We start from the raw sequence: 72089 nt of genomic DNA, 5'->3' as shown, positions 1-72089 counted from the left end.
GCGGGACCAAGGAGGCTCCCGTGGACTCGTAGTCTGAAATGGACTTTGATTTGGACAAACCCTGGAGCCTCAGGTGCCGCGGGGTCAGAAGGCGGCTTTTACTTCTTTGTGTTTTCTTTTTTAAAGTGAAACTCTGGCGTAAAATCCTCCCAGGGTCCTTTTCTGCAAATACACTCATCAAATAATCCACAGAGACAGTTTCTTTAATGTTAACGGAGAAATCCAGGAGAGATGCTAACAGCCGGGCGTGGCTAACAGTGATTAGCTCGGGGCAGCACGGTGAAGGCATTCAAAGGTCTTTTTTAACCACTAATACTGCTGAAAATAACAGCAAACCTCTGCAGCAGCATGAAAAGAGTCCCTACACACACAACAAAGCATCATCAGCGTAGTTAGTGAAGCCAGAGTTTATTAAAGAGGGTTTTTAAAGACTTACCTACTGGCCCCTGTACCAGCTCCTCTCATAGTAAAGTCCATTACAGTGGAAGGAGCCCATTGGTGCTTTGTTGTGTGTGTAGGGACTCTTCTCATGCTGCTGCAGAGGTTTGCTGTTATTTTCAGCAGCATTAAAGTTAAATATTGCGTCGATGAATAAATACAACTGTGACTTTTGTTTCTGCAGCTTCAACTAAACTCACATTCAAGCACTTTTCCGTCACTCCTTTAATTAACTCCACAAAAAGATACAAAACCACCACAAAAAGATACAAAACCACCACAAAAAGATACAAAACCACCACAAAAAGATGCAACACCACCACAAAAAGATGCAACACCACCACAAAAAGATGCAACACCACCACAAAAAGATACAAAACCACCACAAAAAGATACAAAACCACCACAAAAAGATGCAAAACCACCACAAAAAGATGCAAAACCACCACAAAAAGATACAAAACCACCACAAAAAGACGCAAAACCACCACAAAAAGACGCAAAACCACCACAAAAAGACTCAAAACCACCACAAAAAGACTCAAAACCACCACAAAAAGACTCAAAACCACCACAAAAAGACTCAAAACCACCACAAAAAGACACAAAACCACCACAAAAAGACTCAAACCACCACAAAAAGATACAAAACCACCACAAAAAGACTCAAACCACCACCAAAAGACTCAAAACCACCACCAAAAGACTCAAAACCACCACCAAAAGACTCAAAACCACCACAAAAAGACTCAAAACCACCACAAAAAGACTCAAAACCACCACAAAAAGACTCAAAACCACCACAAAAAGACTCAAAACCACCACAAAAAGACTCTTAACCACCACAAAAAGACTCAAAACCACCACAAAAAGACTCAAACCCACCATAAAAAGACTCAAAACCACCACAAAAAGATACAAAACCACCACAAAAAGACTCAAAACCACCACAAAAAGACTCAAACCCACCATAAAAAGACTCAAAACCACCACAAAAAGACTCAAAACCACCACAAAAAGACTCAAACCCACCATAAAAAGACTCAAAACCACCACAAAAAGACACTAAACCACCACAAAACGACTCAAAACCACCACAAAAAGACTCAAAACCACCACAAAAAGACTCAAAACCACCACAAAAAGACTCAAACCCACCACAAAAAGACTCAAAACCACCACAAAAAGATACAAAACCACCACAAAAAGACTCAAAACCACCACAGAAAGACTCAAAACCACCACAAAAAGACTCAAAACCACCACAAAAAGATGCAAAACCACCACAAAAAGACTCAAAACCACCACAAAAAGACTCAAAACCACCAGCAGGTTCACTCTCTACGCCGATGATGCCGTGTCTTCCGTGTAGGGACTCTTCTCATGCTGCTGCAGAGGTTTGCTGTTATTTTCAGCAGCATTAGTGGTTAAAAAAGACCTTTGAATGCCTTCACCGTGCTGCCCCGAGCTAACCACTGTTAGCCACGTTTGCCTGTTAGCGCCTGTACCGTATTTCTCCGTTAACCGTCGTTACGGGGACAAAACAAAATGTCTTGACGAGTGAATTTGCGGAAAAAGACCCTGGGATGATTTTTACGACCTTTAAGTTGTTTTTAAAGTAACGACAGCTGTAATTTGTAAATTCTTATTTTCTATATTCAGTGTATCGCACCCATCGTGTCACGTTTTTACGGAGAGAGGAGAGGGATCGTACGGTTTTACTGTGAACGCGCTCGTACCAAAGGAGTCGGGCTCCGGTGACGCTGCGCCGCGCCGCCGCCTCGGAGCCGTAGAACAACGAACCTGGCACACGTTTTATACCCGTCTCACTTTCCTTTAGTTGCTTTTTATACACCGTCTGTTCGACCTTTATTCTGCACCGCACTTACCTGGGGGTGAACGGCTCGCCTGCATGCGTCGTGGTGAGTTCAGGGGCAGTGGGTCGTTGTGGTTTTAACGCGTTTCTTCAGACGTCGCCTGCGGATCGTTCCTGTACAGTTCACTTTTTCATCTCAGTTTGTTTTCTAAAAACATTTCTCCCGTGATTTTTAACATGTACAGACTGAAGTTACGTGCTTTTGACAAGTAAAGATACAAGTTTGTAGTATTTTGTCTCTTTATTTTGAACAGCTGCAGGTTTTTCTGGTACGTTCACATTCTCATTTTTACGTTACTGTATTTGTTTGTGCCATAAAAAGCAGGAAGTGACCCGAACAGCTGATCTGCAGAGGGATACGGTGTACACACACACACACACACACACACACACACACACACACACACACACACACACACACACACACACACACACACACACACACACACACACACACACACACACCTAAAAATACAAATATCCATTAAAGTCCATTGGTGAGTCGGCTAGGAACCGGAGGGTTGCCGGTTGGAGTCCCTGTGTGGAGCGTGGACTGGCGGCTGAAACCAGTCTGAAACATTGAGGACTCCTCGTGAACACACTCACCAGTGCCAGTTCATCTCCTGGGCACTGCCGAGGTGCTGTTGAGCAAGGCACCGAACCCCCAACACACACACACACACTTAATGGAGAGGTGTCAGAGCGAGGGGGGCTGCCAGTGGATCAGCGCCCCGAGCAGTTGGGAGGGCACTTTAACACACGTTTATGCTCCTAGAGGACACTTTAGCACACGTTTATGCTCCTAGAGGACACTTTAACACACGTTTTGGCTCCTAGAGGACACTTTAACACACGTTTATGCTCCTAGAGGACACTTTAGCACACGTTTATGCTCCTAGAGGACACTTTAACACACGTTTTGGCTCCTAGAGGACACTTTAACACACGTTTATGCTCCTAGAGGACACTTTAACACACATTTATGCTCCTAGAGGACACTTTAGCACACGTTTATGCTCCTAGAGGACACTTTAGCACACGTTTATGCTCCTAGAGGACACTTTAACACACGTTTATGCTCCTAGAGGACACTTTAGCACACGTTTATGCTCCTAGAGGACACTTTAACACAAGTTTATGCTCCTAGAGGACACTTTAACACACATTTATGCTCCTAGAGGACACTTTAGCACACGTTTATGCTCCTAGAGGACACTTTAACACACGTTTATGCTCCTAGAGGACACTTTAGCACACGTTTATGCTCCTAGAGGACACTTTAACACACGTTTATGCTCCTAGAGGACACTTTAGCACACGTTTAGGCTCCTAGAGGACACTTTAACACACGTTTATGCTCCTAGAGGACACTTTAGCCCACGTTTATGCTCCTAGAGGACACTTTAGCACACGTTTATGCTCCTAGAGGACACTTTAACACACGTTTATGCTCCTAGAGGACACTTTAGCACTTTTTTCCAAAGCACTGATTCAGGGACATTTCTGTAAACGTCTGTGTGGTGAGCGGAGTGAGCACAACAGTGTGACGGGGCAGAGCTCAGAGAAGAGCCTGCAGGACGACGGCTGAACCTCCCACTGCAGCCGCTCCAGATGCTGAGCTCACTGTCATTCCTCACATTCCTGCAGCCTCGGAGCAACACACAGTCAAAGGGCCTGTGTGTCTAAAGGCGCACTCCCACTGTTCCTCCGTACCGTGCCCAAACACGTTCCACGGCTAAAGTCTGGTTCCTTTGACCAGTGTGAGTGCAACCGTACCGCGTCTAGGAGCGGCACGCTTGCCGTCCACGGCCCGTTTGGGAGAGGTGGGCTTTTGTAAAGCACGTTTGCACGTGTACGAGCACGAGCGTGCGCACGTGTACGAGCACGAGTCCTACGGCGGTTCTGAGGTCATTTCCTGTGCGCCTGTTGGGACGTAGAAAAAAGAAGGAGGGACCATGCGCGGACATTTCAAACAATGGCGGTGAAAGGTTCACGTTGGTGTGATGCGGAGGTGGAGTGTTTACTGCAGATTTGGTCGATGAAAAGATTCAAAAACAGTCGACAAGACGCACAAAAACTCAGAGGTCTACGGAAAGATCTGGAAACAAAGCCACGCATCGCCATGACGTCATCAATGCGTGTGACGTGTTACGGCGTGATGACGTATAGGCAGCAAGAAGCATTCTCCGAGGCCCAGGTAGTGTGAGTACAAACGGGCCTGGAGGGGGGGACAAGGACCCTAAAGCACGGGGCACGGGACGGAGGCACAGTGGGAGGGCGCCCTTAATTCCACAGTTATAGGTTGAAACTGGAGAATGAGCAGAACGGCTCCATCTAGTGTCTCAAGATCGTAGTCGCAACAACAAAAAATAAGTCCAGCAGTCGGGTTGCTGAGTGTGTCGAGCGAGGAGACGGGAGCTGATATTTAGACCAACACAGTGATGCATCACACTTTTGTTTCTGATGCGTTATGGGCGAGAAAAATACATTTTTATTGATAAATTATATCCCGCAATGCATCATGGGAGTTTCCGGTTCAGCCTCTTCGGCCGTATCTCGGTGACAGAAGGTCGTAGAGAGATGGGAGTTGGTTTCTTGAACGTGTTTTCATGTTGATAGATGGCGTGCACTCACATGAGATGTGCCCTGATGTTGAGAGTGGCGTGGGAGATCTGTTCCTGAGGGTGGGGTTAGATGTCAAATTTCGGGACACATCCCCAGCAGTGTTCCTTTGAGTCGACAGGTGTTTCGGCCTTTAAACAGCCTCATCCCAGGTGGCCAGCGACAGGGGGATCCAGCCTTAGCTCGTGTCCCACGCCCCATCATTAGCGTAGCCTAGCTGTAAAATGGCTAACATCCAGGGGCGTCCTCTTCCCTGAGCCAAGCCTACAGCTGACCGCATACCTCATGGGCCCTCCTCAGGTTGGAGGGTTGGGATTCGGGCTCTCGGGTCAGGAGGGGGGGGGGTCACGTTCTTAGGGCCCAGCAAGGGTCCTTCGGTTTAATCCATAGCCATAGATCTGATGGTCTGCCGCAGAGCCCGTCCCTGGATTCCAGGTTCCCTCAGCAGCCTGACGGTGGAAGAGGCCGCGAATACTCCGCATCCGACTTCAACCTGGACACACTTTTGCATTCCAGCCGTGTTGAATTTGCGAAATGTCTATTTTTACCAAATTTCAGACGTGTAAATATTTAAAGAAGTTCGTGTCGGGAACTTGAATTCCTCTAGTTTTTGCTGAAATGCAGGAAAAACGTTACAGTCGGTGCAATTTCAGTTGTTCAAGTGGAAGAAACGCACGATCTGCGGCGCCAATCACTGGAAACCGCAGCGATCAGACGACGACGGACGGCTTCAAAGTAACAAAACACATCATGATCGTTTCTAATTTCACGCTCAGTTAAATTTAACGTCTTCAAACCGAACATTTAAGAAGATTCGGTGGTGGAGGAGTTTTGTTGCTGTGATTTGAGGTGAAACATTTGTTCCTCGTCATCATCGTCAGGTTACCGACGGCAACAGCCGCTTCCTCTGGAGCCGTGGGTCCAATTTAAGTGACGGACTGCATTCTTTCCAACGCCGCGCTGCAGTTTCCATAGCGATGCTGAGGTTTTTATAGATCCGAGCGCTGCTTTCAACAACAGTTTGACAGTGTGCTGCAATGTGGACACACACACACACACACACACACACACACACACACACACACAGGTTGGGCTGACTCTGAACCCACTGCGCTCTGTGATGATGTCAGACTTCATCTGAAAACGGCAGAGAAATCACCGACCCGACGCCTCCAGATGGTTGATTCTCCAGGTTCTCGTGGTCTCAGCAGATCCACGTGAACTCTTGTTTGGAGATCTTTGGGGTAGGGGTGAAAATCCTGGTTTCTCATTGGATAGAACGTGTGCTAAAGTGTCCTCTAGGAGCCAAATGTGTGCTAAAGTAGGAGCCTAAACGCGCTCTAAAGTGCCCTCTAGGAGCCTAAACGCGCTCTAAAGTGCCCTCTAGGAGCCTAAACGTGTGCCAAAGTGCCCTCTAGGAGCCTAAACGTGTGCCAAAGTGCCCTCTAGGAGCCTAAACGTGTGCCAAAGTGCCCTCTAGGAGCCAAAACGTGTGCTAAAGTGCTCTCTAGGAGCCTAAACGTGTGCTAAAGTGTCCTGTAGGAGCATAAACGTGTGTTAAAGTGTCCTGTAGGAGCATAAACGTGTGCTAAAGTGCCCTCTAGGAGCATAAACGTGTGCTAAAGTGTCCTCTAGGAGCCAAAGGTGTGTTAAAGTGTCCTCTAGGAGCCAAAGGTGTGTTAAAGTGTCCTCTAGGAGCCTTAACGTGTGCTAAAGTGCCCTCTAGGAGCCTAAACGTGTGTTAAAGTGCCCTCTAGGAGCCTAATCGTGTGCTTAAGTGTCCTCTAGGAGCATAAACGTGTGTTAAAGTGTCCTCTAGGAGCATAAACGTGTGTTAAAGTGTCCTCTAGGAGCATAAACGTGCTAAAGTGCCCTCTGGGAGCATAAACGTGTGCTAAAGTGTCCTCTAGGAGCATAAACGTGTGTTAAAGTGTCCTCTAGGAGCATAAACGTGCTAAAGTGCCCTCTGGGAGCATAATCGTGTGCAAAAGTGTCCTCTAGGAGCCCTTTGTGCTGCTTGACAACACCCCGGGGGTGTCCTGTCGTAACGTCACACTGATCCGTAACAGAACTGTCAGGTGATGAATCTGATCTGAATGCAGAGACAGACCCCGTCTCTTTACACACAGAGAGCGTTAATCTGGTGACGTGCACGTGTGTCTTCAGCTCGTGCTTTCCTTTGTCGCTCCAAACCTGTCGGGATGCTCTCGGCTCCGTCCCTGAGAACACCACGTCCCCCCGCTGAGCTGATCCCAGCTGCCAGAGGAGCCGCACAAATCAGTCCTGGCTATTTATAACATCTTGACATTGAGAATGTGGGCTGATCTGGATCCAGCCGCTCAGAACGAGGCCCGAGAGGTGCCCGTCTGCGGCACACTGATAAAACGCAGCGCTCCGCCAGCTCCCACCGGATTACACCGGGTATTAGAAACCGTATCACACCCACTGTCCTGCTCACATCAGCCTGGCTCACTGCAGATACACGGGTTTGATTCCCTTTAATCAGGAATTACTCTTCACTGGATCCCATTTATGTTTCTGTGTTACAACATGATTTCAATCAAGTGTCAGGACAAAGCTCAGAAACAGGAAACAGGAAACAACATGTGGGTAAAGGAGATTTTCCCTTTGTGTTTAACGTGAATTTACGGATCAAAGGCCCAATTTCAGGAGCCCGGTCCATATTCAACAGAAGGATCCAGAGAACAAAGAGTTAGTGAGCGGCTCGCTCCATAGCTGCTCATCTCATCCGTGGAAGCCTCCATGTTGTTCACACTCAACAGTCTCTTCTGTTTCACTTCAATCTACCACGAAAACAGGAGAATAAACGTGTGTTTAAGTGTCCTCTAGGAGGCTAAACGTGCGCTTAAGTGTCCTCTAGGAGCATAAACGTGTGCTAAAGTGTCCTCTAGGAGCCAAAACGTGTGCTGAAGTGTCCTCTAGGAGCCAAAATGTGTGCTAAAGTGTCCTCTAGGAGCCAAAACATGTGCTAAAGTGTCCTCTAGGAGCCACAACGTGTGCTAAAGTGTCCTCTAGGAGCCAAAATGTGTGCTAAAGTGTCCTCTAGGAGCCAAAACGTGTGCTAAAGTGTCCTCTAGGAGCATAAACATGTGCTGAAGTGTCCTCTAGGAGCCAAAACGTGTGCTAAAGTGTCCTCTAGGAGCCAAAACGTGTGCTAAAGTGTCCTCTAGGAGCCAAAATGTGTGCTAAAGTGTCCTCTAGGAGCCAAAACGTGTGCTAAAGTGTCCTCTAGGAGCATAAACGTGTGCTTAAGTGTCCTCTAGGAGCCAAAACATGTGCTAAAGTGTCCTCTAGGAGCCAAAACGTGCGCTTAAGTGCCCTCTAGGAGCCTAAACGTGCGCTTAAGTGCCCTCTAGGAGCCTAAACGTGTGTTAAAGTGCCCTCTAGGAGCTAAAATGTGTTAAAGTGTCCTCTAGCAGCCAAAACGTGTGCTAAAGTGTCCTCTAGGAGCCAAAATGTGTGTTAAAGTGCCCTCTAGGAGCATAAACATGTGCTAAAGTGTCCTCTAGGAGCCAAAACGTGTGCTAAAGTGTCCTCTAGGAGACAAAACGTGTGCTTAAGTGCCCTCTAGGAGCCAACACGTGTGTTAAAGGGTCCTCTAGGAGCCAAAACATGTGCTAAAGTGTCCTCTAGGAGCCAAAACGTGTGTTAAAGTGTCCTCTAGGAGCATAAACATGTGCTAAAGTGTCCTCTAGGAGCCAAAATGCGTGCTAAAGCGTCCTCTAGGAGCATAAACGTGTGTTAAAGTGTCCTCTAGGAGCATAAACGTGTGTTAAAGTGTCCTCTAGGAGCATAAACGCGTGCTGAAGTGTCCTCTAGGAGCATAAACGTGTGTTAAAGTGTCCTCTAGGAGCCAAAACGCGTGCTAAAGTGTCCTCTAGGAGCATAAGCGTGTGTTAAAGTGTCCTCTAGGAGCATAAACGTGTGCTAAAGTGTCCTCTAGGAGCCTAAACGTGTGCTAAAGTGTCCTCTAGGAGCATAAATGTGTGCTAAAGTGTCCTCTAGGAGCATAAACGTGTGCTAAAGTGTCCTCTAGGAGCATAAACGTGTGTTAAAGTGTCCTCTAGGAGCATAAACGTGTGCTAAAGTGTCCTCTAGGAGCATAAACGTGTGCTAAAGTGTCCTCTAGGAGCCACAAAGTGTGCTAGAGTGTCCTCTAGGAGCATAATCGTGTGCTAAAGTGTCCTCTAGGAGCATAATCGTGTGCTAAAGTGTCCTCTAGGAGCATAAACGTGTGCTAAAGTGTCCTCTAGGAGCATAATCGTGTGTTAAAGTGTCCTCTAGGAGCCAAAACATGTGCTAAAGTGTCCTCTAGGACCATAAACGTGTGCTAAAGTGTCCTCTAGGAGCCTAACCGTGTGCTAAAGTGCCCTCTAGGAGCATAAACGTGTGTTAAAGTGTCCTCTAGGAGCCTAACCGTGTGCTAAAGTGCCCTCTTCAGTGGTGAGGATGCACTACACTTCATGTGCCCCTTTTTCCCCTTTTCGCCCCTGCCCTTCAAAAAGTCTATGCACGCCTCTGGCTCCTAATATTTCTCCCGTGCACCGTCAGGGTGTGCAGGGGGGGGCGGGGGGGCTCCGTCACCGGCACCGTCACCGTCGGAGCAGTGGGGGCTCGGCCGTTGTTGTGAATGAGGGGCAGCATGACGTCAGGAAGCCAATGTCAACAATGCAGCTCCTAGAGGAGAAAAGGCGTTTCATCCTCACACACACACACACACGCACACACGGGCCACACACACACACACACACGGATCTACCGGAGCCCACGGTGCAGGGGGAGCAGCTGCGGAGGAAACTAAACCCAAACACAATGTGGACTCTTTATTTCTGAGGGTTTGGACGCAAGACGAGCAGGACAAAGGCGGGTAAGTCGGGATAACGAGGGGCTTTACTACGGGAGCCTGTCAGCCCGGGACACACGGACGTGCCTGTGTGTGCCTGTGTGTGTGTGTGTGTGTGTGTGTGTGTGTTGTTGTTTGTGTTCACCGGGGCTGCCTTTAACCCCAGGTTGGTTTCATCCACCCGGCGGTGCGTTCCGACACCGGGGTGCCTCGGAAAGGTTAGCCGGGATGCAGCTGCGGTCGGCGGCGTGTGTAAGCTAGGTGTTGCGGGTGAATGTGCGCCCCTGGAAAAACGTGTTCCTCGCGTTTTTTCCTGTTGTTTTGTTGCGTTTCGCTTTGTTGCAGACGAGTTTACACCAAACACCGCGGATGCACATTTATAATACCCATATATATGTGTGTGTATGTGTGTGTGCGCGTGCATGTGTGTGTGTGTGTGTGTGATTATGACGCGCCTGTTCATTACAAAAGCAAGTTCTTTATGATTTTATGCAGCTAATCTCGTCCCACTTGTGCAATAATGATGATAAAAATCCCATAATGCATATTAATGTGTGCACCGGGGGCCGGGGCCGGGGCCGGGGCTCGCTCCCCTGTCATGCTGGGGGAGGAAGGGTCTGCAGAGGGACAAAGGACCCAGCCTCCCACCCCCTTATTCCCGCCCTCAGCAGCTGAACAGTCGCTCCAGTAAACACCCATTGGAATAAAGCAGGAGCTGCTGCTGTGTTAAAGGCTCAATGTGCAGAATCTTTATGAAAATACAGATATTTTATAATAAAAACACGCTCCAGGGGCGTTTTGAGGGGTGCATAATGAGATTAATATGCTTTACAGAGCCCATGTGCAGAGATTTAAAGCTAAAAATGTCTTTAAAGTTTGTTTATTGTCCCTGAAATATAAATATTTGACACATTAATGATGAATTATTGTTTATTAGTGTGATATTTTATAATTATCACCCAATTAAACCCAAACATCCACACTTTCAGAGCCAGGATTGTGCAGAAATCACGTGTTTAGTGGTGTTGTAGTCGCTGCACCGAGGCTTTGCAGGGCAGTTTTGTTTTTCTGTAAAAAAATAAATTAAGTTAAATTAATATTTAAAGAGATTTGACAGGTTTGACACCACAGCGACTTCCTGGTTGATCCAACACGAACGCCAGGCTCCGTCCAGGTGCTGGAAACACATGAAAATGAGTTTAAATGTTGTATTTTAAAGGCTTTAATTCTGGATAACGTGATTTAAAATGCTTTAAACTGTATCTTTATTTCTTTCACAACAACATAAAGAATATAATGTAATTAAATTTCTTATTTTTCTGGTGAAATGAAGCGATTTTAGTGGTTTATAACATGATTCCATCTCTTTGTTTGTGATTTTCTTTAATGAAAGAAACTGAAATTATCATTTTTAATGTATTTGTAGAAATATGAACAGAAACTCACACTTTAACACACGTTTATGCTCCTAGAGGACACTTTAGCACACGTTTATGCTCCTAGAGGACACTTTAGCACACGTTTATGCTCCTAGAGGACACTTTAGCACACGTTTATGCTCCTAGAGGACACTTTAGCACACGTTTATGCTCCTAGAGGACACTAACACATGTTTATGCTCCTAGAGGACACTTTAGCACACGTTTATGCTCCTAGAGGACACTTTAACACACGTTTATGCTCCTAGAGGACACTTTAGCACACGTTTATGCTCCTAGAGGACACTAACACATGTTTATGCTCCTAGAGGACACTTTAACACACGTTTATGCTCCTAGAGGACACTAACACACATTTATGCTCCTAGAGGACACTTTAACACACATTTATGCTCCTAGAGGACACTTTAGCACACGTTTATGCTCCTAGAGGACACTTTAGCACACGTTTATGCTCCTAGAGGACACTTTAACACACGTTTATGCTTCTAGAGGACACTTTAGCACACGTTTATGCTCCTAGAGGACACTTTAGCACACGTTTATGCTTCTAGAGGACACTTTAGCACACGTTTATGCTCCTAGAGGACACTTTAGCACACGTTTATGCTTCTAGAGGACACTTTAGCACACGTTTATGCTCCTAGAGGACACTTTAACACACGTTTATGCTCCTAGAGGACACTTTAACACACGTTTAGGCTCCTAGAGGACACTTTAACACACGTTTATGCTCCTAGAGGACACTTTAACACACGTTTATGCTCCTAGAGGGCACTTTAACACACGTTTATGCTCCTAGAGGACACTTTAGCACACGTTTATGCTTCTAGAGGACACTTTAGCACACGTTTATGCTCCTAGAGGACACTTTAACACACGTTTATGCTCCTAGAGGACACTTTAGCACACGTTTATGCTTCTAGAGGACACTTTAGCACACGTTTATGCTCCTAGAGGACACTTTAACACACGTTTATGCTCCTAGAGCACACTTTAACACACGTTTAGGCTCCTAGAGGACACTTTAGCACACGTTTATGCTCCTAGAGGACACTTTAGCACACGTTTATGCTTCTAGAGGACACTTTAGCACACGTTTATGCTCCTAGAGGACACTTTAACACACGTTTATGCTCCTAGAGCACACTTTAACACACGTTTAGGCTCCTAGAGGACACTTTAACACACGTTTATGCTCCTTGACACTACAGCGACTTCCTGGTTGATCCAATACGGACGTCAGTCTCCGTACAGGTGCTGGAAATGCTTGAAAATGAGTCTTAATGTTGTATTTTTAAGGCTTTAATTCTGGATAACGTGCTTTAAAATGCTTTAAATCGTATCCTTAATTCTTTCATAACAACATATAGAACAGAAATATAATTTAATTTCTTATCCTTCTGTTGTGATGAAGCGATTTCAGTGGTTTATAACATAATTCCTTCTCTTTGTTTGTGATTTTCTTTAATGAAAGAAGCTGAAATCATCATTTTTAATGTACGCCCCTCCCCCCAACGTCACATACATGCCCTTTTTTGGTCAGAGGAAATGAGGCGCAGTCAAAGTCTGACAAGATGGAGACTCCTGTAGGGGAGGACGACTGGATCGAGTTGAGAGAACGGAGCTGACGGAGACGCTATGTCTGCTTTTTATACAGTCCATCGTTTGACAGTGACTTTCTGTCCCGTTGTGTTTCCATGGTAGCAGCCAATAGCGTTGCTGGTTGCCAGGGTTTTCTGTTGTTGGGTGCAGCTACTGTAGGCTGGCACAGGGTGAAATGGAGTTAGCCAATCGTGCAGCTGCTTCTTTGTCCCAGCAGCTGAGTGAGCAGACACGGGCAACAACCAGAGTCACTATAGGCCGAGCATTCACTCCATGGACTGAGAGAAAGGAGAGGAACGCCATTCAAACGCACGCCCACATGGCTACGCTGCGCCTGGATGCTAACATCACTTTCATCTGCACTTAGCTGGAACGGCTAACGCTAACGCTAACGCTAACTGTCAGTCAAACTCCTCTAATCCTTGTTTTGATGCTGTGATTTTCTGGAGGGGACGGGTTCAAACAGACTCAAACAGACTCCGGTCTCCTGGAGCTACTGGGCCGGGTCTGACCAACCTGGCAACCCCACTGCTGGACTTCTTTTTTGTTGTTGGGACGACGATCTCGGGACACTAGATGGAACCGTTTGTTTTTGTTTCACCACTTCCCCAAAACCCCCAGCATCGACGTGAGTGTGAGCTGCTGTTGTAAACAACAGATTAGCTCTTTGTGATCCTCACGTCGCTCCTCCCTCCTGCAGCTCGGGGCTCGTGGGCGGACAGACAGAAGCAGCCGAGTGCAGATCTGTGCAGCGCTGGGTTGTGTTCGGGGAGGAGGGGTTACACACAGTTCAGCCGGAGGAGGCGACTGAGGCCAATGAAATATTTACCAGCACCACTTCCAAACACTTCTCCTGAGTACACACTGACGTCTCTCTGCTGCGCTGCTGTAAATATTCACTTCTTACTCTTCATGAAAATACATTTTATGTGTGTAGCGCTTTGCAAAGCATTTAAGTAAGTTAATAAAGCGGGCACCAGTGGCGTGCATCCTTACCACTGAAGAGGGCACTTTAACACACCTTTTGGCTCCTAGAGGACACTTTAGCGCACATTTAGGCTCCTAGAGGACACTTTAGCACACGTTTTGGCTCCTAGAGGACACTTTAACACACGTTTATGCTCCTAGAGGACACTTTAGCACACGTTTAGGCTCCTAGAGGACACTTTAGCACACGTTTTGGCTCCTAGAGGACACTTTAACACACGTTTATGCTCCTAGAGGACACTTTAGTACATGTTTAGGCTCCTAGAGGGCACTTTAGCGCACGTTTTGGCTTCTAGAGGACACTTTAGCACGCGTTTATGCTCCTAGAGGACACTTTAGCACACGTTTATGCTCCTAGAGGACACTTAAGCACATGATTTGGCTCCTAGAGGGTACTTTAGCACATGTTTTGGCTCCTAGAGGGCACTTTAGCACATGTGTTGGCTCCTAGAGGACACTTTAGCACACGTTTTGGCTTCTAGAGGGCACTTTAGCACATGTTTTGGCTCCTAGAGGACACTTTAGCACACGTTTATGCTCCTAGAGGACACTTTAACACACGTTTATGCTCCTAGAGGACACTTTAGCACACGTTTATGCTCCTAGAGGACACTTTAGCACACGTTTATGCTCCTAGAGGACACTTTAGCAAACGTTTTGGCTCCTAGAGGACACTTTAACACACGTTTATGCTCCTAGAGGACACTTTAACACACGTTTATGCTCCTAGAGGGCACTTTAGCACACGTTTTGGCTCCTAGAGGACACTTTAACACACGTTTATGCTCCTAGAGGACACTTTAGCACACGTTTATGCTCCTAGAGGACACTTTAGCACATGTTTTGGCTCCTAGAGGACACTTTAGCACATGTTTTGGCTCCTAGAGGACACTTTAGCACACGTTTCGGCTCCTAGAGGACACTTTAGCACACGTTTTGGCTCCTAGAGGGCTCTTTAGCACACGTTTATGCTCCTAGAGGACACTTTAGCACACGTTTTGGCTTCTAGAGGACACTTTAGTACACGTTTTGGCTCCTAGAGGGCACTTTAGCACACGTTTTGGCTCCTAGAGGGCACTTTAGCACACATTTTGGCTCCTAGAGGAATCCAGAGGTCTGTTGATGATCTTGGCAGATGACCCGTAGAGGATGCTGTTGCAGAAGTTTATTCTTGCTGTGTGAGTCCCTGTGACATAAAGAGATCATTCACTGTAAATACAGAATTATTAAAGAGACACAAAAAATATATAAGAAACATGAAAGCACCAAGAAAAGACCAGAAACTGCAGCGGATAGGGATCATACCAGCGACCGGCGCCCAGCGGGTGATACAGGGACGTTATGTGACAAGTTGCTGTGTGTATGTGTGTGTGTGTGTGTGTGTGTGTGTGTGTGTGTGTGTGTGTGTGTGTGTGTGTGTGTGTGTGTGTGTGTGTGTGTGTGTGTGTGTGTGTGTGTGTGTGTGTGTGTGTGTGTGTGTGTGTGTGTGCGTGTGTGTGTGCATGTGTGTGTGTATGTGTGTGTGTGTGTGTGTGTGTGTGTGTGTGTGTGTGTGTACTTCAGCTTTGGTGAATGGAAGGCCGGTCGGCGTTGTGCTTCCTGTGCGGAGTGTGAAATGTGTTTCCAGTGGTGTGTGCGGAGGCGTTCACTCCTAAAAATAACTGCTTTCAACCTGTTGTGTCACAGCAGCTCTCACTCATCGGGGGGGGGGGGGGGGGGGGCAGATCACCAAAGTCCTTTACACTTCAGCACACGTTTGGGCTCCTAGAGGACACTTTAGCACAGGTTTTGGCTCCTAGAGGACACATTAGCACAGGTTTTGGCTCCTAGAGGACACATTAGCACACGTTTATGCTCCTAGAGGGCACTTTAGCACATGTTTATGCTCCTAGAGGACACTTTAACACACGTTTGGGCTCCTAGAGGGCACTTTAGCACACGTTTATGCTCCTAGAGGACACTTTAGCACACGTTTGGGCTCCTAGAGGACACTTTAACACATGTTTATGCTCCTAGAGGACACTTTAGCACAAGTTTATGCTCCTAGAGGACACTTTAACACACGTTTTGGCTCCTAGAGGTCACTTTAACACACGTTTTGGTTCCTAGAGGGCACTTTAGCACACGTTTTGGCTCCTAGAGGACACTTTAGCACATGTTTTGGCTCCTAGAGGACACTTTAGCACACGTTTTGGCTCCTAGATTAGATGCCTTCAGGGCCCGCTCGGAAACTGTAGCGCTTGCTGTGTTAAAGCAGCACATTGCCTTCGACCAAATGCTCTTTTTTTCTTTACGCCTGAAGAAATCTGACGTTTTTCAGCCTCTACGGTTGTTTTTTTGTGAGATGAGGATGGAAAAGACTATTTTAATATGTTCTATTATTCTAAATTATACTTTATAATCATTATAAAGTAAAATATTCAGATTATATTTAATAATAATTAGATTAGACGTTTGTTTTCCTTATCTTCCCTCCAGTTTTCTGAGGCTGCGCCTACTTTGAAAACCACTAATTGATTAATTGTCTCAGTGTAAGACGCAGCAGCAGGGGGTCCGTCCTCCGTCCTGGAGACCCCCGTCACAGGTGCAAAGACGTCTCCGCGGTCAAACGGCGTCGCACCGAGGCGCTGACCCTGGTTCAGTGTGTGGAGGCTGTCGTGCCTCACAACGACCACAAGGGAGCAGATGGACTGACCTCCACTCACATCACATCAGACAAGAGTGTGTATATGAGTGTGTGTGTGTGGACGCAGACTGAGGAGTGAAGCTTATAAAAGTATGAAAAAGAGATAAAAGAGATAACGTTTCCATGGCAACGCGGCGTGTTTGGGTCAGTGCGGTGAAGACGAAGCCTGTTCTTCTTCTGTGTCTGTGCAGAACATGTTCATGTGCAGGTGAGAGGAAGTGATCAAGGGCAGCGTGACCGCGTGTGTGCGTGTGTGTGTGTGTGTGTGCGTGTGCGTGTGTGTGTGTGTGTGCATGTGTGTGTGTGTGTGTGGAGGTACAGACTGTCCCAGGAGGCGAAGCCCAGCTCGAGGGCAGACAGAGGAAACTAGAGTCCCAGTGTCTGATGGATCTCTGCCTCTCCTCTCTCCTCCTCCCTCTCTTATTGTCCGTACCTCCCTCGCTCTCTCTCTCTCTCAACACGTCTATTTTTATCAGCTGTGCTTCAGCGCTCCGTCTCGCTGGAGGACGGGGGAGCACTTCCTATGAAACACACATTTCTCACTCGTCTTCAGTATCGCCGGTGTCTGTGATCGCTCTGATTCATCCATGAGGTGTGAATCAATACTTTATTCTTTGTTATTTATGAGTAAATGTGCATCAATCACAAGGTAGCAGAATCAAAAGCACCGTGCAGAAGATACTGATGTCGACTCAGGGCGCCCTCCCACTGTGCCTCCGTCCCGTGCCCCGTGCTTTAGGGTCCTTGTCCCCCCCTCCAGGCCCGTTTGTACTCACACTACCTGGACCTCGGAGAATGCTTCTTGGTGCCTATACGTCATCACGCTGTGACACGTCACACGCATTGATGACGTCATGGCGATTCGTGGCTTTGTTTCCAGATCTTTCCGTAGACCTCTGAGTTTTTGTGCGTCTTGTCGACTGTTTTTGAATCTTTTCATCGACCAAATCTGCAGTAAACACTCCACCTCCGCATCACACCAACGTGAACCTTTCACCGCCATTGTTTGAAATGTCCGCGCATGGTCCCTCCTTCTTTTTTCTACGTCCCAACAGGCGCACAGGAAATGACCTCAGAACCGCCGTAGGCCTCGTGCTCGTACACGTGCGCACGCTCGTGCTCGTACACGTGCAAACGTGCTTTACTAAAGCCCACCTCTCCCAAACGGGCCGTGGACGGCAAGCGTGCCGCTCCTAGACGCGGTACGATTGCACTCACACTGGTCAAAGGAACCAGACTTTAGCCGTGACACGTGCTGGGGCACGGTACGGAGGCTCAGTGGGAGTGCACCCTTAAGTCTCCATCAGTGTCAGAATCCATGGACACTGGATTTTGACACAAACACGCTACGTTCTGTCTTTTCACTGGACTCAAATATTAAAACGTCAGCGTTTGGAGCTGAGCACAAAGACATTCTGCTGCTTCTACACAAATATTTGGCGCGTTCGGCCTGACTCATTGTCGGCGCCGTACACAGGAACATTACTTCTGCTCTGAGAGCGACTCGGCCCGCACGATGAAAAGAACACACAGCTGCCTCCTGTGTACCGTAGCACGTTCAATATTTCATGGCTCCATCTGTTCACACCTTGAAACAATGAAGAGTGTCACCAGCAGCAGATCCGTCATGGCAGAGGAGTCTTTTCTAATCCCGGTGCGAGGGACGGCGTTCCTGACATTAAAGCGCTTCGCCGAGCGCCAAGCTGCTGCTGCCGTGTGTTCGCGTCTTGGAACAGATTTGAGCAGCTATTGTTTGGACTTCTGAACGACACGCGGAGAATTCCTAATGAGGAGACAATCTGTCCGCAAGAACCGCGTGGGTGTCCTCACAGAGCGGGCGAGGTTCCTGTCTAATCTCATCTCATCTTCAGCCTCTTATCCGGGGTCGGGTCTCGGGGGCAGCAGCTCCAGCAGGGGACCCCAAACTTCCCTTTCCCGGGCCACATTAACCAGCTCTAACTGGGGGATCCTGAGGCGTTCCCAGGCCAGTGTGGAGATCTAACCTCTCCACCTGGTCCTGGGTCTTCCCCGAGGCCTCCTCCCAGCTGGACGTGCGTGGAACACCTTCCCTAGGGAGGCGCCCAGGGTTCATCCTTACCAGATGATCCTGAACCACCTCAACTGGCTCCTTTCAACGCAAAGGAGCAGCGGCTCTACTCCGAGTTCCTCACGGATGCTGAACTTCTCCCCCTCTCTCTAAGGGAGACTCCAGACCCCCTCCTGAGGAAACACATTTCAGACGCTTGGACCAGGACCTGGTTCTTTGGGTCCTGACCTGGACCTGGTTCTTTGGGTCCTGACCTGGACCTGGTTCTTTGGGTCCTGACCCAGCTTTCAGGACCACAGGTGAGGGTAGGAACCAGGACTGAGGGTAGATCCAGAGCTTTGTCTTCCTCAGCTCTCTGTTCGTCACAACGGTGCGGTAGAGCGACTGCAGCTCCGCCCCCGCTGCTCCATCGTCCCCTCACTCAGTATTTAACTTAGTGCAGTTTCACAAATCCAAACCTAATTATCAACAACAAACCCAGACAGGCCTCTGGAGTCCGTACCGCTCTGTGTCCTCACTGCCCTGGGCTTTGTTGGCATTCCTGGTTTATCCGGTTCATAACCTTGCCACAGATCTGGCAACCCATCTGGCATGGCTGGCGGGGATTGGTGCAGACGGGGAGGGGGCAGATGGTGGGTGAGAGGATGGTCAGCTGTGTCAGGCCCTGTCTAAATCCCACGTAGAGGCGGCTAAGCTAAAGCTAAATCTCTTGTTTAGCTCACAGCGTCTGATGAAGAATGACAACAAAAGAACCAGAGTCTAATTCACACACGCGCTGTAATCCGCGCCGTCTGAGGACCTGGTTTTACAGACGGGCTGGAGCTAACGGAGCACAGCGTCCGCTCTCCACCAAGCTGGGATGTTTATCACATTATGCAACAATAAAAACAATATTATGCTGCACATAAAGGGTCAGTGACATGGCAGGCATGTGTCCAGCAACTTTACTTAAGAATCATTTGAATTAAGTCTTTATTATTTAAAACCTGTGAAGTTTGACGTTTGCATCAGAAAATTATAATGATATATTTATATATTTTATGTTTTATTATCTCAAACCCCCAAAATGTGAAATGGCGCAACCGTCCAAGCAAATGTACAGACCAAGAAAAGTGTTAAATATGTTGCTTAAATACTAAAATACTGTGGCGTGACTTAGGGCGCACTCACACTGTGCCTCCGCACCGCGCCAAAACAGGTTCCACGGCTAAAGTCTGGTTCCTTTGACCAGTGTGAGTGCAACCGTACCGCGTCTAGGAGCGGCACGCTTGCCGTCCACGGCCCGTTTGGGAGAGGTGGGCTTTAGTAAAGCACGTTTGCACGTGAACGAGCACGAGCGTGCGCACGTGTACGAGCACGAGGCCTACGGCGGTTCTGAGGTCATTTCCTGTGCGCCTGTTGGGACGTAGAAAAAAGAAGGAGGGACCATGCGCGGACATTTCAAACAATGGCGGTGAAAGGTTCACGTTGGTGTGATGCGGAGGTGGAGTGTTTACTGCAGATTTGGTCGATGAAAAGATTCAAAAACAGTCGACAAGACGCACAAAAACTCCAAGGTCTACGGAAAGATCTGGAAACAAAGCCACGCATCGCCATGACGTCATCAATGCGTGTGACGTGTTACGGCGTGATGACTAGTGCAGTTTCCCTCTTGTGCACTCAAACGCTCCGATGGGACACAGTGCCCCCATTGGTCAGCCTCTCGAGTGCATCCTGGCTGTTGGAGCGGTCTGTGGGCTGATGCAACAGCGCCAACGAAGCTGCAAAGGCTGCCTGATGCTGTGGAGGTTCCACCTGTCGAGACAGATTAACACGCCGTCACATTCATCTCCGCGTCTGCCGCTGAGGGACGACGTGGCTCTGTCTTTGATGTGATGCAATTAGGGGTTTGTGTGCTACCAAGGATTACAGCAGTGGAGGTGATAAACAACCACGCTGTCATGCTTTGCGACCGCGAGGGCAGCGTGCACGCGGCCAACACGGAGCTGCAGCGAAACAATGCAAGGGGCTTTTGTGGGTGTGGGGGTGTTGATACAGGGCGGGAGTGAGGGGAGGAAATATGCCATGGCTCCACTTTGATGGATTTCTACACAACAAGGCATCAAATGGTTGTTTGTATTCCTTTGTGGCAGCATTGCACCCGTCTGTTGGGTAGATTAGTTCGTAACGTAGACTTAATTTAATCAGCTAATCCCACGGACATCAGTATCTCTGCAGCAGACATAACCAAAGCTAACGCATACGGGTGCAACGAGACTCTCAGCTCACGCGACGAGGCGAGATGTCTTTGCGTAGAGCTCGTGTTAGCTGCGGTGTAGCCTGCGGTACTTACGCTGGGGAAGTTTACCCCCCCCTGCAGACCTAAAGGGCTCTCCAGTTACACAGACATGGGGACGTATCGTAGAGGAAATTTCCTGCAATGTATCGGTTATCGCAGAGTATCGTGATATCGTTATCGAGGGCCAAATGTCGTGAGTTAATCTTATCGCCCGGCCGCCAGTTACCAGGATGTAACAGTTCTATGAGGATGTGCTGAACCCCGGGGGGAGAGGGAGCAGGGGACGAGTACCCTAAATCACGGGGCACGGGACGGAGGCACAGTGGGAGGGCGCCCTTAGCAATGTGACAGAAAAAGGGAACTCCGCTCTTTGGTGTTTTCAGACTCAGTCAGTCTAAAGACACAAACAGGCATCCATCATCCATCAGCGTGTTTATCTAAACAAGCATCCCCATGCTTCACGCAGCACTGTAAACGTACAATATCATTAATGTGTGTGTGACAGACATGACAAAAGCTAACGCACACGGGTGCGACAAGACCCTCAGCTCACGAGACGAGGCGAGATTTCAGTATTGTCTTGATTTTCATTTCCGCAGAGAGCTGCGGTGGTGCACAGGTTTCTTTGGGTAGAGCTTGTGTAAGCCGCGGTGTAGCCTACGGTACTTACGCTGGTAAAGTTACACAGACATGGTGACGTATCGTAGATGAAATATCCTGCAATACGTCGGTCATCGTGGAGTGTCCTGATATCGTAATCGAGGGCTAAATGTCGTGACAGAATCGTATCGTGAGTTACTCGTATCGTCCTGCCGCTAGTTACCAGGATGTAACCCCAGCTCTATGAGGATGTGCTGAACCCCGGGGGGAGATGGGGGGGGGGACGAGTACCCTAAATCACGGGGCACGGGACGGAGGCACAGTGGGAGGGCGCCCTTAGCAATGTGACAGAAAAGGGAACTCCGCTTTAGACACGAACAGGCATCCATCATCCATCAGCCTGTTAATCTAAACGAGCATCCCCACGCTTCACGCAGCACTGTAAACGTACAATATCATTAATGTGTTTGGATCTGGTGCGGGGCCATGTGTCACATCAGAACCGTGCAGTGAATGAATGTTGAGCGGGTGCACGAGCTCTGCTGCCAGATGACTCATAAACGCAGAGGATTATTTCATCTCCCTCACAAGGAAACGCAGCGTAGGCGTGAAAAGCAGAGTACACATGTGCGCCGCCAGACGCCCACAAAGTTTCCACAGAGAGAAAAAACATCGTCTTTATGGAAGACAGTGGTTTCTTTAGGTTCTTTCAGATGTTTTGCATTGCAGGGAAACAAACAGCAGCATTGTGATAATGGGGATGTGTCACACAACGGCCAAACAAGCTGCAGTGACTCAGACGCTGATCTCATCCATAGGCTCAGGGCTCGGTGCTGTGTTGGCATCAATCACTCTCCGCGTTTCTCCTCCTGTTCACACACAGAACATTAAGGGGTGACGCCACTGCTCTTATTAACCCAAACAACACAGGAGGAGTCAGTCCGGCTCACATAGATTTGGTTTCACCTGTGTGACGGATGCGGATGTGGCAGAGGAAGACTCTCCGTCCCCGGGGAGCGCCTCAGCGGCCGCCTGTGTTCACTTACACGTCCGCTCCCCTCCTTTCAGCTGGGAGGCCGGGCTGACATCACTTTGCTCCGGGCTGCTGGTGAAGCGTAAATTAGATCAGGCTTGTCGGGTTTCAGGGAAAGTGAAGCTGGTTTGACTGTGTGAGTCATGCTCCAGATGGGAATGCTGCAGAAATTCAAGCTCAGCAAACGGGGAAGGAGCAGGATCGAACCCCAACGAGCGAGAGGCTTCGGCTCCCGTGCACACTGAAGGAGGAGCGCGGCACATGAACCGGACGGGCAGAAGGTTTTACAGCCTAAAAAAGAAGAAATCTGTGAGGAGTAAATGATGCAACGCTGTGTCTGGCCTCTCTCCATGAAGATCAAATGACACAAAGCTTTCAGAAGTTCACTGCTAATTGTTGCCACATCCAGCCGTCTGTGTGACGACGCATCCAGAGAAACAGACGCCAGTCGCTGCCGTTTGGTGAGCGCTAATTGGACACGATGAAGCTAATTAGCAGAAGCCCCAAAGACCCTCGACAGCAAGTGTCAAACAGGACTGACTCCATAACACGGTGCTTAGTGCGATTAACACTTCTTCTTCTTCTGCTGCTGGTGATTAACGACAAACACAGCAGGGCTGAAGTGTGACAGCACGACATGAAAGCCCCGACTGCATCAAGAGAACGCTTTAATCAGTCAAACCAACGACAATAACTCAGAATTTACAGTAATTAGTTGATTTAGGGCGCCCTCCCACTGTGCCTCCGTCCCGTGCCCCGTGCTTTAGGGTCCTTGTCCCCCCCTCTAGGCCCGTTTGTACTCACACTACCTGGGCCTCGGAGAATGCTTCTTGCTGCCTATACGTCATCACGCCGTAACACGTCACACGCATTGATGACGTCATGGCGATGCGTGGCTTTGTTTCCAGATCTTTCCGTAGACCTCTGAGTTTTTGTGCGTCTTGTCGACTGTTTTTGAATCTTTTCATCGACCAAATCTGCAGTAAACACTCTACCTCCGCATCACACCAACGTGAACCTCGTACACGTGCAAACGTGCTTTACTAAAGCCCACCTCTCCCAAACGGGCCGTGGACGGCAAGCGTGCCGCTCCTAGACGTGGTACGGTTGCACTCACACTGGTCAAAGGAACCAGACTTTAGCCGTGAAACGTGCTCGGACACGGTACGGATGGACCCTAAGTCTCATTCAAACTCGGTGCCGACCAATTTGGAACAATGTCCGAGGGCCGCTTGGGCGAAGAGGGACGAAATTTGTTGTTTAGATGACCAAAAGAGGAGCATAAGTTACCGACGGACAAAGACAAAAGCCAGATGTTAATGTGCGTTAGTGTGTTTTTTGTACAGTGGGAAAGGGGCTTTGCAACAGTCCACTCATTGTTTCATACATACATGTAGAACTACAATGATTATTTTCTTTACTGGTTAAAGTTTTTATATATTGATAGAAGTAATGATAGGATAAGAAGGAGTAAACAACAGCTCCTAGGCGTGGTACGGTTGCACTCACACTGGTCAAAGGAACCAGACTTTAGCTGTGAAACCTGTTTGGGCACGGGACGGAGGCACAGTGGGAGTGCGCCCTTAGACCTGTTCCTCTCCATAATACCATAATTCATCATGACGTCCACAACAATAATATTCGTTCTTCCGAGCGACAAAAGCCGAAGCGTTCTCCGACGACACCACGAGTAAACAAACCCTCCGTGTCGTTCGACCACGGAGGAAACAGAGGAAACGTCTCGGATCACTGATCTGCACCGAAGTGGAAGTAGAAGTAATTTACACACTTCTACGAATCTCTGAGGTGAATTTCCACAGAAGTAAAAAAGTCTTGTGTCTGAAACCAGAGATGGAAAGAATGCAGGTGTGAGGCACTTCTCAGATCCAGAAGCTGCATCCATTAGTTTCCTTTTCACAGTCGATGGAGTCGAGTAGCAGATGTTAGAGATGGAAACAACGGCAGTGAACCAGAGAGAAGAGGGGGAAATGGACAGGATCACAGATGATTGAGGCCTTTTTGGAGCAAGTTCAGCCTGGAACCGTTTCAGCAGGTTATTACCAAGCCCCGCCCACAGAGAGAGAGAGAGACTTCCTGTTTGATCCAATCAGGAAGCTCCGTCAGCGTCAGTTCTCTGAGTGTCCACTAGGGGCAGGTTTCATAACAGAGCAGTTTCTCATTGAGCCCCATGTTAAACAGGCCGTTTACACAGCATCATTAAACCTGTTTAAGGACAAAAGAACATTCTAGTCTGTGTGTTTGGATCAGATCTCCATGGCAACACTGAGGGGGAGGGGCTAATTTTTATTTTATTGGAGGTTAAAGTTTATGAATAATTAGGGGCGTGGCCTCTTGAGTGACAGCTAGCCTCTGGCCCTCACTTCTCCTCGGAGGTAAATGTCAGCCAGATGGACGTACGCCCCTCCCCCCAACGTCACATACATGCCCTTTTTTGGTCAGAGGAAATGAGGCATAATCAAAGTCTGATAAGATGGAGACTCCCGTAGGCGAGGACGATTGGATCAAGGTGAGAGAACGGACCTGACGGAGACCCTACGTCTGTTTTTGGTTAGCACATAAGGGCGCACTCACACGTGGCCCACATGATCCGTGCTTTTGGCGTTATTGGCCCCTCCCTCTTCCCCCCGTTGTACTCACATTACATAAAAAGATTTGGACCTCGGCTCAAATGCTTCTTGCGTACGTCACCTCATAGTTTTGGGGCGAGAGCGGGGACACGGTGGTGCGGTTGTTAGCAAGAGAAGTTAGCAAGTCTGCGATAGACTGGCGTCCGGTGCAGGGTGGACCCCGCCTCACGCCCGATGTCAGCTGGGGTTGTCTCCAGCCCGCCGCGACCCCTTCAGGGACAAGAGGTTGCAGATGATGATGATGCATGATAAAGTAATGTGTGTCGTGTGTAAACGGTTTCCCTGAACCTTGATTCACTACTTAACTAAATGTAGCCACAGTCTTCTCTAGCCTGAACCGTAGACCGCCTTAAAACCGCGTCATTGAATGCAATCCTGAGTCTTCCAGACACACACACACACACTCACACACACTCTGTGTTCTTGTCCGGCGTCAGACTTGAAAGCGGTAAAAACGTCTTCGGACGCTTTTTCCTCATCATCAGAGGAGTGAGAGCGTCGTCTCAGGGTTACAAATGGGCTCCTGATGGAAGCAGAGCAGAGCGCTGAGTGCTCCGCATTAGTGCTGCTTGACCCATGTGCAACACCCGTGTGTGTGTGTGTGTGTGTGTTTGTGCGTGTGCGTACGTGTGTGTGTTTGTGCGTGTGCGTGTGCGTACGTGTGTGTGTGTGTGTGCGCACTTGTAGGACAAAAGGTGAAGGTATTGATGTGGAGTGAGAAGGCATGAGAGCCAAAGTACCTAGGTCAGCTATTCAGCATCTATAGATTGTAACTTAATCCCTGCAACACACACACACACACACACACACACACACACACACACACACACACACACACACACACACACACACACACACACACACACACACACACACACACACGTACGTTGCCCTCACCCTTTCCTGCTCATATCAACACGTACGTCTTCCCCTCATAAATGTTCCATGTGCCATTTTGCGAGCCCTATAGTCCATTTATTACCCATAATCCCTCAGTGCTACATCAGGCCACTTGCCCTTCACACACATCTACAGCGGTCCTCTGACACACGAGTGCTCTGTCAGGAGAGCTGGCTACACGCCGGGGGGATGGAGGAGTTACATCTGCACCAAATCCCGTTCAGCGCGGCGACGGCCACATGAGTGATTCAGGGCTGCAGGAGGCTGCGTGTGTGTGTGTGTGTGCGAGTATGTGTGTGTGTGTGTGTGTGTGTGTGTGAGCAAACACTGTTGGCAATGACCTCAGAGGTCGTTCATCAGGATCTCAGTGACCGCGGTGCGAGTGAGAGCTTCCCCAGAGCTGCTGGCTCAACAAAGGCCCATTGTTGCGCGGGGGACGCTGATGTCATGGCCGTATATTTCCGGAGCGCAGGAACTCCCAGGAGACGGGCCGAGGCGGTGCAGCGAGGAGCGAGCGCTATCTTTAGCTGTGTGTTGTTTTGAGGAAATGAGATGAAGTTTCATCTTCGTTCTGTGCAGGAAAATAATCAGGAGCTTTGGATCCAGCATCATCAGCACCTGACGTTAGGAACAGACTCGTTGCCGTGACAACTTTGACCAGAAACGATTGCGAGAAGCAATAATTTTGCTGTTTTTAGACCATTTTCAGCTGATTTACTGATATTAGCACAATAATCCACCCTCTTAAAGGTCAATAAATGTTTGTTTTTAAAGAATATTTAACATTAGAACTGGAAAACATTTAAAAATATGCAAAATAAATCAACTAAACGACCAAAAACAATAAATAAAGTGGACTCTTAGACTCTCATTTGAACACATTGGCGTGTTTAAGAATTACGAAGAATAGAAGAATTACTTTTTATTTATCCTGCATTATACAGGTCTCACACACACACACACACACACACACACACACACACACACACACACACACACACACACACACACACACACACACACACACACATGCACAAACAGGACCTATATCCACGCATTAATGGAGAGATGTTAGAGCGAGGGGGCTGCCAATGGATCGGCGTCCCGAGCAGTTGGGGGTTCAGTGCCTTGCTCAACAGGAGATGAACTGGCACCTCTCCAGCCACCAGTCCACGCTCCGTTCATGGTCCACACAGAGTTACAACAAAACTCTGAGGGGCGACGACGTCAAGACGCAAGAAACAACGGAGCCGAGGCTCGGATCATTTCATGGAACGCGAGTACAGACTGGGCCTGGGCCGCCGGGGGACGAGGGGGGGCAATCACGCCAAAGCACAGGTCATCTGGGCCTGGGCCGCGGGTGACGAGGGGGGGAGGGGACAATCACGCCAAAGCACGGCTCATCTGGGCCTGGGCCGCGGGGGACGAGGGGGGAGGGGACAATCACGCCAAAGCACGGGTCATCTGGGCCGCGGGGGGCGAGGGGGGAGGGGACAATCACGCCAAATCACGGGTCACCTGGGCCTGGGCCACCGGGGGACGAGGGAGAAGGGGACGCCATAGCACGGGTCATGTGGTCGACGTGTGTGTGTGCCCGAACCTTTTCCCGAATAATTTATTTTTTTCAGAAAATTCTGTTTTTCGTGAATGATTCAAGCTGGGCAAATACATGTCATCAGTTGTTTTGACACACACACACACACACTCACACACACACACACACACACACACACACACACACACACATATACTGTAAACACTCCACTCAGTAAACCCCCCACACACACACACACACACACACACACTCACACACACACACACACACACATATACTGTAAACACTCCACTCAGTAAACCCCACACACACACACACACACACACACACACACACACACACACCCTCAGATGGAAATAAGACATAATCAGGGCAGGAGAGAGAGGAGGAAAGTAGGGCATAGCAGTACGTTGGACTGTACCTACACACACACACACACACACACACACACACACACACACACACACACACACACACACACACACACACACAGACACACACACACACACACACAGTGTAATTGGTGAATTATTAGTGTTAGTTAATTAATATTTGTGTGTAGCAGCAGCTCTGGGGGGAGGTCCGCGCCTGGTCCTGGGCTCTTCTTCTGCTCCTGTGATGAATAATTCACTCCTGGATGTTTCTGTGTGTGTGTGTGTGTGTGTGTGTGTGTGTCTCAGTGTGTGTGTGTGTGTGCCCGTGGCTACCTCTGCTTGCCTCAGATGTGTGTGTGTGATTGATGCTTTTGCAGGGTTGGATGTAGGCTAACGGAGCGCCTGGCTGATGAGGGGAAACGCCGTCCTGGGGTTTTGCGTGTTGGTTGTGATGTTGAGAGCTGATCTGAGGAGTCCGCTCTGTGTTGTGACGTGTGTGTGAACGGGTTTTGAACCATGAACCCAGCTTCTCTGACCCCGGGGCTGCAGCAGGATCAGAAGCTCTTTATCGTCTTTGAACATCGTGCAGCGTAATTCAAGAGTCATCCAGAAAAATGCAAAATAAAGCAACAAACAGGAACCTTTGTGTTTCACTCAGAGCCACTTTGACCCCGTTTTAACGTTTAACGCTCTAAATACAGGTGTGACATCGTGTCTTTTCCTTATTTTATGTATTTATAACTTGGAAAACCTGATTATATTTTCTCATTGTCCTGTAAACGTACTTGTCTGTGTCCCCTTTTGTCAATTTGATCATTTTTATTATTATCTATCAATTCAAATATTCAGAAGGCAAAGGGGTTCGAGGGGAAAATGACTTCAGGAGCGCCGGGCGATTTTGTGTGTGTGTGTCAGGTATTTATAACTAGAAGTGAATGCACTGCAATGTGTGTTCCACCATTAAAATGAGGCGCTGTAGTGTCAGGGCGCACTTCCACTGTGCCTCCGTACCGTGCCCCAGCACGTTTCACGGCTAAAGTCTGGTTCCTTTGACCAGTGTGAGTGCATGTTGTGTTGTTGTTTTTACTAATTAACGTAAACGGTCAGAGGTTAAAACACTTTCTCCTGCTTTCCTCTTGAAGTTAGTGATATTATTTAACATTATATAAAAGCTTTTAAATCCAGTTGGGACAAGGTTTGTTGATAGCTTGGTTTTCCTTTTGACAGTAGATGTGACGTAGCTGAGAAGCGACTGTTGTGATTCAGACAACAGTGGCGTCTCTCACGCAGGAAGCAGGCGCCAACATGGACGCTGCTATTTCATCGTGTTTCCGATCCAGAGAATCTTTTTTTTAAAAGAACCAGAGAACGGCTCTGAAGGCGTTTGGTGCTGGAAACCATGTTTTTTCTCCCGTCTCATCAGAGTCACGGGTCGGTTTCCATGTGAGCGGTTGAAGTAGCACGTCAATAAAGATGACGGACAGGTGGTTTATCCAATCATATGGTTTCTGATAAGGCCCCGCCTCCTGAAAGCACTTTGCTGTGGAGCGATCCCACATGGAGGAACCAAACTCATCTGTGGAGGGTCCTGTTGCCAAAACCAGCCCCTAAAAGTGAATAAGGGGTTACAAACAACGTGTGCTAAAGTGTCCTCTAGGAGCATAAATGTGTGTTAAAGTGTCCTCTAGGAGCATAAACGTGTGCTAAAGTGTCCTCTAGGAGCATAAACGTGTGCTAAAGTGTCCTCTAGGAGCATAAACGTGTGCTAAAGTGTCCTCTAGGAGCATAAACGTGTGTTAAAGTGTCCTCTAGGAGCTTAAACGTGTGTTAAAGTGTCCTCTAGGAGCATAAACGTGTGCTAAAGTGTCCTCTAGGAGCATAAACGTGTGTTAAAGTGTCCTCTAAACTCTGGCTTCACTCTCTACGCTGATGATGCTTTGTTGTGTGTGTAGGGACTCTTCTTATGCTGCTGCAGAGGTTTGCTGTTATTTTCAGCAGCATTAGTGGTTTAAAAAGACCTTTGAATGCCTTCACCGTGCTAACCACTGTTAGCCACGTCCCTCTGTTAGCATTCCTCTGGGATTTCTACGTTTAAATCGTACACAAACAAACTCTCCTGATGGCTTATTTGATGATATTTGTCTGTTGTGCTGCTGTTTCCTCTCTCTCACACAGAACTGGCTCAACACACAGGGAGTCATGTGACTTATATGAGTTCGCTCTGCTTCTCTCTTCACTTGTAGTTGAGCAGTTTGCGGGTTATGGATCCGTTAGCTGCCTGTCAGCCCAGCGTGCTGTGAGACAGCCCGACCTCACAGACGGTACACTGAAGCACAGGCGAGATGATGAAACCACCGGCAATGACTTGTTTACCAAAGCCCCTCAACCGTCCCTGAACAGTTTACGCAGCACCGCTGAACGTCAAAGAGCGGCTGATTCAGACGGAGGCGTGGGGAAATGTGTGTGTGTGCAGTTTATCTGAATGTTGTCTGTGTTTTGTTCTGGTGCAGTCACGTCTGAGGAAACGCCGCTCACAGAGGGTTCAGATGTAAACACTACAAACTTTAAAAATGTTAATATACAAATTAAAACAGAAGCAAACAAAGTAACCTACGTCACAACTACAGCCGCAGAAACAGCTGCTTCATGGAGAAAAGGAGGAAAATTCATAATTAAAACAATAAAAAATAAAGAAAAACTAGCAATAAATGTGCAAAACAACCAGAGTGACAAAAACCAAACAACAATCTCCATTAAAAACAAACAAAGACTCAGACAGAACCAAGGGCGCATTCCCACTGTGCCTCCGTCCCGTGCCCCAGCACGTGTCACGGCTAAAGTCTGGTTCCTTTGACCAGTGTGAGTGCAACCGTACCACGTCTAGGAGCGGCACGCTTGCCGTCCACGGCCCGTTTGGGAGAGGTGGGCTTTAGTAAAGCACGTTTGCACGTGTACGAGCACGAGCGTGCGCACGTGTACGAGCACGAGGCCTACGGCGGCTCTGAGGTCATTTCCTGTGCGCCTGTTGGGACGTAGAAAAAAGAAGGAGGGACCATGCGCGGACATTTCAAACAATGGCGGTGAAAGGTTCACGTTGGTGTGATGCGGAGGTGGAGTGTTTACTGCAGATTTGGTCGATGAAAAGATTCAAAAACAGTCGACAAGACGCACAAAAACTCCGAGGTCTACGGAAAGATCTGGAAACAAAGCCACGCATCGCCATGACGTCATCAATGCGTGTGACGTGTTACGGCGTGATGACGTATAGGCAGCAAGAAGCATTCTCCGAGGCCCAGGTAGTGTGAGTACAAACGGGCCTGGAGGGGGGGGCAAGGACCCTAAAGCCCTGGTTGCGGTGCGGAATGACAATGTGAGTGCGCCCAAAGACTCAGTCAGAACTGAGGGCGCACTCCCACTGTTCCTCCGTACCGTGCCCCAGCACGTTTCACGGCTAAAGTCTGGTTCCTTTGACCAGTGTGAGTGCAACCGTACCGCGTCTAGGAGCGGCACGCTTGCTGTCCACGGCCCGTTTGGGAGAGGTGGGCTTTAGTAAAGCACGTTTGCACGTGTACGAGCACGAGCGTGCGCACGTGTACGAGCACGAGGCCTACGGCAAAGCAATCGATGTTCAGGTGTTGTGGATGTGCTGATTGGCTTTCACCCAAACGCCTTTAGAGAAGCCTAAAGGAGAAAGATTCTATAGATCGGAAACATGATGAAACAGCAGCGTCCATGTTGGCGCCTGCTTCCTCCATTGTTGTCTGAATCACAACAGTCGCTTCTCAGCTACGTCACATCTATGAAAGCTCCTGATTGGCTCGACCTCCTGAAATCAAATTCCTCTGGAGCGATCCCAGATGGTGGAGTGGAGCAGAGTCAAGGAGGAATGAAAGTCATCTGGGATCTCTCCGAAGGAAAGGGATTTCAGGAGGTTTTACAGATGTGACGTAGCTGAGAAGCGACTGTTGTGATTCAGACAACAATGGCGTCTCTCATGGAGGAAGCAGGCGCTAACATGGACGCTGCTGTTTCATCGTGTTTCTGATCCAGAGAATCTTTCTCCTTTAAAGAACCAGAGAACGGCTCTGAAGGCGTTTGGTGCTGGAAACCATGTTTTTTCTCCCGTCTCTTCAGCGTCACGGGTCGGTTTCCATGGGAGCGGTTGAAGTAGCACGTCAGAGAAGCTCTTTACGAACCGTAGAGTACGATACCGTTGTTAAAGCCTTCGCTAACAGAGGAATACAGTCGAACAGCGCGAGCGAACGCCTCCCCCCTTCCTTTGTTTCTCCTTCAGCAGCAGATGAATGGACAGTAGTGAGTGCGGGGGGGGTAAACAGGGGTAGAGAACAATGTGCAGGCGTCATGAAAAGATGCTCTGAGCCCGAAGTTATCCTGGGGGGGGGGGGGGCGGGGGGACGGGGGGGGGGGGGGGGGGTAGCAGATGATCTGCAGTGTGGAGATGATCGGCCCCTGGGCCAGAACACTGCTGCAGACGGCCCCCAGTGCTGCGCTCTGCCTGCTCAAAAGCAATGAGTCAGCAGAAATCAGCCCTGCTATGCCTGCTGACACACACACACACACACACACACACACACACACACACACACACACACACACACACACACACACACAGAGCCCAGGGCTGATGAGACAGACAGACTGCACGCTCAGCTGTCTGTGTTGGGGCTTTATGTACATGTGACAGCAGCCTCCATCAGTATGGAAGGATTCTTTATATTTATATTTAACTCTTTAATACGACGGTTCAACGTGACGTCACAGCAATAATGTACGCTCCAGAGCGAAGCGTTCACCGACGGCACCACGAGTACACAAACCCGTGCTCAGAGGAAACAGAGGAAATGTCTTAGATCACTGTTTGATCTGCACCGAAGTGCACGTAGAATTTAATTACACGCGTCTAAGAATCTCAAAAGGTGAATTTCATACTTGTGCATGAACGTTTCCGTCAGATCAGTGAAATAAAGTGGCGTTGACGAGAGAAAGCAGTCAGAACGTTTGTGCGACGCTCAGCCTGAGCGGCTCAGGTGCTCGTTTACATTCAAAATGACTTTACGCTTTATTTTGGAGCTGTTGAAGCATGGGCTTTTATTGTGAAGGGCTGAAGTTTGGTCCTGGATGTTTGGACAACATTGTTGTGCTTTTATTTTGAAGGACTGAAGTTTGGTCCTGGATGTTTGGACAACATTGATGGGCTTTTATTGTGAAGGACTGAAGTTTGGTCCTGGATGTTTGGACAACATTGATGTGCTTTTATTGTGAAGGACTGAAGTTTGGGCCTAGATGTGTGGACAACATTGGTGGACTTTTATTGTGAAGGACTGAAGTTTGGTCCTGGATGTTTGGACAACATTGATGTGCTTTTATTGTGAAGGACTGAAGTTTGGTCCTGGATGTTTGGACAACATTGATGGGCTTTTATTGTGAAGGACTGAACTTTGGTCCTGGATGTTTGGACAACATTGATGGACTTTTATTGTGAAGGACTGAAGTTTGGTCCTAGATGTTTGGACAACATTGATGGGCTTTTATTGTGAAGGGCTTTACCTGTGAAACCTGTTTTGGCGCGGTGCGGAGGGACAGTGGGAGTGCGCCCTAAATCCGTCACAACACTTGATAATTAATTTCCTGTTCCGATGTCTTAGCCTCTTTCTTTCTTCTGTGCAGGGCGCCAGAGGGAGTGATGTCGGCAGGCGAGGAGCGGGATGGCGAGGCGGCAGCGCCCGTGTACGTGTATGAATCCAAGGTCCATTGTGCCAACGTGCTGTTGAGCCTGGAGGAGCAGCGGCGGCAGGGCATCCTGTGTGACGTGACTGTGCTGGTGGAGGGGAGGGAGGTGCGAGCGCACAGGGCCGTCCTCGCCGCCAGCAGTCGCTACTTCCTGCAGGCCCTTCTGGGTCCCAACGGGTCGCCGGGCGAAGTGGAGACCATCATTAACCTGCCAGACAAGGTAAAGGGGCGCAGTGAGCACACACACAACACTCAGGGAGGCACACAGGGAGCGGTCTGAGGACTTTTGAAAGGCGCTGCAGGGTTTCGCACCACCAACGACACCCTTTAGGGCGCACTCCCACTGTGCCTCCGCACCGGGCAGAAACCGTTTTTTCAGCTAAAGCCTCGTGCGTTTGACCAGTGTGATGGCAACCGCTCCGTGCATAACTGCGGACAGGGGGCCGTCCCCGGCCCGTTTGGGAGAGGTGGGCTTTAGTAAAGCACGTTTGCACGTGTACGTGCACGAGCGTGCGCACGTGTAGGAGCACGAGGCCTACGGCGGTTCTGAGGTCATTTCCTGTGCGCCTGTTGGGACGTAGAAAAAAGAAGGAGGGACCATGCGCGGACATTTCAAACAATGGCGGTGAAAGGTTCACGTTGGTGTGATGCGGAGGTGGAGTGTTTACTGCAGATTTGGTCGATGAAAAGATTCAAAAACAGTCGACAAGACGCACAAGAACTCCGAGGTCTACGGAAAGATCTGGAAACAAAGCCACGCATCGCCATGACGTCATCAATGCGTGTGACGTGTTACGGCGTGATGACGTATAGGCAGCAAGAAGCATTCTCCGAGGCCCAGGTAGTGTGAGTACAAACGGGCCTGGAGGGGGGGACAAGGACCCTAAAGCACGGGGCACGGGACGCACGCACAGTGGGAGGGCGCCCTGACAGGTGGAAACAATCAAGGATCAGGGGAGGACGACACAAGAGGAAGGGCACGTGACCTGGAACGAGAGGAGAGTTACCTTTCAAAATAAAACAGGAAATTCACAAGACAGGACAGACCTCACCGCTGTGTGACAGTATGGGCCCTTTCTTTCCCTTTTCCCGCCCCTGACCTTCAAAAGTCTGTGCACGCCGCTGGTTTTTAGTGGTTTTTGGAGCTCGTCCTGTTCTCGCCGGACTTCAGAGGGTCCCAGAGAGACAACAGAGACACTGTGACGTCTCCAGAACAGAGGACAACAGCAGCAGCCTCTTCTAAAAACATACATGTTCAGCACGTACGCGTGAAGAAAGCGTGCTGGACACGACTGTAAGCGTGGTTGTTAGCTGATGCCGTCTCTCTTCACCACCAGAGCTGATCAGGGAGCAGTTCGAGTCCCAGTGGCTCACATTACCATCTAATGCCCCAGATCTGTCAGAGTGATTAATACGTCTGTACGCACGGCGTTACTCTCCACGTCCTCGCTGCCGTCCGCTCGCTCCTCTCCTTAATTACTGGGGCTCCGGGAAAAACACGTTCAGCTTTGGAAACGAGTGTTTTCAAGAGTACAGACGCGGCCGTGTGACGGATCTGCTGTGGCGTTAGAGGAAACACCGGCGTTCCCTCATACGTGGCGAAGAAGAATACTGAACTACACGCTGTGTTCACCTGACACGTGTTCAGGCGTCCGTCTCGTGTGCACCTGATAAAACTGAGGCAACGCCGATCATCAAATATAAAGATTTTCTCCCTGTGATGAATATTTTTCTCCCATAAAGAGTTTTCAGAAACACATTTTAGTGTAAAAGCTGTGAAATGAGGACGTTTACGGAAGAAATGTGCAACACAGTCACAGGATATCGACTCATATATTGCGGGCATTGTACGGACGCACAGTGGGATTGGCCCTTACAGACTACTCACAGGGCTAACTGGCGAGCTAACCGCTAACATACTAGAGTTAAAGCAGGCTCTCTCGCTGGTTAGATGTTTAAATAGAAGACGTTACAATAGTTATATTATTATGTTTTTGACAGCACAATGAGGCGGATGACCTGTTCCTCCGCCTCCCCTCGTGCTCCTAATGGCATCTGCAAGACTCCACCACCACCAGTGGGAGTGCGCCCTTACCGACTACTCACAGGGCTAACTGGCGAGCTAACCCCTGTTGCGGTTCACCCTCTGATAGAAGACGTCACATAATAGTTATATTATTATGTTTTTGACAATGAGGCGGATGACCTGTTCCTCGTGCTCCTGATGGCGTCTGCAAGACTCCACCACTACCAGTGGGAGGGCGCCCTTACAGACTACTCACAGGGCTAACTGGCGAGCTAACCGCTAACATGCTAGAGTTAAAACAGGTTCTCTTGCTGGTTAGATGTTTAAATAGACTAATTCCCCTTCAGTGGAGCGGTTCACCCTCTGATAGAAGACGTCACATAATAGTTATATAATTATGTTTTTGACAATGACGCGGATGACCTGTTCCTCGTGCTCCTAATGGCATCTGCAAGACTCCACCACCACCAAAGGAAAACAACCAATCAGAGCTGAGGAGTCGCTGACGCAGAACGGTCAAACATGAGTCGATATCCTGTGACTGTGTTGCATATTTCTTCTGTAAAGCTCGGTGGTTTTGGCTCTTTGTGGTCGCAACGTCCTCATTTTACAGCTTTTACACTAAAATGTGTTTCGGAAATCTCTTTGGGGGGGGGGGGTGTGCATCACAGGGAGATAATCTTCACAGTGTGATCAGCGTTCAGAGGCTCCTCCTCCTCCGCTCTGATTGGTTACGGTCGGGTAAATGTGTTTTATTAAAGTTACCTACTCGAGCTTTAACTGATTTGCTTCACTCCTGTGATTGAAAGAAATCGATCTCGCCCCAAAATGTCCGTGTCTTAGTTTCATTCACACATCTCTGAAATGGATCCGTTTCCAGTGGCGTCGTGGTCGCGCGTCATGTGCTGGAGGTAAACCCACGCTCACCGTAGTGAACAGTGACTGATCTCTTCCTTTTGTTGTGATTGTGATCACTCTCAGGGTGACGCGGTGCACATGCGGCTCCGCTCTGGGGTCTTTATCAGTCTGAACATGCGTCCTCACTAATCCCCTTCTGTCGATACTTCGGTGTTTGAACATTAAAGTCAGGGCACAGAGATAACGTCTACATCCATGCAGCTCAGCATTAATGTAACGTGTGATCATCGGTTATTGATCGTTTTAGTTACGGGCCGACTGAAAGATCCCAAATGTGTTAAAGGCCTCGTGTGTGAAGCTGCTGCTGCTGCACAGAAACATCACGTAGACGCAGAACTGTGCGGTGAAACGTTGGTGTTCATAGAAACATGATACCTGTGGATGCCTACTCCAGGTAGGGAATGAGTCCTGACCCCAAGTGGAGGAGTTCAAGTACCTCGGGGTTCACGAGTGAGGGGACGATGGAGCAGCGGGGGCGGAGCTGCAGTCGCTCTACCGCACCGTTGTGACCAAAAGAGAGCTGAGGAAGGCAAAGCTCTGGATCTACCCTCAGTCCTGGTTCCTACCATCACCTGTGGTCATGAAAGCTGGGTCAGGACCCAAAGAACCAGGTCCAGGTCAGGACCCAAAGAACCAGGTCCAGGTCAGGACCCAAAGAACCAGGTCCAGGTCAGGACCCAAAGAACCAGGTCCAGGTCAGGACCCAAAGAACCAGGTCCAGGTCCAAGCGTGTGAACTGTGTTTCCTCAGGAGGGGGGCTGGAGTCTCCCTTAGAGAGAGGGGGAGAAGTTCAGCATCCGTGAGGAACTCGGAGTAGAGCCGCTGCTCCTTTGCGTTGAAAGGAGCCAGTTGAGGTGGTTCAGGATCATCTGGTAAGGATGAACCCTGGGCGCCTCCCTAGGGAGGTGTTCCAGGCACGTCCAGCTGGGAGGAGGCCTCGGGGAAGACCCAGGACCAGGTGGAGAGATTAGATCTCCACACTGGCCTGGGAACGCCTCAGGATCCCCCAGTTAGAGCTGGTTAATGTGGCCCGGGAAAGGGAAGTTTGGGGTCCCCTGCTGGAGCTGCTGCCCCCGAGACCTGATCCAGGATCAGAGGCTGAAGATGAGATGAGATGAGACTTTCTTCTGGGTCGTTTTCCTCACGTCCTCATTAACAGCGTGCATATTCATGAGCTGTTTAGCATATTCCATTTATGGAAGATAGTGGGAGGGAAAGTGGGACGACGCTCAACTCAGATGGGAATTTATCGCTATTTATAAAAGAAAGATTGAGAGTTTTCTCTAATCTCGATATTTTTGTGTGCAGCACATTCATGGTTTTGTGCGAACGCGGCGTTTTAGGAAGAATTCTACGCACAGTTTTATAAACGAGGTACCGGACGTGTCGGACTGGGTTTGAGGAACATGTTTGAAACATATGGAAAAGAATAAAGTTGAGTGTTTCAGTGTAAACGTCATCAGCAGCTTCAGGACGACACAGGATTGAGCTGTGAAATCACACCCGTTAAAGCTGCGTGAGGAGAAATAAAGGATGGAAACGACGATGGTCAGAGGCACGAGGTCGGTACCAGTGAGCAGCGGCGTCTCCTCTCTGTGCAGATACAGCTGCGTTACAGAGCTGCTGATGCTGCTGATGCTAGCTGAAAATAGGCTTACGCACACACCGATACACACACACACACACACACACACACACACACACACACACACATACACACACACACACACACACACCGTAGAAGTCAGGTCGACTGTGGTGGAGCAGGGTGAGAGGGTGGAAGAGAAGGGTGAGTAAAAGGACACACACACACACACACACACACACACACACACACACACACACACACACACACACACACACACACACACACACACACACACACACACAAACACACACACACACATATATGTTCATGTGCACATGAGCAACACACACACACACACACACACAGACACACACACACACACCATAGAAGTCAGGTCGACTGTGGTGAAGCAGGGTGAGAGGGTGGAAGAGAAGGGTGAGTAAAAGGACACACACACACACACACATGTATATGTTCATGTACACATGAGCAACACACACACACACACACACACACACACACACACACACACACACACGTATATGTTCATGTGCACATGAGCAACACACACACACACACACCGTAGAAGTCAGGCCGACTGTGGTGAAGCAGTGTGAGAGGGTGGTAGAGAAGGGTGAGTAATAGGACACACACACACACACACACACACACACACACACCGTAGAAGACTGGTGGAGCAGGGTGAGGGGGGAGAGGAGGGTGAGTAAAAGGATCCAGGCAGGAACACACACATGTCAGATTCATACTCTGGTGAAAAGGAACTGTGGGAGAAAGTGTTTCGGTCGCTCGTGGGGTAAAATTCTGTTTCATCCGTTTCCAGCTCAACACCTCTTTGTTAGAGACACACTCTGTTCTGTTCTCTGTGTTTCTGTGAATCATGTCACAGTGTTCTTCTTCTTCTACCGTAGAAACAGCGTGATTCTCAGATTTTACCCACCCTTAGTTACATCACTAGAAAAATCCACCCCTGAAAACCTAAGACCCAGCTAACACAGAGTCTGTCTCAAAGGTGGCAGCAGCTCCAGATCTGGGTTAATGAAGACCGCTTCATACCAGATTAAAAAAACTCCTGGTGGTTGTGTTCAACAGCAGCCCAGAGGAGGTGTTTGGCCAGAGGTAGCGTCATTAGTGTGAGTTAGTATAGCAAACCTCTACAGTTTGAGTTGCAGAGTGGTGCTAATTTTCCTGCAGGACATCTACTCGTTGACTCCAGGGAAGTGAAAAAGAGTTCGAACAAAGACAAAAGCAGCGCTCCAGTTTTAGTCGTGGGATTAAATTGTTCTCAATAATTTGCAAATACACCGTTGTGATGAAAAGAGAGCTGAGGAAGGCAAAGCTCTGGATCTACCACTCAGTCCTGGTTCCTACCCTCACCTGTGGTCATGAAAGCTGGGTCAGGACCCAGAGAACCAGGTCCAGGTCAGGACCCAAAGAACCAGGTCCAGGTCCAAGCGTGTGAAATGTGTTTCCTCAGGAGGGGGTCTGGAGTCTCCCTTAGAGAGAGGGGGAGAAGTTCAGCATCCGTGAGGAACTCGGAGTAGAGCCGCTGCTCCTTTGCGTTGAAAGGAGCCAGTTGAGGTGGTTCAGGATCATCTGGTAAGGATGAACCCTGGGCGCCTCCCTAGGGAGGTGTTCCAGGCACGTCCAGCTGGGAGGAGGCCTCGGGGAAGACCCAGGACCAGGTGGAGAGATTAGATCTCCACACTGGCCTGGGAACGCCTCAGGATCCCCCAGGTAGAGCTGGTTAATGTGGCCCGGGAAAGGGTCCCCCTCCACAGTCAGCCTGCTTCACTGCTGTCCTCCATGTTTGTTCTGATTCTGTTCCTGTGTCACACTTTTTCTTTTTCATTTCCAAAACAGTGCAGCACGACTCACAATGACGTCAGAGTCTCTTTAAACGAGACCTGGATGTTCAGATTGTTCGTATCCGAGTCAGTAGCTCATTAAAAGTGAACAAGTCCTGATGGAAAATGTCAGATTCAATGGGACTTGTTCTGTTCACACTGTCAAAAGAATCAGATCTGGGTCACACATCAGGTCTGAGGCAACATCAGGTCCCTTGTGACTACAGTGTGAACGGAGCCTTAGATTTAGACGTTAACCTTCTTCTGAGTGAATGCTTAAAGCCCTGACAGCTAAACTCTTCTTTCCTCTCACCCTTCTCTGCAGGTGACAGCCAAGGGTTTCGCTCCGCTGCTCCAGTTTGCCTACACAGCCAAGCTGGTGCTGAGTCAGGAAAACATCCACGAGGTCATCCTGTGCGCGGACTTCCTGGGCGTTCACAATTTGGAGGACTCTTGCTTCCGGTTCCTTCAGGCCCAGCTGCAGAACGACAGCCAGCAGGCCAGTAACGGCAAGGTGGAATACGACGACGACGAGGAGGACGCAGCGTTTTCCGAGGAGGATTCTGCGGATGTGAGGCAGCAGACGGGTCACGGAGCGAGCACCGCGTCACTCCCCGCTGACCTTTCTCAGTGTCCTAAATACAGGAAGTACCAGTACCAGATCTGCGATAACAAGCACAACGGAGAAGACCATCACGGCGGCGATGATGTCGTTTTGGCCAACCATACCTCAGTCAGCCCTGTGAGCTCTCAGCTCAGAGACCGCGGCGCCGCTCCGCAGACTCTCCTCACGCCCTCCAGGATCAAAGAGGAACCGTTCGTGTTCGAGGAAGAGGGAGATGAGAGGAGCGGTTTCAACGCGGAGTCGTGCACCGAGGAGGTCCTGGAGATGGAGCTGGAGGTGGAAGGGGTTCCGGTAGCAGCCGAGCACTCGCCGAGCCGAGGTTCACCCTCTTCCTGCCTCCGCTCCTACCTCCAGAGAGGCGGCCTCGATCTGAGCGGCATGCCCAGCACCACCATCCAGCAGCTCCTCACCAACAGACTGTCCCTCAACCACTACAGAGAACTGGTCAAAGACAGGCAGAGGGATAAGAGGGACTCTCTGGATCTAGTGGACCTCAAGACCAGCAAGAGCACGGAGAGGCCGGTGTCCAGAGCCTCTTCCTCTAAACACGAGGGGGAGCTGGACCGAGCCAGTGTCATTTTCTCCTCAGCAGCTGGAGAGCAACAGATGTTGGCCCATCCTTACGCGGACGACACGTTCAGAGAAAAGGTCTCAACCCTGATGCAGGTGGAAAGTCCTTCCTCTGGTCGGTCGTGCCTCACCACCAGCTGCCCTGTTCCCATCAAGACATCAGCCCACTCCCCTCCCCCCTCCGAGCCCCGGACCCAGACTTCCAGCTCCCGGTCCTCCTTCTCTTACCCAGAGGACGCGGGCAGTGGCAGCTCCCCGTTCAACCTCCCCCACTTCGACCTCTCCTCGTCCCCACACTCAGGCTCCACCTCTGGACTTTCTCACTGCCTGGCCGGGGTGGTGGAGCAGAGGAACCCCCACGGCGGAGAGGTGGTCTTCTCTCAGGGTTGCGCCAATATCAAAAACGAGCAGGGATTCGGCGCCAGCGGTTGCAACTCCAGCGACGAATCGGGCTCTTTCTCAGAAGGAGACAGCGAGAGCGGCGTCTCCAGAGTCTCCGGCCCTGAGGTTGGTACCGTCCTTTATTTGACTTTCTCGCCTCGATGCTCTTTTGTGTTAGCACCAAGGTGTACGGGGCGACTCTGACACTGCTCTCAGAACTGTGGTAAAGCAGGAGGGTGTAGCTTTAGTTGCTTAAAGGGACATTTCAGGTACTTTGAGGTGTGGTTGTCAGTGTGTTCCCTTCAGTAAATGACAGCCAGGAGCACTGACACAGCAATTTACTGCACTGGACATGAGAAAACATGCATCAGTGTAAGTGAACAATATATTTAGAATATTTTTATAGCTTTATCTTGCTGTCAGACAGTCCTTTCCTCTGGGAATTCATTTTCTTAACCATAGACTTTACGTATTCCCACGCACAAGTGCAACGGTGCTGCACCCTGATGCTGTACCCAGGTGCTGCACCCCGATGCTGCGCCCCGATGCTGCACCCCGATGCTGCACCCCGGTGCTGCACCCTGATGCTGCACGCTGCTGCTGCACCCTGATGCTGCACCCCGCTGCTGCACCCTGATGCTGCACCCTGATGCTGCACGCTGCTGCTGCACCCCGGTGCTGCGCCCCGATGCTGCACCCCGATGCTGCGCCCCGATGCTGCACCCAGGTGCTGCACGCTGCCACAGGCCAAGTGTTGTGCTCATGCAGAGAAGCACAGACGCTCTGAGACACGATCATTAGAGACCTGACTGGGATCCAGAGCAGAAAACAACAATCATGACTCTGCTGTTTTTAACTTGGTGATAAACCCACTGACATGTTGATCTGTGACCTGCTCAGATGTTGTGAACAAAGGAGTCACAAGTTCTGACTCACTCATCAGCAGTTATCTGAAGTGAGCTAATGTTTGTTGAGTGGTCAGTTTGAGGCAGATCTGCGACGCTGCTTAGACAATGCAAGCTTTGAAATGGACCAGTTTGTTACAGTATGTTACTAAAGTATCGACCGTTTGATCAATACCAATAACTGAAACTGTACACCAGGGGTACTGAACCTTTTTTAGCCTCCTGAAAGTGAAATTACGGCATAAACAGTGATGAGCTCGGGGCAGCACGGTGAAGGCATTCAAAGGTCTTTTTTAACCACTAATGCTGCTGAAAATAACAGCAAACCTCTGCAGCAGCATGAGAAGAGTCCCTACACACAACAAAGCATCATCGGCTAATCACAAAGAGATGCAAAATGATTAAAAATAAATGCAAAACCAGCACAAAAAGATGCAAAAAGACTAAAAATAGATGCAAAACCACCACAAACGATGCAAAATGACTAGAAATAGATGCAAAAGCACCACAAAAAGATGCGAAATGACTAAAAACAGATGCAAAAGCACCACAAAAAGATGCAAAATTACTAAAAATAGGTGCAAAACCAGCACAAAAAGATGCAAAATGACTAAAAATAGATGCAAAAGCACCACAAAAGATGCAAAATGACTAAAAATAGAAGCAAAACCAGCACAAAAAGATGCAAAATGACTCAAAATAGATGCAAAACCACCTCAAAAAGATGCAAAATGACTAAAAATAGATGCAAAACCACCTCAAAAAGATGCAAAATGACTAAAAATAGATGCAAAACCACCACAAACAGATGCAAAATGACTAAAAATAGATGCAAAACCAGCACAAAAAGATGCAAAATGACTAAAAACAGATGCAAAACCAACTCAAAAAGATGCAAAATGACTAAAAACAGATGCAAAACCATCACAAAAAGATGCAAAAGGACTAAAAATAGATGCAAAACCACCACAAAAAGATGCAAAATAACTAAAAATAGATGCAAAACCAGCACAAAAAGATGCAAAATGACTAAAAATAGATGCAAAACCAGCACAAAAAGATGCAAAATGACTAAAAACAGATGCAAAACCACCACAAAAAGATGCAAAATGACTAAAAAAAGATGCAAAACCAGCACAAAAAGATGCAAAATGACTAAAAAAAGATGCAAAACCAGCACAAAAAGATGCAAAATGACTAAAAAAAGATGCAAAACCAGCACAAAAAGATGCAAAATGAACACAAAAAGACTCAAACCCACCAGCAGCTTCACTAACTACGCTGCTGCTGCTTTGTTGTGTGTGTAGGGACTCTTCACATGCTGCTGCAGAGGTTTGCTGTTATTTTCAGCAGCATTAGTGGTTAAAAAAGACCTTTGAATGCCTTCACCGTGCTGCATCGCTCCATACATGTTCATATATTGTGTTTTAATGTTAAACACACACGTGGAGGGCTAACGTCACCTTTACACCAGTACGACCATCATCAATGTCTTCCACAATGAGTCCCATTTACATTTGCTCATAACACGTCAGATTCATATCAGTGTGTATGTTCAGAGCTATTTTAATATTTGAAACAATGTTTAAAGGAATGATCAAAGCCTCGTTAGTCGGCGCCCTCACAGCGACTGTGCGGCGCTCCGCTGTGAGGGAACGTGTTCCTGTGCAGCGGTGATTGTTCCGTGTGTCGTTTACAGCGGGGGACTATTCTTAGACGGTTTCTCTCTCAGGAGAAATTACGCACTTCCAACACATACTCTTTGCAGTGAACGGGGCTGTATGGTTGCCATGGTGATGCCTAAGCACATACACCATCATATGAGATGTGAGATGTGAGGGGAGGACGTACTGCAGCTCTCTCTCTCTCATGGTTCAGTTATTTTAAAGCCAAAGTCGGGGTCAAACGAACAAATCGCATTTTTTATCCTTAATACGTAAAACTACCGTATTTTCCGCACCTTAAGGTCACCACATTATAAGGAGCATAGAACAGACGCTACAGTGGAGGCTGGGGTTACGTTCTGCATCCATTAGATGGAGCTGCGCTAAAGAGAACGTCAACACAACAGTCAGGGGAGGTCGTCTTGTTGCTTCCTCCACTTCGGCACCATTGATTGGTTCATGTTAAACTCTCTAGCTGCTGCTCTGTTCCCGTGTTCTACTGCGTGACTAATGGCCTTGAGTGTAAACTCTGCGTCGTAAGCGTGTCTCTTAACAGGAGCCATTTTGGGCTCTTTACACAAACACACACATGGAAATGAAACGGCACGCTTCACGCAGTCGTATATCTCAACATGCACCGCGCGTTACTTCTTCTACGGGGGAAAATAGAGTCGGCGGCTGCTCACCGTAGTTGGAGACCTGTTGTGGCTCAATATTGGTCCATATATAAGGAGCACCGGGTTATAAGGAGCACTGTCGGCTTTAAAGGTTTTTAGGTGCAACTTATAGTGCGGAGAATACGGTAAATATATATATATATATGGTGCATGCCGTTTCATTTCCATGTGTGTGTTTGTGTGAAGAGCCCAAAATGGCTCCTGTTAAGAGACACGCTTACGACGCAGAGTTTACACTCAAGGCCATTAGTCACGCAGTAGAACACGGGAATAGAGCAGCAGCCAGAGAGTTGAACATGAACCAATCAATGGTGCCGAAGTGGAGGAAGCAACAAGACGACCTGCGCCAAGTAAAGAAGACTAAACAGAGTTTAGAGGGAACAGAGCGAGACGGCTGCAGCTGGAGGACAAACTCCAACAGTGGGTTGTTGAACAGAGAGCAGCGAGTAGAAGAGTCCGTACGATCACTGTTCCACTGAAGGCAACAGCGCTAGCACGCTAACTTAGCATCAATGAGTTTAGAGGCGGTCCTTAACGTGACCCCAGCCTCCACTGTAGCGTCTACTCTATGCGCCTTATAGAGGGGAAAATACGGTTTATAGGAGGGAGGATCTTGGTTTCAGCGAGGTTTAATAAACTTGTGACAGTGATCTGAAAACTGTCACATTACATCTGAATAATTAAAATAAATATAATAAATTAAACCTCTGGAAATAAAACAGTCACTGCTGAACCACACAGTAAAGCGCCTGTTACATTACCTCACCACAGCTTTACTCCAGTATAAGTGTGTGTGTGTGTGTGTGTGTGTGTGTGTGTGGGGTCTGTCCCACTTCTGTGCCCTGACCCAGTTGTCTCTCACACACACACACACACACACACACACACACACACACACACACACACACACACACACCCCGGGTGCCCTGTAGGCATGTGGAAGGTGTCCTGGCCACCCCCCCCCCCCACCATCTGCTACACCTGACCCCAGATCTGCCCTCTCCAATTAGGCCGGCCCACCAAGACTCTCCCCTCCACTCTGCTGTCGGCCATTTTGCCCCCCCCCCCCCCCCCCCCCCCACACACACACACACACACACCCTTCCTTAATAACTCTCACTCAATTATTCCACTGATTATTTTAAAAATCGTATTTTTAGATTCACATTAAAGAGACCGGGGGGGGGGGGGGGGGGGTCTACTGTGAGTGATCGGGCTTCACATTTTAAAACACTGAGATTACAAATCACCTTAAATACGCTTGGTTTTTCTGATCCGTGCACATGAAAGAGCTGTTTTTATTATATTTTTATTACATTTATCACCTGACTCATCAACAAGTGACTCCATAACTAAAGACACCGGCTCAGAGCTCAGTCTGAATGTGGGGAGACCTCCAGAAAGAGGCCCAGGGGCAAACTACGAGTTCAAGGGGTTCAACTCAGGGTCTTGTTCACGAGTGAGGGGACGATGGAGCAGCGGGGGCGGAGCTGCAGTCGCTCTACCAGAGAGCTGAGGAAGGCAAAGCTCTGGATCTACCCTCAGTCCTGGTTCCTACCCTCACCTGTGGTCATGAAAGCTGGGTCAGGACCCACAGAACCAGGTCCAGGTCAGGACCCAAAGAACCAGGTCCAGGTCCAAGCGTGTGAAGTGTGTTTCCTCAGGAGGGGGTCTGGAGTCTCCCATAGAGAGAGGGGGAGAAGTTCAGCATCCGTGAGGAACTCGGAGTAGAGCCGCTGCTCCTTTGTGTTGAAAGGAGCCAGTTGAGGTGGTTCAGGATCATCTGGTAAGGATGAACCCTGGGCGCCTCCCTAGGGAGGTGTTCCAGGCACGTCCAGCTGGGAGGAGGCCTCGGGGAAGACCCAGGACCAGGTGGAGAGATTAGATCTCCACACTGGCCTGGGAACGCCTCAGGATCCCCCAGTTAGAGCTGGTTAATGTGGCCCGGGAAAGGGGAGTTTGGGTACGCCCTCACACAGTACTACATATATACAGTAAGTATTGCAGTATTGGAGTTTCTGTGTGCCTGCCTCGAGTCATGGAGCTAAATATAGATGCGCGCGCACACACACACACACACACACACACACACACACACACTGTTGTCAGAGCGGTGAATGATGTCATTGTTGTAGCATCACTACTGTAATGTAACATGGAGGGGACACAGAGCACCAGTGGTTTTCACTCATCTGGGAACCAGTGAACACGTCACTGTAAGGATCGATGAAGGGACTCGTGAAGAACGATATTAACCAGCGTGAGTTACAGCGTTCACATCAGCACAGAGAGGAAGGATCTTTGTGTCCGAGCTGCTGCGATCAGAGAACAGCGTCACACTGACACCTGGTGGATCTCACTCCACACTGACCTCCATCTGGCAACTCCTGCTGCATCTGCTCATATCAGGGCGCCCTCCCACTGTTCCTCCGTCCCGTGCCCCGTGCTTTAGGGTCCTTGTCCCCCCCTCCAGGCCCGTTTGTACTCACACTACCTGGGCCTCGGAGAATGCTTCTTGCTGCCTATACGTCATCACGCCGTAACACGTCACACGCATTGATGACGTCATGGCGATGCGTGGCTTTGTTTCCAGATCTTTCCGTAGACCTCGGAGTTTTTGTGCGTCTTGTCGACTGTTTTTGAATCTTTTCATCGACCAAATCTGCAGTAAACACTCCACCTCCGCATCACACCAACGTGAACCTTTCACCGCCATTGTTTGAAATGTCCGCGCATGGTCCCTCCTTCTTTTTTCTACGTCCCAACAGGCGCACAGGAAATGACCTCAGAACCGCCGTAGGCCTCGTGCTCGTACACGTGCGCACGCTCGTGCTCGTACATGTGCAAACGTGCTTTACTAAAGCCCACCTCTCCCAAACGGGCCGTGGACGGCAAGCGTGCCGCTCCTAGACGCGGTACGGTTGCACTCACACTGGTCAAAGGAACAAGACTTTAGCCGTGAAACGTGTTTGGGCACGGTACGGATGGAGAGTTTGAGTGCGCCCTCAGGGAGACTCCAGCCCCCCTCCTGAGGAAACACATTTCACACGCTTGGACCTGGACCTGGTTCTTTGGGTCCTGACCTGGACCTGGTTCTTTGGGTCCTGACCCAGCTTTCATGACCACAGGTGAGGGTAGGAACCAGGACTGAGCGGTAGATCCAGAGATTTGCCTTCCTCAGCTCTCTTTTCGTCAGTGTGAGTGCGCCCATAGCCTTGATATAGTGCAGCCTGTGTGCAGCCTGGGAGGCAAAACCTAGGGCAAAAAAACCCATAAACCCTCTCCCATGCTCAGGAGGTGTCTTGATGTTCAGTAACACTAACTCAGGCTCCATTTAGTCGCCTTTTCTGCAGTTTTCAGCGACGTGTCTCGGTCTCCATCCGAGTTTCACATCATCTAAGTTTGTTCCAGTCAAATGAAATCAAACCCTTTGGTCCTCGTAGGTGAAGCTTCCCTTCCCCGTGGACCAGATCACCAACCTGCCACGCAACGACTTCCAGATCCTCATCAAGATGCACAAACTGACCTCAGAGCAGCTGGAGTTCATCCACGACATCCGCCGCCGCAGCAAGAACCGCATCGCCGCCCAGCGCTGCCGCAAGAGGAAGCTGGACTGCATCCAGAACCTGGAGGGTGAGATCCGCAAACTGGTACGATCACACACACACACACACACACACACACTGGTCTGAAGCTTCCTGTGTATTGGTGCATTATGTGAGGCAGCACGCCCTCTGGTGGCCGTGTTGCCGTACTGCAGCGCCTCAGTCCAAATGTTTATCTCTTAACCATCGTTGTGTCGGAGGGTTTCTGGGGTTTCCCTCTGGTGTTTACTTCCTGTTCAGCTTTTGTCTGGAGGAGCGAGGGTCAAAGGATGATGTCAGGTCGTTATAAGATGATAAATAACTTTATTTATCCTGAGGGGAACTTTTATGCAGCAATTTCAGAGCAAAGCAGGAAAGAGTGCACGTTAAACAACGTAAAGATTAAACAGGAAATGTGGAAACTAAATGAAACTGATGCCAGAAACGTAAACATCACTTATTAGTACGGTTCAAATCCCTGAAAAGCTGCGGTTAAACGTCCGCTGGGTGCTTTGGTAGGATCAACTATTCTGTACTTAGATCAGTTTGAGTTCAAATAACTACTTTGACGACTGCTTACAAAGGTTACAGCTCCTTTGTTGCCACGGTTAAGATAAAGATTAAGGATTAATCTGGATTAGGTCAAAGAAATCAACACTCCTCCCTTTGACATGAGGCTTTAAGTGCGTCTGTACGCGCTTCCTCTTCCAGATTTGACCCCCTGGTGTAGCAGGACTTTTCTCTGCGTTCTCTGACTTCTCTAAACCCTCTCCTCTCCAAATCTGTCTCTCAGCGACTCATGGCAGTTAAACTACATTACCCAGGGTGCACTAGTATGTTGTTCACCTCCCCTCCTTCACTTCCCCTCCTTGATCCACAGCGATGTTAGAAAAAGGGAAAAGCAGAGGAATAAACACACGACAGTGAAATGAGTCGTTTGCTAAAGGGCACAAAGAGAACTCGAACCTTAACGTGACAAAACGTATCGCCCCGAATATTAAACAGTGTTTTTTTTCACTGGAAATCCACGTGAAAAGTGGTTTCATCTTAATTTGAGGTCTGGATTCTAAAGGTAAAGTGCTTGGGGGCGGCAGTAGCTCAGTCCATAGGTGACTTGGCTGGGAACCATAGGGTCGCTGGTTCAAGTCCCTGTGTGGACCATGTATGGAGCGTGGACTGGTGGCTGGAGAGGTGCCAGTTCATCTCCTGGGCACTGCCGAGGTGCTGTTGAGCAAGGCACCGAACCCCCAACTGCTCGGGGCGCTGGTCACTGGCAGCCCCCTCGCTCTGACATCTCTCCCTAATTGCATGTATGGGCCCTGTTTGTGCGTGTGTGTATTTCGGGCCTGTGTGTCTATGTATGTATAATAATAAGAGTGAAAAAATTCAATTTCCCCGTGCGGGATAAATAAAGTAATTCTTCTTCTTCTTCTGCAGACACAGGCACAGACAGTGACACAGACAGTGACACAGACACAGACAGTGACACAGACAGTGACACAGACACAGACAGTGACACAGACAGTGACACAGACAGTGACACAGACACTGACACAGACACAGACAGTGACACAGACAGTGACACAGACAGTGACAGTGACACTGACAGTGACACAGACACAGACAGTGACACAGACAGTGACACAGACAGTGACAGTGACACTGACAGTGACAGTGACACTGACAGTGACAGTGACACTGGCAGTGACAGTGAGAGTGTTGGGTCCGTGTGCAGCAGGGGGCGCCAAAACCTGTAAAACGAGTGAGTTTCTCATGACAGTTCACAGCAGGGGGGTCAAAGTGATCCAGTAAAGAGTCGCTGTGGCTGCAGGTTTTCATTCCAACCGAGCAAGAACACACCTGACTCGACCTGCAGCCACACGGCCCTTTACTGGATCAGTTTGACCCCCCTGATTTACAGAGACACGGTCTGAGGAGACGGTTCTCTACGACAGGGGCAGGAATCCACACCAGCTCTGCCTCTGTGAGAGAAACCACTCACACAGCCACTGGAGGGCGCCTCTGAAAACAGTCCTGCATACGGACAAGGAGACGATGATGTTAGTTAAACTGTAGAAATGCTTCTTTCATGTTCAACAGTGATGAACCTGTGAACGTTCTCATGTGTCCAGGTCATCGTTAGTTTCAGTCCAAAGCAACTGGACTTGGTTCTTTGTCAGGAAGACGTTTCACCTCTCATCCAAGAGGCTTCATCAGTTCATGTACACATCAGACCAGCACCAGGACTAGGACCAGGACCAGGCTGGACCAGGACCAGGCTGGGACTGGACCAGGACCAGGACCAGGACCAGGACCAGGCTGGGACTGGACCAGGATCAGGACCAGGCTGGGACTGGTCCAACTAACTGGTGTGGAGATCCAGGTCTTTAACCTCTTACAAGGCCGATGATGCACTAACAAAGTGGAAACCAACTTCCACCAACCACTGGACCAGGACCAGGACCAGGATCTGGACCAGCACTAACGAAGTCCAGACCAACTTCCCACCAACGACTGCCACTCTAACGACTTTCGTTGGCACTTGGAGACAAAGGGTTCCAGTGACATCATCGACCTGTGAGAGGTTAAATACCTGGATCTCCACACCAGTTAGTTGAACCAGTCCCAGCCTGGTCCTGGTCCTGGTCCTGGTCCAGTCCCAGCCTGGTCCTGGTCCAGTCCCAGCCTGGTCCTGGTCCTGGTCCTGGTCCAGTCCCAGCCTGGTCCTGGTCCTGGTCCAGTTCCAGCCTGGTCCTGGTCCTGGTCCTGGTCCTGGTCGAGTCCCAGCCTGGTCCTGGTCCTGGTCCTGGTCCAGTCCCAGCCTGGTCCTGGTCCTGGTCCTGGTCCTGGTCAGATGCGTAGATGAACTGATGAAGCCTCTTGGATGAGAGGTGAAACGTTGCTCTGAGGACTCAGCAGTGATGTAACTTTTACTCGTTTATAAAGGTGGCGTGCGCACAGAAGAGGGCGCCACGCCACGTCCTGAGTTCAAACTGTGAGATTTATAAAAAGCAAACTTGACATCACGTGCTCACTGACCTGATGACGCTGTGTTTTCTCAGGTGTGTGAGAAGGAGAAGCTGCTGGGCGAACGCAACCAGCTGAAGGTCTGTATGTCGGAGCTGTGGCAGAACCTCTCCTTCCTGTCCCAGCAAGTGTGCCGGGAGGTGCAGGGCGCCCAGCCGCCCCCCTGCTCCGCCAGCATCGACCTCACATCCAACCCGCCGTCGCCCTCCTCCTCCGACGAGGGCTCATCCCGGCTCAGGTCGCCCGTGTCGAGACGAAGCGACGCCGCGTGTCTGTCTGATGACGTGGGTCTCGGTCGGGGCCGGCCGGACGACAGGCAGCCCGGGGCGGAGGTGTCGGGTGAGGGGCAGGAGCGCCCGGAGAGTCCGCTGGGTCCGGGGTCCGCCGAGGAAGTATGTAGCCCCACTGTCACGGTGGATTTCTGTCAGGAAATGACTGAGAAGTGTACGACGGAGGAGCAGAAGAGACAGAACTGTACTTAGAGTCTGGAGGAACCCTTCAGTGTCGCACGCGCTCGAGTCTCTTTTTCTTACGGACGACACGACACAAGCGTCGTCTCATCAGCAATACTGTCCAACAGGTCTTTGTGAAGTGGTGGTAAAAGCAGAAGCACTGGCAGCTCTCTCTCTCTCTCTCTCTCTCTCTCTCTCTCTCTGTCTCATCCTGACGTCTCTTCCTGTCAGCGTCCCTCCCTCTCTCTTGTGCATCACGGGAGGCTCAACTCAGGAATTCCTCCGAATGTTCAGTAAACATGTTCATGCACTTTACTTTAGGGTCCTGTCCAAGCTCCATCGTCACTGCGGTTACAGTTCAACGTCACGGTAAATATTAATTCTACGTCTGTGTGTCGAGTACGAGGCTAACTGTGAGTCAGGATGAGGTTAGCTTAGCTTAGCATTAAGGGCGCCCTCCCACTGTGCGTCCGTCCCGTGCCCCGTGCTTTAGGGTCCTTGTCCCCCCCTCCAGGCCCGTTTGTACTCACACTACCTGGGCCTCGGAGAATGCTTCTTGCTGCCTATACGTCATCACGCCGTAACACGTCACACGCATTGATGACGTCATGGCGATGCGTGGCTTTGTTTCCAGATCTTTCCGTAGACCTCGGAGTTTTTGTGCGTCTTGTCGACTGTTTTTGAATCTTTTCATCGACCAAATCTGCAGTAAACACTCCACCTCCGCATCACACCAACGTGAACCTTTCACCGCCATTGTTTGAAATGTCCGCGCATGGTCCCTCCTTCTTTTTTCTACGTCCCAACAGGCGCACAGGAAATGACCTCAGAACCGCCGTAGGCCTCGTGCTCGTACACGTGCGCACGCTCGTGCTCGTACACGTGCAAACGTGCTTTACTAAAGCCCACCTCTCCCAAACGGGCCGTGGACGGCAAGCGTGCCGCTCCTAGACGTGGTACGGTTGCACTCACACTGGTCAAAGGAACCAGTCTTTAGCCGTGAAACGTGCTGGGGCACGGTACGGAGGCACAGTGGGAGTGCACCCTAAGGCTCCGTTCACACTGCAGTTCACAGTGACCTGAATCTGATGTTTCCGCTCATATCTGACCCAGATCTGATTCTTTTGACAGTGTGAAAAGCACAAGTCCCACTGAATCTGAGAGTTAGTGGTCGCATCCTAACTCCAGCTCTGTACTCTACGCACACACACACACACACACACACACACACACACACACACACACATCAGTCTACGGTACCTTTCGCCGTGACTACACATCTGTGGTGATCCAGTAACGGTGGAGTGACACAGGACTCTAAGGTAAAATGTAACCAAAGGTGTGTATTTGTGATGAAACGGTCAAATGAACTCTCATTATGCAAAGTTCCTTTCGTCAAACTTCACTTGTACTCTCTCTCGTACTCAGACGGACGTTTCTACAGCAGCTCTCTTCTGCCTTTTTTCATATGTGCGCGAAGAGACGCGACGACATTACAAAGTTGAAGCACTGCCCGGTACCTCCAAGAGGTGACGCACGGCACTGACTCTGAGCAGACGCGGCGGCACGTCGGCATTTAAAGCCGGACAGGTCGCCGCGTGTCCAAACTACGTTAAAGGACCACACCGGTGCCACGCTACATTCCTGCTGACCGGTTTCCACAGCGTGCTGCAGAGTTTCCCACTTCATTTGTGTCCAATCGACGTGCAGAGAAGCTAAAATGATCATTTACATCATTTCTGCTTCATTTCACAGGAACCCAGTTCACCAATCGTTACCTAGAACCTAGAAAAGTCTGTCGTTTAGTGATGACTCTGGGGAAATGGAGAAAGAGTCCAGTTGGTGCACACAGCCGGGCAGAGGAGACACAGGTTTTAGGCGTTCAGAGCATCAGGGAAAAGGGAGGAATCTGTGCTGGGCCTCATTCAGTCCCATGCATGTGGCTCAGAGTCCAGTTCAGTAAACAGTCTCTGGGTCCGTCTCTGTCCTCTCACGCAGCAGCACTGTTGTTGTTATGTGACGCCGCGGGGTCAGAGGTCGGAGGTGGGGCCATGACACCATGTTTTGACAAAGTCTGAGGTTAGAGGACGGCCTTTGACCGCCATGTTTAGTCCTTTGACCTCCATGTTTAGTCCTTTGACGTCCATGTTTAGTCCTCTTAAGGCCAAAGGACTAAACATGGACACTGAAGGACTAAACATTGACGCCAAAGGCCTAAACATGGAGGTCAAAGGACTAAACATGGCGGTCAAAGGCCGTCCTTTAACAAAGTCTGAGCTTTCACCGTCCAGACCACAACGCCATGGGGGACGTTTTGCAATCCTCACACTCTGGGACCTGGTTTCTAAAGATCCTATTTTCAGGCTCCGATAACGAACAGGACTAAACCAGACTGAACCAGACTGAACCAGACTAAAGTTGAGCAGTTACAGGAAAACTGGTCTCTGTGTGGACGGACCCTGAATCCCAAACATAAGCACCACTGGTTTGCTTCTATCACTGGAGTGTGAATGGAAACAAAAGCTCCTCTAAGGCTCCAAACTCTGTGAAAACTCTGTCACGCTGTGGAAAATGAACGGTCACAATGTGAAACACACTCGATCCACGTTAAACCGACCCAGAACGCCACTCTCACAGCCCGGTGTGGTCCTTTAAAGACATCAGAAGTGCTCTTTTTCGTCCCACTTATTTATTTATTGTCTTAAAAGTAGTAATAACTGAGTGTTTGTACTTACGGTAAATATGTACTTAGCTGCACTGTTCTTGTATTGTACATAAGACAGATGACCCTACTCAAAGTATTTGGTACAGTATGTCGGTGTGAGACACCCGCGCTTTCAAATCCACGCTTCATAAGTGAGTTTGTTTCAACACGGAGCAAAAAAAATGATCAATTCCTGCAGCAGAGTCCGTTTCCCCGCAGTGTGTGAGGCTCAAACCCACACGCTGGCACCGTATTGATTTAGGGAGACGCCAAATTCATCTGCTGCTGGAAAAGGTCGATGGCGAGGCACGTGGCCGGGGCGGGTGCTGCTGTGGGTGCGCGGTCGGCTCCGCACTGGGGCCCCGAGTCCACCGGGGTCAGGGCGGATCAACGTTTAGCACAGGAAGGTCAGACGATACTTCCCCGCACTTGATTTATTCTGAAATCGGTTAAAGAGAAGCCCTTCAAAATAAAAGGGGCGGCTGCTGCATTTCCCCTGCGTGGTTTCAGTGAATGTCAAACAAACGTTGAATGTTTGATTCTTAGATGAAAAGCACGCGGATCAAACGGCAGCTCAACGGAAACACCAACGCCAACACCAACGCAAACGTGCCGTTGGTGGAGGTGAAGCGATCACGACAGTGCGCGACGCTCTCACCGAAGAACGCGGCTCCGCTCGTTCCCTTCGACTTTAACTCCTCAATGTGAACTTGTTGATTTATTTATTTGGACTCTTGTTGTTGGGGGGGGTGGGGGTGGGGGGGGCTTCGGGCGTAGATGTAAAATGTTTAGAGTTGATTTGTTAATGGTTGTGTTTTGTTTTTTTGCCAATTTCATGAGAAGACGTCTTCATTTCCGAGTCACGCGTGAGCTTAAGTTTAACGCTCTGACCTAAAGCGCGTGCGTATGTTTACAGTTCTGTGTGTTACCTTTTGTAAAGTTAAGACCTGAGGGTTAAGTTAAATTAGAGAAACCGTTAAAGCTCCTTTTTTTTAATTTGCGTAAGTTCAAAGTGTTAAAAATAAGCATCTGACGAGTGCAGCTACAATTTCTTGCCTTAGAAGGTTCCAGAGGCCAAACTGAGCCGCGCCGCAGCCGAGTCACGAAAACCGCTTCACGCTCTTCTGTTTACGATGTTTCCTCCTTATTCACGAAGCAGTTCAGTCCAAAGCTTGTGTTCACGCGGAACGACTCTTGGGTGTGAGTATGAGCGTAGACGAACGCTCATAAAGTTCCCCCGCGTGTGTCCGCAAAGTGAGAAAACAACAAATTTGTGCGTAATTTTTGTTTTTACATGACGTCTTGTTTGTTTGTTTCACACTGAACCTGATGTAATGTGACGGGGGTGCACCGACATCAATGCTGACGCTGTTCATTTTGATTTAGTGCGCCCTCCCACTGTGCCTCCGTCCCGTTCCCCGTGCTTTAGGGTCCTTGTCCCCCCCTCCAGGCCCGTTTGTACTCACACTACCTGGGCCGACACCACTGGTTCACGACGGAGAGCCACTGGTTCACGACGGAGAGCCACTGGTTCACGACGGAGAGCCACTGGTTCACGACGGAGAACCACTGGTTCACGACGGAGAGCCACTGGTTCACGACGGAGAGCCACTGGTTCACGACGGAGAACCACTGGTTCCCGACGGAGAACCACTGGTTCACGACGGAGAACCAGTGGTTCACGACGGAGAGCCACTGGTTCACGACGGAGAGCCACTGGTTCACGACGGAGAGCCACTGGTTCACGACGGAGAACCACTGGTTCACGACGGAGAGCCACTGGTTCACGACGGAGAGCCACTGGTTCACGACGGAGAACCACTGGTTCCCGACGGAGAACCACTGGTTCACGACGGAGAACCAGTGGTTCACGACGGAGAGCCACTGGTTCACGACGGAGAACCACTGGTTCACGACGGAGAGCCACTGGTTCATCACATTATGCTGAAATATTAACATGTCAACAAACTTTGGACTGAACTGCTGCTCTGAATAGAAGAGAAGTTTAATCATCGCAGGGTTTGTTTCAACAAATACACTCATCAAATAACCCATCGAGTCTGTTTTAACGTAGAAATCCAGGAGAGATGCTAACAGGCGGACGTGGCTAACAGTGATTAGCTCGAGGCAGCACGGTGAAGGCATTCAAAGGTCTTTTTTTAACCACTAATGCTGCTGAAAATATCAGCAAACCTCTGCAGCAGCATGAGAAGAGTCCCTACACACACACAAAGCAGCAATGGGCTCCTTCCACTGTAATGGACTTTACTATGAGAGGAGCTGGTGCAGGGGCCAGTAGGTAAGTCTTTAAAACACTCTTTAATAAACTCTGGCTTCACTAACTACGCTGATGATGCTTTGTTGTGTGTGTAGGGACTCTTCTCATGCTGCTGCAGAGGTTTGCTGTTATTTTCAGCAGCATTAGTGGTTAAAAAAGACCTTTGAATGCCTTCACCGTGCTGCCCCGAGCTAACCACTGTTAGCCACGTCCGCCTGTTAGCATCTCTCCAGGATTTCTCCGTTAACAGTTGTTACACTAAACAAACTGTCTCCATGGATTATTTGATGAGTGTAAGTGTTGAAAAAGACCCTCGGATGATTTAACGCTTGAATTCCACTTTAAGTCTCCGACCCTCCTCCTTCTCTGGGCGCGGCTCTCGAGTGGGCGCAGACGTCGGTGCTTAAACCGCGATCGTCGGTCGTCAAGTTGTACTTCAAGGATGTTTGGACTCAAATGCGTCAAAACAGACGACTAAAGGACGTCCAGTGTGTTTACAGGACACGTTAATCGGGGGCCATTGAATCTCAGATTGCGATTTTTTTGCGGTTCTTCGCGCTCAGTCTGACGGACTCAAGCACTTATCTACCTGGATCCTCCAGCTTACCTCTACCTGTGGGTACGGACTGTCAGATAGACACGTGGAGCGCTTCAGTGGCGTCGTCTCCAACTTTTTACAGTGGTTCATTGTATTTGTAGGTTTTTGGTCAGTACATGCGACATGACTGTTATATGCAGGTTTTTTATTTCCCTTTTTTATCTTTGAATGTTCGGACGACTTGTGTTTGGTTTCAGTTCCTTTTGTAAATATTGTGCAACACGTCATGTTTTGTTTATTTGATATGAAAAAGGTTTTAAAGCAAACGGCGTTTTGTCTAGAGAAATAAAGAAAAAGCATGAGAAATGTGGCTGTGTGTGTGTGTGTGTGTGTGTGTGTGTGTGTGTGTGTGTGTGTGTGTGTGTGTGTGTGTGTGTGTGTGTGTGTGTGTGTGTGTGTGTGTGTGTGTGTGTGTGTGTGTGTGTGTGTGTGTGGATTCAATCTCTGCTGACAAAGTGTTCAGAAGCATTTAATCTGAAAACAATATAAAGAATCATGAAATGAGCGTATATAAATGACTATATACAGGTTCACGGTGGCGAGAAGGTTCCAGGTTTGAATCCCTGCTGGGGCCCTTCTGTGTGGAGTTTGCATGTTGTCCCCGTGTCTGCGTGGGTTTTCTCCGGGTTCTCCGGTTTCCTCCCACAGTCCAAAGACGTGCAGGCGTTCGGTTCATTGATGACTCTAAATCACCCGTAGGTGTGAATGGTTGTCTGTCTCTGTTCGTCTCTATGTGTCCTGTGATAGACTGGCGTCCTGTCCAGGGTGGACCCCGCCTCACGCCCGATGTCAGCTGGGATCCGCTCCAGCACCCTCCCTGCGACCCCGACCCCGGGATAAGCGGTTGAAGATGAATGAATGAATGACTACACAGGTTCCTAATCACGTCTGCAACTTAGAAAAAGTACTCAAAGCTCCTAAAGTCCACGTGACAGAAGCAAACGGATGAGTTTGCTCCGTAATCCACTGTTTTGTTTCTGCACGTCTTCAAAATGGAAAAATGTCCACGTTACAAAAAAAAACAGTAATAAAAGATACAATCCTGTCCTGTTAGTGCCCACGTGGAGACGTTCGAAGGTGCTTCAGTTCCTAAAAACATACGGGGCCTCGTCATGGCTGCTTTGGAACCGGACCCCCAGGACCGGCGCCCTCCTGGTGTCCCAGCGTGGTCTCAGCGTTCCACCATGGTCTCAGTGTCCCACCAAGCGTCATCTCAGTGTCCAAGCGTGGTCTCAGGTCTCAGCTTAGTCTCAGTGTCCCAGCGTGGTCTCAGTGCCCCACCTAGCGTGGTCCCAACGGGGTCTCAGCGTCCCAGTGTGGTCTCAGCGTCCCACCATGGTGTCAGTGTCCCAACGTGGTCTCAGTGTCCCAGAAAAAAAATGGATGTGTTCGTAACTTTAGACCCGACCAAAATGGCGCCATGGGCAGGAGAAGGAGGGTGCGCGGCTAAAAAGAGCCGTAGTGAAACACATTCAGAAGCTTAGGTCCCGTCACCGTTAAGGTCCAGAGACACAACTCTGCTGCTCACGCTTTAAAACACTGTGTGCGATGTGTTTCCTGTTGTTTACGTGTTGTTTCCTGTTTGGCGCTCGGGCATGGACTCGGGAACGCAAAGATTTCTACATCCGGTAAGTCCTCCTGTGTTCATGAGTACCAAAATGGCGGCGTCCTTAAGGGAACCTGCCCCACTCAGCAGCTCTCCATAGGAATGAATGGACGCCACTTTTACGTCCGCTGTCCGTTCTTGTTTGTGTGTCCGTGGTTTTGGACGCGGACGGCTGGATCGCTGATAACGTTTGTGGAACACGGCTCCGCGGGCCGTGATGTCCGCCTCGTGGCTTCACTTCTTCATGATGGAGGAGATATCCAGAAACATGCTCTGAGGAAGACAAGAGGACAGCTGTGACTCAGACTGGCGCCGGAGCGGGATCGAACACACCGGGGACGCTCCGCAGGTGCACTCACCTGTAAAGGAACATTCTCACAGTCTGGGACAAAGAGCGATCATCCCAGGGTCTTTTTCCGCAGATTCCCTAAATCCCAGAGAGATTCTAACAGCCGGACGTGGCTAACGTTGATTAGCTCGGGGCAGCACAGTGAAGGCATTCAAAGGTCTTTTTTAACCACTAATGCTGCTGAAAATAACAGCAAACCTCTGCAGCAGCATGAGAAGAGTCCCTACACACACAACAAAGCAGCAATGGGCTCCTTCCACTGTAATGGACTTTACTATGAGAGGAGCTGGTACAGGGGCCAGTAGGTAAGTCTTTAAAACACTCTTTAATAAACTCTGGCTTCACTAACTACGCTGATGATGCTTTGTTGTGTGTGTAGGGACTCTTCTCATGCTGCTGCAGAGGTTTGCTGTTATTTCCAGCAGCATTAGTGGTTAAAAAAGACCTTTGAATGCCTTCAACGTGCTGCCCCGAGCTAACCACTGTTAGCCACGTCCGGCTGTTAGCATCTCTCCTGGATTTCCCCGTATATAGTAAAGTAATTGTCTCCGTGGATTATTTGATGAGTGCAGAAAAAGACCCTGAAATGTAATTGATTTTTAATTTAACTGCATTTTAAATATTTTATTATTATTATTGTTTGTGATTAAACGTCGTTTGTCAAGAAACATCCAAACTAATTTGTTCATGTATTTAATTCATATCACATGTGTTGCCCTTTAGAAGTTGCATCTGTCTGATCTTAAACAAAACTTTTACTTTGTAATATTCAGTGACATCGCCTCCGTTTCCCTTCCCTGTCAGTGGTGAAGGGCATCATCTGAAGCTTTACAGCGGTTCGATTTCCCTTATGAAAGCTGAAAGCCGCTCACAGATGATGCATACATGTCAGAATTGTTCCTTAACATCTCTTTTATCTCCTCTCTTCTTATACTTTACATTTCTAGTTCAGAAAATGACAGATTTGCTTCTCAGGGTCATAAAAAAGATGAAAAACGTCCCCAAATTAAAACGAATTTCCACCTTTTAGTCACGTTGATAGGCTCTGGACTGTGTCTAGAAGATCTAACCCTACACCTTTATTCTTTTGATGTTCTGGACTAGTTTGAAATGTGATTTGGACACAAGACACAAGCGCTGCTCTTTACTTGCCATTGACATTCTTCTGCCTCCCGGCGGCGGCATCATCGGCATGTCTCCCTGCAGAGAGCCCAGCTCATCCGACTCCTCTGACGTGTGCAAGGACGGGCTGGTGGAGCGACTGATGGAGGAGAAGCTCTCCGATGGTGGCCTGATCATGAAGCTGGTCTTCCTGGGGTTAGGGATCAGGACCTCGCTCCCCATCGACTCCCTTCGCTCGTCCTCCTCCATGTCTCTGATGGCACGGATCCTTAAGTTGCTCGTGGACAGCAGAGCTTCCAAGTCTCTGGGCTGAGGCTCTTCTCCCTCGCCGAGATCCTCGTGGTGACTCGTTGCGTTTCCCTCCGCATTGGAAGCGGCAGAAACCCAGGCCGGATGGTGGTTCACCATAGCTGTGTGCACCCCTGGACCTTCGTGGGTTTGCGGGGTTTGGATTGCACAGTTCTGGCCGGACCTGGGGGGCATCCTAGGCTGGGGGCAGATATAGCTGGTCTGACTGTGTCCCAGCTGAGGCAAGCTGTTGTGTCTGGGTGCGTCCTGGTTGGCTTTGAGCCCAGTGTTGTAATAAGAAGGCTTCATGTCCGCCTCTGGAATCACTTTGAAGGTCTGAGTCAGAGGCCCGTTGTGAGGCGATACAGTACTCATGACACAAAGATGCGGGAAGGACGCCTTCTTCTTGGCCCTGTAAACCAAACTGTCGTCCTCCGTGTACCTCTCTCCGTACAGTGTCTGTTTGATCTTCCTGACGCCCAGGTGGGATATTTCCATGATGTTGAGGAAAAGTGACACAGCAGCGATGGCGATCATGAACACCATGAAGATGGTCTTCTCCGTGGGCCTGGAGATGTAACAGTCTACGCTGTTGGGGCAAGGCAGCCTCTCACACTTATAGAGCGGCTCCAGTTGGACCCCGTAGAGTACATACTGGCCGAGGATGAAGCAGACCTCCACTAAAGAGCGCGTAAGGATATGGATGATGTAGGTTCTCAACAGAGAGCCTCTGAGAGGAGCCTTCTTCACCCTCCGCTGCTCATCCAGCCTCCTCAACTCCCTCTCCACGCGCTTATGCTCGTCCAACGCCAACTCAACCTCGTCCAGCTCCTCCTTCAGCTGGGCCCGTCTGCGGTGGCGCTCCTTCTCCAGCGTCCGGATGCAGTAGAGGGCGTGGCCCATGTAGACCAGTGAGGGCGCGGACACAAAGATGACCTGCAGGACCCAGAAGCGAATGAGGGAGATGGGGAAGGCGCGGTCGTAGCACACTGCCTTGCAGCCTGGTTGGTCGGTGTTGCAGACGAACTCGGACTGCTCGTCGTCCCATACGTCCTCCGCGGCCGCACCCAGGATCAGCATACGGAAGATGAAGAGTATGGTTAGCCAGATCTTGCCCACAATGGTGGAATGAATGTGGACCTCTTCCAGGATGCTGCCCAGCAGGTTCCAGTCACCCATGGTCGGCTGCTCACCACTTCACTGCCACATGTCCTCAAACTGTGGAGACATTCACATACACAACACGTCAGCCGCACAACGCCGGACTACACATCAGATATGTTTCGCTATGAGACTCTGAATGAAAGCCACAGGCCCTCAGCTCGACTCACTAACGCAGGGGTGATCCAGTAGACGGTCGCTGTGGCTGCAGGGTTCAATTCCAACCAAGCAAAAACACCTGGTCCAACAAATCAGCCGTGTGGAGGCAGTGCAGGTGATTGAGTCATTAGAGTCAGGTGTGTTCTTGCTTGGTTGGATTTAAAACCTGCAGCAGGTTCAGTTTGACACGTGCACTAAAGGGATCACTGAGGTCTCGGGACACGGGAACCTCGCAAATTACATCCAACAAGGCCTGAAACCCAAGCAGTCCGATGATAAGACAAAGAAGGTGAGTCAGTGGTTACTGCCTCCTATGGTGACGGCTGCTGTTGATTAGTGATATCCACATGAAACCTCAGGAACCATGAGTTGTATTTGAAGAGCTCTTTTCCAAAACGAGATAAAAGCCAAATTTAAACGAAATGAGTTTGAGCCACTTTGCTGTTAAAGAGCCTTTTCATTGCTTCATCAGTGTTTCTGCCAAATCTCTTTATTTCCTGTTGGAAATGGTCTCAAGATGCAGTTCCTTTCCAAAATGACACAAAACAACCAAAACCAAACAAATACCGACTACAAATGATTGAAAATGACCACAAATAAATGCAAATCAACTAAAAATCGACGTAAAACCGTCACAAAGGTGTAAAATGACCACAAATTGACCTAAAGCTGTTACAAAGAGAAACAAAATGACACTAAACAACCAACACCAAAGAAGTAGTGACAACAAATGACTCAAAATGACCACAAATAAATGCAAATCAGCTAAAAATCAGTGCAAAATAACTCAAAGTGGATGCAAAACTCTCTCAAAACTATAACATCTGCCCTGAATGCTGATGAACTTGTGGTGCTGCAATGAGTTCACGGGCTACCGTTGCATTGTGGGTAATGTAGTTTTGGTGCGTGACAAACACCAGCAGGCGGCTGTGGCGTGCGGGTCGGTTCTACTACTCATCAAATATCATCCCGGGGGCAAAGATCATTCATTCACGGGCCGGATCTGGCCCGCGGGCCTTGACTTTGACACCCATGTTCTATAATATCGTTGCCAATAAAGTTTGTTAAACACGAACGCGTTGCTCCTCTGATAAAGCTGAAGCCTTCCAACGTCTTCGATGACATTAACTTCTCTGTCAGTGAGTAAAGCGGTTCGATGCTGATCCATGTTCTCCGGCTCCTCTGACACCGAGTCACTGAAACAGGTTTAATACACTGCACTATTCTTTTGTTTTCTCCACATCTCAAGTTAAATATCTCGTCAGCAGGGGGGAAACAGAGGACATGACCTGTATGTAACGTATGACCCTGTAGAGCAGGGGGGTCAAACTCAGGCCCGTGGGTCAAATCTGGCCCGCGGTGTAATTATATTTGTCCCTGAGATCATATCCAGGTTCTGTGAGAGCTGGTCCGTGAGTATAAAACACACACACGTCTACTTTTCTGTTCACACACATGAGCATCCATGCTACCAGTCTCTGCAGACACACTGAATCCACCCCTCCCCAAACACGACCCAAAGAAAGATGGAGGACAGGAGCTTTCAGCAGATGATCTGTGTGTGAAGGTAAAGAGCTGTTTGTCACCGTGGCTGTGACCAAAGAATCAAACAGAAGAAACACCACGACAAGAACAAGGACCTGCACTGGAAAGGTTCAACGTTACACATCTGCAGAGAAGGAACACATGCACATTTGCAGTCTGCGTTTTTTTTTAGTAAAGAAAGATGCAAAACACCCGAAAAACGACTAAAAACAGATGAAAACACCACAAAAACGTGACAAAACGACTAAAAACAGATGAAAACACCACAAAAACGTGACAAAACGACTAAAAACGGATGAAAACACCACAAATACGTGACAAAACGAGTAAAAAAGACGCAAAACACCACAAAAACGTAAAAAAGCGACTAAAAAAGACGCAAAACACCACAAAAACGTGACAAACTGACTAAAAACTGACGCAAAACACCACAAAAACACGACAAAATGACTAAAAACTGATGCAAAAACGTGACAAATCAACAAAAACAAGGACCTTCACTGGAAAGGCTCAGCTTTACACATCTGGAGAGAAGGAACACATGCACGTTTGTGTCTTTTTTTTGTTTTTATAGTAAAGAAAGATGAAAACACCACAAAAACGTGACAAACTGACGCAGAACACCACAAAAACATGACAATACGACCAAAAAAGACGCAAAACACCACAAAAAGTGAAAAAACGACTGAAAAAAGACACAAAACAACACAAAAACGACTGAAAAAAGACACAAAACAACTCAAACGTTAAAAAACGACTAAAAAAAGACTAAAAAAAGACACAAAACAACACAAAAACATGACAAAACGACAAGAACAAGGAGCTGCACTTGAAAGGTTCAGCGTTACACATCTGGAGAGAAGGGACACATGCACATTTGCAGGATTTTTAAGCTTTTAACTTCGTCCCACTGTGAATTAGAGTTTGACTCCGCTGCTGTCGTCTTCCGTAGTGAACATTTGATTTATTGAACACATCTATTTTAGCCTGAAAGTCGGTTACAGGAGAAAAAGATCGTCCTCTTTTACACCAGAGGAAATTAAACGTGTGTAAAGTCCGATGTTGTGTCCTTTAGCGCCTCCTTTTTGCAGCCGACCCACTGGTGCACAGGCACACATTTACCCAAAACCCACCTGAGCCGTGCACCGCTTTAGAAAACAACCTGCAGATTCTAACTCATGGAAGTGCAGTGTGGTTTCCTGTTGGATCGGTGACTCAGCGTTTCCTCCTTTGTACAGTAACACTAAATAAAAGCACGACACTCCGAGTCAGACCACGTAAGAAGACGCTTTGGTAGCAGCACTCACATTTCACTGGCATGGGTTCCCTCGCTGCCTCTTCATGGACTCCATGTTTGTGTAAGCGTCCCAGGAGCTGAAGTCTGGATGGAGGTGGCTCCCCCATGGAGGTGCTTGGTGATCCTCCTGCGCTGGTCCCGGTCTCCGGTCCACGTCTCTCTGCTCGCCTCTGCCTGTGTCTTTCTGTGTGTGTGTGTGTGTGTGTGTGTGTGTGTGCTGTGGCTGCCTGTGCATTGGGAGTGCTCTCCCGTGTTACATGCAGGGTTCACAGGATGTGAGCATCGATCGCCTCCCGACGGGACAGTGCCCCCCTACCCCCCCACGCCCTCCCTTCTCCCACGCCAGCGGTCGCATCAATACCGGCCTCACTGTCAGAGAGAGGTGATATTTGTTTATGGCGGCTCTTTCACATACTGTGGGGCGCGCTCCTGATGCCCTCAACGTAAAGATGTAACTGAGCCAACAGGGCAGCAGTCATCTAATGAGGAGAGTGGAGGGGGTCATGGTCTACCTGCCGTCACACACAGCTTTTGATTGGCTCATTCATTTGGCTGCACGGCGTCCGTACAAGCAAAACACCATCCAGGGACGTGTGCAAATGTCTGCGATATGACGATTATTAAAGGACTTTGGGATCTTTTGAGTTCTGTTATACTGAAGATGAAGCTGCAGAAACCTTTCTATCGACTGTGTTTTCTGGACTTTGAGTCGCACCGGCTAGAAAAAGCAAAATGAAAAAGAATAAAACATATAAAAGTTCTCCTCAAAGCAATTTCAGTCCAAAGCAACTGGACTTGGTTCTTTGTCAGGAAGACGTTTCACCTCTGATCCAAGAGGCTTCATCAGTTCATGTACGCATCTGACCAGGACCAGACTGGAACTGGACCAGGACCAGGACCAGGCTCGGACTGGACCAGGACCTGGACCAGGACCAGGACCAGGCTGGGACTGGACCAGGACCAGGACCAGGCTGGGACTGGACCAACTAACTGGTGTGAGATCCAGGTATTTAACCTCTCACAAGGCCGATGATGTCACTGGAACCCTTTGTGCTCAAAGTGCCAACGACCGTCATTGGAGTGACAGTTGTGGGTGGAAGTAGGTCTGGACTTTGTTAGTGCTGGTCCAGTCCCAGCCTGGTCCTGGTCCTGGTCCAGTTGTTGGTGAAAGTAGGTCTGGACTTGGTTAGTGCTCTATTGAGTCTTAACGACAGTCGTTGGAGTCACAGGAGGCCTTTTGTGAACAGTTGAACTTTGAGGTTAGATTGTTGACCACACCATTTAGTTGGTCCAGTCCCAGCCTGGTCCTGGTCTTGGTCTAGTCCCAGCCTGGTCCTGGTCCTGGTCCAGTGGTTGGTGGAAGTAGGTCTGGACTTGGTTAGTGCTCTATTGAGTGTGAACCACAGTGGTTGGAGTCACAGGAGGACGTTTGTGAACAGTTGTTTGAGGTCAGATTGTTGAATGAAGGGATGAAAGGGCAGCATTGTGAATACGTTGCATGTTTTGGGTCCGTGCTCTGATACAGAGGCGGTTTTGTTGCATGAATAACACCAAGAAGCTCCTCCCGCAAAGTCATTTCTACTCATCACCTTGGCAGCGACCTGTGCGTGGAGACGTAACGCCACCGTCTCTCTGCAGCTCTTTGTTCAAGCACCTGTTCGTTAACTTGTTCCTCTGCTGCGACCGTCGAGCTTTTAGCCACGATTAGCTTGTTTTGGTTTGTTCATTACAGTTTGACTTTCCTCCCTCACAAGTTTCTCTCGCTCCAAACTTTCTTTCTGCTGCTCCGTTATTATTTAACGACCACGTGAATCTATCTCTCTATCTCGGGTCAGGTGACTGTGTGGTGTGGACGGTGTCACTTGTGCACAGAGACTTATCACCCATCCTCTCGTCCAGCACCTCTTTAGTCCCTAACCGTTCTGGTTTGGCGTCCCCGCTCTTTTCAGCCTGGTTTCCACTGAAACGCTGATAAAACCCCAGTACGCCGCTGCAGACAGCCACAGAGACGCGCGGGTGAACGTAGTGGAACATTTAGCAGCTAAAGAGACGGATATTTCCCTGCGGAGTTATTGGAGTCCAAACACAGATGACCTTAAATTCATCAGCGGCGCACAAACACAACACTGGCTGGATGCTGAATAATGCGAGCGGGGAACATGGGGATGACCCCGGACAAAGGATTGATTTCCGAGTCCGTATCCTAAAAGCATAGTGTACAGGAACAAAACAAAGCAGCATCAGCGTAGTTAGTGAAGCCAGAGTTTATTAAAGAGTGTTTTAAAGACTTACCTACTGGCCCCTGTACCAGCTCCTCTCATAGTAAAGTCCATTACAGTGGAAGGAGCCCATTGGTGCTTTGTTGTGTGTGTAGGGACTCTTCTCATGCTGCTGCAGAGGTTTGCTGTTATTTTCAGCAGCATTAGTGGTTAAAAAAGACCTTTGAATGCCTTCACCGTGCTGCCCCGAGCTAACCACTGTTAGCCACGTCCGGCTGTTAGCATCGCTCCTCGATTTCTACGTTAATCGTTGACACATAAAAATGGATGGATAATCTCGATGGATTATTTGATGAGTGCATTTGTGGAAAAAGACGCTGGGATGATTTATTTTTTATTCAAACATCAACTTTGCATTAAAAGTGACACAGTTTACAGAATGACACTAAGGGCGCACTCACACTCTCCTTCCGCACCGGGCCAAAACCGTTTTTTCAGTGTGAGTGCAACCGTACCACGTCTAGGAGCGGCACGCTTGCCGTCCACGGCCCGTTTGGGAGAGGTGGGCTTTAGTAAAGCACGTTTGCACGTGTACGAGCACGAGCGTGCGCACGTGTACGAGCACGAGGCCTACGGCGGTTCTGAGGTCATTTCCTGTGCGCCTGTTGGGACGTAGAAAAAAGGAGGGACCATGCGCGGACATTTCAAACAATGGCGGTGAAAGGTTCACGTTGGTGTGATGCGGAGGTGGAGTGTTTACTGCAGATTTGGTCGATGAAAAGATTCAAAAACAGTCGACAAGACGCACAAAAACTCAGAGGTCTACGGAAAGATCTGGAAACAAAGCCACGCATCGCCATGACGTCATCAATGCGTGTGACGTGTTACGGCGTGATGACGTATAGGCAGCAAGAAGCATTCTCCGAGGCCCAGGTAGTGTGAGTACAAACGGGCCTGGAGGGGGGGGCAAGGACCCTAAAGCCCGGGGCACGGGACGGAGGAACAGTGGGAGGGCGCCCTTAGACTCCGTAGTCATGACAGGTGTTACGTCAGTCTGCACACTCCATCAAACAAAGTGTTACACAACATTATTACATTACGGCTGAGGCTTTTAGCCAAAGCCACTTACAGGCTAGGCTACGTGTGTAGCATTAGCAATCCTAAAGTGACCGTCGGTGGGAAGGCCCTCATTCTTACTGACTGAGCTACGTTCACTGCTCGTTCTCTTAACTTCAGTGACCTCAGGCTTTTCTACTGTTTATGCTTTTGTTGGGTTCTGTACGGCGTACTTAGCAGGCAATGTCACGGACCAGAATGCACTGCTGCAGTTCAGACAGTTTAATAACGACATGACAGAGACGTGTTTTCAGCATATTGAGTCCTGACACTGTCGCCCACAGAGCCCTCCCTCCGTGCAGAGTAAAGCAATAGTACATATATTACTGGCTTGATCTGAGAGCGCTGGTGCTTGGCTGCATAAAATGACCAGCTGTGCCTGGAGGGCCTTTAATTAGGTTTCCATCGCACTCTGACAGAGTCAATGGAGCATTGATTTGATTTTCCCTTCAGAAGCTGCGGCTGTGGTCACCGAGGCCAAATGTCACCCCAGGATCATTGGATTACACAACCAACGGCTGCTTCATGGGGAGCGCTGCCCGGCCGCCTGACTGACAGCCCGACAGCAGAGGCGGGACGTGGTCCACTCTGTCTGTTGGCACCAGCTCAACTCTCCACGTCCCGGGGCCAGAGCCTGGTACTACGGGATTCGTGGTTAGCGAGGTAGCTGTTTTCTTACTGGGGTGCATGATGACGGCTCCTTCTGCTGCACACCTGCATCGTAGAACTGTGGCTCTGCGCTGCGGACTGTTTCATGTGCTTTTGTATAAAAATATCCTCCTACAACAGAGGATGGAAGCCCATAAGGGACTGTTTGACATAAGCTTGAACAATATGACGAGATTACCCTTCAGCATGATGTTGTTTGGTGGTAATAATGTTCCACGTGTCCACGTTAACAGAGCAATATTCAATTATGCAACAGCTGTTATGAATTTTGTGCAATATTGAGTCTCTCGCCAGTGTTCCCACTGTGCAGCGGCGTGACTCCGTGAACGAGGCCGTCTGTGGTCAGTTCAGGTCTGTGATCACTGCACGCCAGTCGAGCGTCTGTCACCACGACTAAACGTTGAACAGGTGAACAGAAGGTCATTTTTTTCTCATGGTTTCTGTGTTTTTAGCGAAACCAGCGAATATTCAGTTAAAGCAGATTGTCAGTGCTGCTCTCGGTGAAGTTTGCTGGATGTTAATGTAACACCGGTGCCCCGTGGTGTTTGAAGGGGGCTGAGTTTGGTGCTCTGAATAACCAGTTTGTGCCAGAGTGTGGCTTTTTACAAAGGCCCCCTGGGTAGAGTTTGCTACGTTTACGGCTGGTAGTTCACTAATTCACGATGCTAGCAACAGTAACTGAACAGAAACAGTAAAAAGTAACTTAACTTTTGAAATGAAATGTATGAAATATGGATTTTTCAATGAGGGAGAAGGAATTTCGAACAAAGTAATTTAAGTTTTTACAGAAAAAACAAAGATTTCAGGCAGTGAATTTGTTAAAATCCCTTTTAATGTTAAATCAAAACACAGAAGAGAAGAACTATGACTGCAGGGCTGACTATGGGCACAAAACAATATCTGATATCCACGACTGCACAAGACTCAGTTCAATATTCACAATTTATCTCACGAGCTACAGACGTTTGACATGTCACGGCCCAGATTGATACCTGGGTCCAGGGTCTCCAGGGTCCTGGTTTTGTACAGGCGGGCTCATCGACATGATGCATGATTGGATTACAGTAATTAAACCATCATCACAGATAATTATACACAAGCTTTTTCTGCTATGACTAAAAAAACATTTCACTCAAAGTCCAACGGAAAATCACTTCTGTGGTAAAAAGTCACCATGATGACGTTTGTTCTCTCACCTGAGGTTTTAGGGCGCACTCCCACTGTTCCTCCGTACCGTGTCCCAGCACGTTTCACGGCTAAAGTCTGGTTCCTTTGACCAGTGTGAGTGCAACCGTACCACGTCTAGGAGCGGCACGCTTGCCGTCCACGGCCCGTTTGGGAGAGTTGGGCTTTAGTAAAGCACGTTTGCACGTGTACGAGCACGAGCGTGCGCACGTGTACGAGCACGAGGCCTACGGCGGTTCTGAGGTCATTTCCTGTGCGCCTGTTGGGACGTAGAAAAAAGAAGGAGGGACCATGCGCGGACATTTCAAACAATGGCGGTGAAAGGTTCACGTTGGTGTGATGCGGAGGTGGAGTGTTTACTGCAGATTTGGTCGATGAAAAGATTCAAAAACAGTCGACAAGACGCACAAAAACTCCGAGGTCTACGGAAAGATCTGGAAACAAAGCCACGCATCGCCATGACGTCATCAATGCGTGTGACGTGTTACGGCGTGATGACGTATAGGCAGCAAGAAGCATTCTCCGAGGCCCAGGTAGTGTGAGTACAAACGGGCCTGGAGGGGGGGACAAGGACCCTAAAGCACGGGGCACGGGACGGACGCACAATGGGAGGGCGCCCTAAGCCTACGAACATTTGGGGTCTCTACTTTGTAGCCAGACCCAGACATGCTTTAAAATCACATCAGTAAAACCTTAAAATCAATTCTCAATCAGACAGGGAGCCAATGGACTGAGGCCAGGATTGGGGTGATGTAATGTAGCTGCTGCTTTGTGAACTAGTTGGAGGCGAGAGAGGAGTATCCTCCTGAGTCCATCCTGATCTCTGAGCTCTGTTGTGTTTCACTCTCAGATTTGTCTAAAAAAAAGAGTCTCTACCTGCACGTGGAGATTGTTTGTTTTGCCCGTATCATCCTGTCCACTCGGCACAGAGCTGATTCTCACAGGTACTCGCCTCAAGCTAGCATACGCTAAATGATGTTAGCAGTTTCTATCTATGACTAAGTTAGCTAGCCTAGCTCCATGTAGCGTGGACACCATGCTGTTTATTGATGAGAGAAGACACAGGCGCGTTCACAGGAAATCTGGTGCACGCGCACTGACGAGCACTCTATGGGAAGGAGGGGAGGGGCTTGGTGGTAGAGGGGGAGGGGCCGACCACACGAACGCGGGTGTTTTTGAAAGTGTGTGTTTCTCTGTTTCACGGTTCGTCCTTTCATCCACACGTAACCGCAGTTGTTGCTCATGAAATCAGAGTTTTTTGTAACCAGAGTCCAGGGAGAACTTTTTTGAAATGTCCGGTTTCAGCAGTCAACCACAATTTCTTGTCGACATTGTTTGACGTCACACTTTGCGTCAGATGTATCCATGGAGACGTGTAGCGCACTCTAGACGTGACCAGCTGACCGAGGCGGATTTTGCGGTTTCGTGTGGACGGAGATCACCGGGGGCCGTGAAAGTTTAGTTTCAAAATACCCGTGTTCGCGCGGACGAGGCCTGAGTTCACTCGATCTGCCAGACTTGCCGACCGCAGCTTTAAAGGAGGTCATTGTTTACCTTGAGAAGGATTTGTAAAACCAGACTGAAACTAAGCAAGGATGTTATTATGACAAACAATCGCTGTGAAGATTCTGTGTCAGTGTCCCTCCATCGTTAGTCTCCGTCAGGGTGCCTCCGCTCTCTGCGTTCTCATTGGTCCTCAGCTTCTGGAGCTCCTCCTCCAGATTGCTGATTTGCTGCAGGAGCTCCTTCCTGTCCTGCTGGGCCCTGAGCTCCGACCGCCGCTCCACCTCCGCGATCTTCCTCTCGTA

At 49.2% G+C, this 72089-nt stretch overlaps 3 protein-coding genes across 3 annotated transcripts in view; 2 read left to right on the top strand and 1 right to left on the bottom strand.

Annotated features, from left to right (window-relative positions):
* The window catches only part of LOC310954432 (mitogen-activated protein kinase kinase kinase 7-like), a 12966-nt gene extending 12643 nt beyond the window's left edge, over positions 1 to 323 (top strand). The window contains exon 14 of the mRNA XM_083923877.1: positions 1 to 323. This exon is cut by the window's left edge and continues 666 nt beyond it. The gene's annotated coding sequence lies outside the window, so the exon portion shown is untranslated.
* Positions 324 to 33656: 33333 nt separating this feature from the next.
* On the top strand, positions 33657 to 52015 carry bach2a (BTB and CNC homology 1, basic leucine zipper transcription factor 2a; the record flags this gene model as incomplete). Its single annotated transcript, XM_083924464.1, has 4 exons — positions 33657 to 33923; positions 40426 to 41802; positions 48366 to 48572; positions 51569 to 52015. The coding sequence occupies 4 exons, from the start codon at positions 33657 to 33659 to the stop codon at positions 52013 to 52015; spliced, it is 2298 nt and encodes a 765-aa protein (XP_083780590.1).
* A 7390-nt stretch (positions 52016 to 59405) lies between these two features.
* gja10a (gap junction protein alpha 10 a) lies at positions 59406 to 62109 on the bottom strand (the record flags this gene model as incomplete). Its single annotated transcript, XM_083924154.1, has 2 exons — positions 59406 to 59444; positions 60673 to 62109. The coding sequence occupies 2 exons, from the start codon at positions 62107 to 62109 to the stop codon at positions 59406 to 59408; spliced, it is 1476 nt and encodes a 491-aa protein (XP_083780280.1).
* Between the last annotated feature and the right edge of the window lie 9980 nt (positions 62110 to 72089).

This window comes from Echiichthys vipera (assembly GCF_963691815.1).
Source record: "Echiichthys vipera genome assembly, chromosome: 12".
In the NCBI taxonomy this organism is placed as follows: domain Eukaryota; kingdom Metazoa; phylum Chordata; class Actinopteri; order Perciformes; family Trachinidae; genus Echiichthys; species Echiichthys vipera.
Note: the sequence above shows the minus strand (reverse complement) of the source record. Positions and strands in the feature narration are given on the sequence as shown.